General features: G+C 40.8%; 1 protein-coding gene across 2 annotated transcripts; it reads right to left on the reverse strand.

Annotated features, from left to right (window-relative positions):
• Window positions 1–841: 841 nt before the first annotated feature.
• Window positions 842–39,230, reverse strand: Ccnyl1 (cyclin Y like 1). Of its 2 annotated transcripts, XM_004653539.2 has the most exons (10): window positions 38,999–39,230; window positions 28,941–29,015; window positions 27,283–27,317; window positions 19,336–19,436; window positions 16,229–16,264; window positions 13,448–13,499; window positions 12,118–12,237; window positions 7,968–8,134; window positions 4,483–4,645; window positions 842–3,333 (listed from the first exon to the last, which is right to left on the reverse strand). In XM_004653539.2, the coding sequence occupies exons 1-10, from the start codon at window positions 39,228–39,230 to the stop codon at window positions 3,217–3,219; spliced, it is 1,098 nt and encodes a 365-aa protein (XP_004653596.1). In that variant the 3' UTR covers window positions 842–3,216. The 2 variants fall into 2 exon arrangements, with proteins under 2 accessions (XP_004653596.1, XP_004653597.1); XM_004653540.2 differs by lacking the exons at window positions 13,448–13,499; window positions 19,336–19,436.
• Between the last annotated feature and the right edge of the window lie 32,859 nt (window positions 39,231–72,089).

Genomic DNA, 72,089 nt, shown 5'->3' on the forward strand with positions numbered 1-72,089 from the left:
CCCCCCAAACTGTGGATCCCACTCTCCATTATCAAGATGACTGGCTTCCTATTGTTAAGGCCAAAGGGGGAAAAGCAATACTCATTGACACTGCCAACTTGTTCTTACAGTCAGATTCACATTGTTCCCCCCACCCTGCATCACCTACCACTCACACAGCATTGCTGCAAACCATCTTCCTTTTCTTTCACTTGTCCCAATGCATCAAGAACAAAAAGACCCGTCATCTAAATAGCTGGCTTTAGGTAATGAAACCACATGAGCACACTGGTGCATAGCAGTACTAAGAGGATCTAATAACTGCTGAAGCTGAGTGACTAGGCTCATTTTAAAGGAACCTCACTTGGATGCAGAGACAGGAGGATCATCACAAGTTTGAGACCAGCCAGGATTACATAGCTAGAGAATCTCTGTCTCAAAAACAAAAAAAAAAAACAAAAAAAAAAAACAAAAAAAAAAAACAACTATTTGGCACATTTCTAATTGAAATGTAAACTTGAAAGCATGTTAGAGTTGTGGGACTAACCCCAATTCTAGTTCCCTAGTTCTTTGCTGTCCTAGTTCTACACCATTTCACCTAATTTTAATCTCCCAAGACACACTTCTTCCTCTGACACAAAATAACTATTGCAGGTATCATCTAATGCAATATGCCACTAAGCACTATGCCTGGGGACTTTCAGATGGAAGAGACTAAGCAAAAGAAATCAATCACTATCCTTAACTAGAGGCATGGTTCAAAGCTCCTGTAGTGGTCGGTTTGAAAATATTTAAAAGCAAAGACACGTACATTCCGAGGAGATACCATATGAACTGAGAAGTTTTACACACATAAGCCATATCTTAATTAAAATAGAATTTATTAGCTTTTCTTTTAATATAAACATGAGAAAGAAAAACCACATAAGTTTTAGTATTCTTTTCAAAATAAAATTGCAATCAATACTTGAATCTCCAAACTCGGAACTCCATAAACAACGTTCTTTTGAGGTGGTAGATTGTAGTATTTCATACTTCCTTCCTTACCACGGTTTGTCCTTAAGACGAAGAAGCCAGCAGCACTGCAGAGCCCACAAAGGTTCTGTTCACAGATGCTAATCCCAAGATTACATTGGACAAGTAAAACTTTCCACACCTCTAAACACAAATCTTTTGAGATTCCAGACTAAGGGGCTAGGATGTGGAAACCTTGGCTTTAATAACCCCCAGCAGTGCATAAACCTGGCACGATGGTATAGACCTGTACTTCCAGCACTTGGTTGGGAAGCAGAAGCTAGATGGTCCAGGAGTTATTTCCAGGCCAGCCAGGGCCACTCAGACCTTGAGTCAGCACCACCACCCCCCAATCAAATTTAGCTGTCATTGTTGTCAATTGCCTAATGATTTACTCCCTGTCTTCTAAAGCCTGAAGCAAGGGTTCCTGAGGTACATTTAAGTTGCCTCTTGTGCAGCCAAACTTGAAATGGGACACCTACAGCCAGACTAACACAAGGTAGATTTTTCAAAGCCTTCATTTTACCTGCTGTTATGAGGATCCAATTTCATTTATCATACATGAATCAACACTGCTCTTCATAATCTTCCTTTACCAAATGTAAAGAAATGTAGATGACCAAAGCAGGCAGAGTCCAGCCCAGCCAAGACTACTTGAAAAAGAAGCCACACTTCCATGGAGATACAAGGTATCCCCAAATCTCAATGCAATTTTAAGCTCTGATTCCTATAGAAGTATAAATGCTACAAACATACAAAAAAAATCATTTAAAAGTCAAATTTTTTAAACAATTTTGCAAATTTGGAACAAGCCTTTAATTTTAATTTGTTTCAATGTTCGCAATTTCAAATAGGACTAGAACAAAAATATTAAAATTAGAAGCTTAATATTGCAAATTTACAAAATTAACTCCTCCCCCACCCCTGAGGTAGGGTCTTACTCTAGTCCGGTCTGACCTGGAATTCACTATGTAGTCTCAGGGTGGCCTCAAACTCGTGGCAATCCTCCTACCTCTGCCTGCCAAGTGCTGGAATTAAAGACATGCACCACCATGCCTGGCTAAAATTAAAACTTTTCAATGATGTTTTGCCAAAGTTTGCAACATTTGTAATTCTGCTGCAGTACCCGGAGAGCCCCAGCACGGTCTGTAGGCAAAGCTTAGAGCTGCCTTAGTTTGAGGGATACCTTACATTTTGCTATCTGCTTATCACTGGACCACTATGTTGGTTGGCATTATGAAAGTATCTTTTAACACACTTGTTTAACAGGTCAGAGGAAAATTATGAGAAAATGAGAAGCACCATTAATAGTTCACAAAAAATGCAGCATGGGCCTAACAGAAGTGCTCAGCAACCGATACCTTCTGCAGACATGCCATGACGCCAGCAAGCAGTGCCTGCGCGGAATGGGAATGGCAAGTGTTGTTCAGCAGCAGTTTTGGTTTAATCCAATTGCTAATATTGACTAGCAGCCTTGATGATACAGTATAAAGAACTGTAGCCTAACAATGCTACAGATTGCTCGTAGGTGGTTTCATGAGTATTAGGGATCCCATGTTGAGGCTGAGGGGGTATAGCCCAGTGGTCAGAAGCTCAGCTATCACATGCTAGGTCCTCAGTTTGATTCCTAGCACCATGAAAATGGAAAGAGCCTCGTGCTTTAATGGTAATACTGCATCAGTTCTAAAGCATGTGCAGCAATCTGGGGCAGGGGCAAGTAAAATTAAAAAAAAAAAAAGCACACGCAAGTTACATAGTTAGTGTCTTTAGCAACTAAAAATGTTGAGCCAGGAGTAGTAATCCCAGCACTTGGGAGGTAGAGGCAGGAAGGTCAGGAGTTCAAGGCCAGCCTCAACAAGTTTGAGGCCAAGCCTGGGCTACATGAGACCCTGTCTCCAAAAGCAAAAGTCTAAAACTTGGAACTATTAATAATTAAAAAAAACCTCACATATTTCACAGCTATTCGCCTACACAGTAAGCAATATCTGTGTGTAGTCAGGAGCTTTGCTTTGGAGTGGTTTTTGAAATTGTTTACATTAAAAAGGACAAAAGTGTTGTTGCCTTGACAAGGTCCCATTCTTTCCTATGGAGTGCAACTGTCATTTTCTACGAGTATCTTGAATTTACAGTCTAACTTTGCTGGTTTCTGGGCAGAAGAGTTGCCATTTCTTCAGTCATTGTAGATGAGGAGTTCTAGTTAGTATCATTCCTCATTAGTCTCTTCTAAGAGAGGATGGCATTGGAGCGCTGAACACCAACGAAATTATCAGCGCTGAAAGATCTCCGCATAGCCGCTCTGCACAAGTCCTTGTATTTGTCATCACACAGTCTTGAAATGGCCTAGGAATGTCAGTGAAACAACACAGAATTGTAAAAAATAATGCACCCTTACTAGAAACAACAAAAATAATCCACCCTCCAAAAAATAAAAACAAACAAACACTGATGTACCCATGTTCAGCCAACGCTTAACTATTTAACAACTGCAACTACTTTGGCTAATGCTAAAGTGCCTGACCCTTGGGGAGGCAACGTCCAGCAGATTCCTTAGGTGTCATCCTTCAGGGCTGTGATGAGATGATGGGGAGAACTTAGAAAGGAGTTTCCAAGGCACATAAGGATGCTATGACGGAGCATGGAACTGGTCCTTAAACATAATGAGTATGAACTGTGTAAAATGCTGCTTATTCAGGTACTCAAATTCTACCCAATTTCCCCTGGTTGCTAAAATGTCCAAGCAAATTTCAATGAGGCAGACAAGTACTGTATTCAAGGGTAGGTGAAATCTAATAACTGAAGCACTAAAAGGTGCTATTTCTCTTGCAGCTTTTAAAGCATATTTTAAAGTACCACGGTACTGCAGAAAGGACCATTTTAAAGTATATGTCCACTTTAGTTATGAGTTGCTGGTGTACATTCACCATAAATCCCAAGCCTTATATTACATTACCCACGTAAGTTACTGCTTCCATTAAACATTACATACTTCCTATACTTAATAACTGAAACACAATTACAATGTATACACATCCTAAATATAGGTCTCTCAGCTTAGTCACTAATGCTCTACCAAACTCACAAGTTGAACTGTGGTATCTAAACAATGACAAATTTGCCAATTGAGTAAAAGGCAGCAAAGAGTAGGGAGTGAGTATGTATGTATCATATCAGGGATATGATTTCAAGAAATTATTCAGGAATGGTTATGTGAACAGTAGCCCCTCAAAAGTTAAACCATTAAGAACAGATTGAAATATTCTGAATTATGTATGGTTCATAGGAGGTAATATTTCAGTATTTGTAAATTATATGGATCCTTGTATAACCCATAAAAAATCCAGGAAATATGATACCAAAGGGATAATAACCCATTCGGTTTGTTAACTTAAGAGCTTTCCATTGTCTTAAATCACCACTTGATATGATTTGGTCCCAGATACTGGCCTTGGTGGCTCACAAAAAACCCCACCTAGTTGAGCATGGCCTCACCTCTAGGTTCTGTGCTCTTTCTTTGCTGAGAGGAGCAAACAGAAAATTCAGGCTGTTGTCATCCGCTAAGGAGCGAAGGTCAAAGTAGTATTTGGCATACACACTGGCAGGAACATTAATATTAAACTGCAGTAGCTCCAAGAAATGCCTTTCCATCTCATTCCTGGGGGAGGAGGAACAAAATGAAACTAACACAGGCCAATCTTAGTCAACTGGGCTATCTTCAAAATTACCATTGAGTTTTTCTAGGATGGCTCTAAATTGTGTTTTGAAACAAATACCACTACCCAGCTGGATGAATACACTAATGTTCAAACAAGGTACAGCTATTCGTGCTCCTTTCTACACAGCCCAACAATCTGGGTTTGGGTGGAGGGAAAAGGTTACCGTCCCCTCCTGAGCTTGCGCTGCTGACTCGGAGCTCATTCTTCAGAGTTCCATTAGTGCAGCTGTACGATTCATACTGCACGCTCACTCACAGGGCCCCACTGTAGTGAGCAGATGAAAGGAATGATGTATGCTGTTTATTAGCTCTGAAGAACTTGCAGACATTTTCACCGGGCTGATAACAGGAAGGGGCTTATTGAAGTAGAGACGCAACAACAAAAGGAGTGGGCACATCACCACGGCAACAAATGGATCCATCGAGAGCCATACTATTATCTCTGAGGGGAGAAAACTCTTGAGGCAACAAGGATTCATCTCCAATAAATAAATATATAAATAAATAAGGCACATTGGATGGGAAAGGAAATCCCTTTCCCCTGTTCCAGGCACATGAGGCTATGTCAAAGTGCATAATGCAAGTTTATGCTCAGTGTTAATATTACTAAGGTGACAAACTGCTACTGTGATAGTCAAGATACTCATTTTAAACTTTGGAAAAGTAGAAAGATCAAAGCCCGATGCACTGGCTAGACAAAACCCACTTTAGGCTATAACCTCTGGACATCACTGTGCTGCGAACCAAGTGAGCAGCCAGGTGAGCTTGCCGCAGTAGGAAAGGAAAGGTTGGGGGGAGCACGACCTCTGCTACATGAACATACAGCTGCCCTCATTAAATAAATACATAACTCAGAGTAAACCCGATACTGTCTCAGTAAGAAACCGTATAGAAATGAAGTTTCAGCAAACAGGACAGAGGCTTATTTTACAACATACTTGGTGTCCTGGGGTTGTGTGTCTTTTTGAGACATGGTCTCATGCATCTCAGAGTTGGTCTTGAACTTCTGGTCCTGCCTCTACCTGCCTAGCACAAGGATTATAGATGTTCACCACAATGCCAGCTTTTTATGGTGCTGGGGAGCAAACACAGGATTTTGTGCACACCAGGCAAGTACCCTACCAGCTGAGCTATATCTCCATCCTGTATTTGGGGATTTTTTGTTTTGTTTTTGGCTCTAAGTTGTTAATATTTTCTTCCTTGCCTGATACTCTCCTGCATGGGGAACAGGTAGAATATGAGTAGAGCTGTGATGGTCTCATTTGCTGAAATTAAAACCACTTCTAAAATTAGTTTCCTGTTCATATGGCAATAAGTCTATAGAAATGTAAATCAGATAATGTTTTGATAATCAGCTAATCAGGGCTTAATTTGCTATGGAATGAATGCACTCCACTATCCTTTTTATACTTTCTCCATTAATACAATTTAACTGTGTGGAAATATAGTACTTCATGGGATTAACATATCTATTAACAGAGGCTTAATCACTGAAGAGAAGTATTGTGCTGACAGAATATGCACCTTCTGAGGTTTTTGTTGTTTTTATAAATGGTTGAATACCACACCATTTACAGGCCGAGCAAATTTTCTGAACAGCAGCTGCTCAGTTAACTAATTCTTTTGAAGGAAAATATATCCTAACAAGACATATAGGTGGGTAGAAAGTTTTAAAAATCTGATAGTCACTCATTTTTAACTTGTCTGTTTAGATTCAAAAAAAATTATTACAAATAGCCAATGGTAGGGGGATGAGGCCTATGGATATTAAGCACTTTGCTGTAATGCTTTCCCATTTGTCTGCTAGAAGCATGGTTCCTGGTGCTTTCTCTTCATACACAAGCATGGTGAGTGCTGGTGCTGCAGGGAGCTCCTGCCACAACTGTCCCTGGATGGGCTCACCTCTGTGGAAACAAACATTTCCCCATATCTCCTTTGGTTGTACAACTAGAACCAAAGCCCCCAGCAGTTAATTAATCTGCAGGAGAAGATTCCATCCTGGCAGGGCTAGCCCTCAATATTAATAAATTTTGCTTTTCCCAGGGACCAGTTAGCAGATGGAAGATACAGTGACCAAAGTCACTTTAGCTTCTTTACTTCCAAAAGCACTTCTGATTGTTTCAGAGTCTTCTGCTGTGCCAGCCTCTCTAAGATGGCTACCAGCAACAGCAGTACACCTACTCAATACTCACTTCTGAAAGTGGTGGTTTTCATCCCATGCTACCTCAACTGCTCACAACAATCACTGGTCCCTTCTTAGTCACAGGAGTCTTCAGTTCTAAGTGCAGTTTGATAATTCTGAGTGAGTCTTACCTATAGGAACGGACATGAGTAACTTTTGCTACCCTTGTGCTGCTTCTTGATCTATCATGATTAAGATAATTAGTTTTCTTCATAGTTTCTAGCCATGAAGATGAGTTCACTTTCAAGCGGGCACTCAGGGTCTGCTGCAAATCTCTCCCTTGCTCATCCTGCTTACCAACTTTAGGGCCCTGCCATGTGTTCACAACAATCAAGATGGCCAAACTGGAAGCCCCTGTTCCAGTGGAGTTTCAGTGGCATGCCAGTGGCCATTAGCAAGGCTCTCTGCATTCTCACAGTGACCTCCAACCCTGCAAAGTGCTGCTGTGGCTGGGTAAGTGGAGAGTGTGCCCACTATCTGGTGAAGCTGCACCAGTGCTGCTCAAGGCTGGAGGGGAACCTGGAGCTTCCCAGCCCATCATCAGCCAGTTCCTAGCACAACACTCTCTTAAGGGAGGAGAAGGCAGGAGCAGAGATCTGGAATCTCTCTGCATCTCATGACCACTGCCACAGAGGTTTGGGTCAAAAAGGAAAAGAGCCGCAGAAGCAAATATGTAATGTGTGACTCAGGTTGAAGCTATGACCCTGCAAAAAACCAGAGTTAGCAAGACCTGAACAGTAGCCAGATACACTTTAAAGGACAGATGTGTGTTTCTTAAAAAGGGAGTAAAACTGATAGCTGGTTAAAAGCCATAAACGTATAGGCTATACTATTGTTCTAGAAGTAATCTTTCAAAACTCTTTCCAAGCTATCAGCACATTATTATAGTAACAACACATCAAGACATAATTAATGATGAAAAGTATGAATTTTTAGATAGCTGGTTTAATGTATGCAGTCCTATGCTGATTCATATTTGTAGAACACAACCTTTAAAAATAATGCTTAAAACACACTTTATAATAGCAAATGAAGGTACTGGAAAATGGTTGCTATTACATGGAAACCTTACACACTCACATGTCCTCAACGGTTATGTCCTTGAGGATCTGGCAGTAGTCCACATTCCACACAGCCTGATCATCCCAAACCTTGGAGGCAAGAAGAATGGCTCCCAAAACTATTCTTTTCCAGTTAGTGGGACAAATGTCGATCTCAGCATAAGTTAAAAGCCTTTCTAAGTAAACCTGCAAAAGTAGAGAGGGGCCTTTCAATTCAGTTCAGGCTCATTGCTGTGTCGAGAATTATTATGAGTATTGGGTCTCTTTTGTGTCTGACCAGAAAAAAAGTGCTTGGTGGCTGTAAGTTCTACAGAGAAACAGCCCACTTAACAGGAGGCAAGACCTTATGTCACACCTCTGCTCTGCTGCCTATTCTGCCCTTGCAGATTTGAACCCAATCTGGCCCGCTGGGAAGACTGGACATCTCATGCTAAAGAATGACACTATCCCATGCATACCCAAAAAGGGCAGCACCCAAGGCCAAATGCAGGGTAAAGACTGTGTAGTGTACACTACCGAGCTGGGAAGTTAATGCGGTTTTACAAGATGCCACACTTTAATGGATCTAGCCCAAGTCGTGGAGCACGTTGTCATTGTTTCCTGCTCACAATAACTGGCCCTGGGTGGCATTTATTGACGATAAGAACTAGTGGACAAGAGAGCCTCCCAGTGGCTGCTGAGCAGAGCAGCAGGAGAGGAGCAGCCCTTGAGTACTCGCACCTATCAATGATAGTCCTTTGTAGACTTTATTCTCTGGCTCCCCACTAACACTTAAGAGTTCATTTTTTTCCTCTTATACCATCTGCAACTTAGTCAATTCTATTGGCTTGAAAGTGGTAGGAGAGCTGAGTCTATGTAGCCTTGGGACTTCTAAACTGCCAGGCAGTTTGTGAGCCATTCTTATGGATTTTCTCACACATACCAAACATCTATGCTAAGAACTAGGTGAGGTAAACAGCTAAGGAAAAATGTAGAGGAGGTGGCTTAATGCTTCAAATGGTGCTCTGCAGACCTGACTGCAGCCACCCTTCAGCACACAAGGGAAGACTGGTTCTAGGATCAAAATTTGCAAATTTTGCAAATCAAATCTGTGTTCATCACCCACATACTTTTCCTCTCTCCTTCTTCCTTTCCTTCCCTCCCCCTCCTTTTTCTCTTCTTTTTATTTCTTTCTTTTGAGATAGGATTTTGTGATATAGCCTAGGCTATCCTGGAACTCATTATAAAGTCCAGACTGGTCCTCCTTCCTCAGCCTCCTGAGCACTAGGGATTATAAGTATAAGCCACCACTTTAAAGTCTCATATGTAAAAATACTTATAATACCAAATACACTGTAACTGCTATGCAAATAGTAGTTTGGGGGATGACAAGAAAAATAAAAGATAATTCCCCTACCCCCCAGTATTTTTTATCCAGTCTGTCGAAACCAGATGCAGAGCTCAAAGATGTGGAGGCATGCAGTACACAGCATTTGAACTCTTTTTATCAGGACAAAAAAAAGGAGGGGGGCTGGAGAGATGGCACAATGGTTAAGGTGCTTGGGTATAAAGGCTAAAGACCCAGGTTCAAATCCCCAGTATCCATGTAAGCCAGATATACAAAGTGGCACATGTGTCTGGAGTTCATTTTTGGTGGCTAGAAGCCCTGGCATGCCCATTTCCTCTCTCCCCTCCCTCTGTGTCTTTCAAGTAAGTATATAAAAATCTAAAAAATATTTTTTTAAAAAAGGAAAAAATATTTTTAAGAGTATATTTGCTGTCTAAAGATTAGCAGACTGACATCTAAGATTTGGCAATGTTCTCTAAACTCAACTGTTTCAAAGACAAATGGCTACTGAAATTTCATGCTCTTATGATTCTCATCTCCCCAAACTCAGCTCTTAAGTATCCTAGGAACAACTCTTACTGAGAGTAAAACTGGCCCCCTCAGAGACAATCTGGGAGCAAGGCAAATCACAAAGAAGTCCCTTGCTTCCCTTCACTGTAAGCTTGTTCTGTGAGGACACTCACTAAGCCTCCTGCAGACCCAGTGTAACCCTCCTTTCTCCCCCCACCCCTCCACACAGAAGCCAGCTCTCCAGTTAGCACACTGGACCCCATCCCACTTTGCAGAACTGTCTTACCACAACGTCCTTTTTCATCAATGTCAGTAAGAATGCCTTTACTGCTCTTATACCTCCCACGACCCCATGCTTCCTCTCAAACCATCATGTGCATGCCAGCTCATCTCCTGTTTTCTCCTTAACACACTTGTGTCTGACCCCTGCTGGTATCACTCTATCAAAATACCAGTGTCTTACAAGCCAGGCCTTTTCACTGCAACTCTCAAACCCTATTATTGCCGAGGACACTGCCACTTGCTTAGTTGTGGGGACCAACGCCCTACATTTGAGTGACCTCACTAATATGTATGCTGTATCTGTTACTGCTACCTTCACCGGCAGTCTGGCACCTGTCCTTCTCACTGCTTCTTGGTATTGTCATGTGGCCTCCTGAACCTCCCCTCTGCCTCTCCTCTGACCTCCTACTATAGTTCATTCTCTCCCAAAGCAGTTAGGAAAACTACATTAAGACCTCCTTACTCCCTGCTCAAGATGTGCCCAAAGTTACTCGTCACGATGGAATGAAGCTTCTTCCACATGAAGCATTCCTTGAACAAGTGGATCACTCCCACTGCAGTCCTGGCACGTGTCCTGCTGCCCTATAATGCCTGAGCACCGCTGCATCCTCATTTCAGTGAGGCCGTTATTCTTCCCAGGCATCCTACCTAAAACAGAAAGCTCTTCCTCACTCTTCAGCTCTTTCCCCTGATCAATCACTTTGGCATTTGCCACCACCAGACACAAGCACCTGTAACAACACTTGCTGTGGCAGTGTAGTATTGGCACAGAGCAGCGTCCAAGATGCATGCTAGCACTTACGATGAGACCATGCCTTCTCTTTCAGCAAGTACTCTTTCTTCTGGATTCCCTCCCAGTGCTCCAGCCACTCTTCTGGAGGCCTGTTCCTCACATGCTGACATAGATCTGAGGGTTTCCTGCCCACTTGTCATCATGCATGCTCTCTGTATTTCAGCAGCTATTATTCAGCCCTTACCTCTTTCCCAGGTTCAGGCCAAAGTCCTGTACAGACAGTGACTAGACAATGGCACTCTGCTCTCAGAAGAACAGTGTCTTACCTTGTCTACATCACACGCCCTCCAACCCAGCTCTCCTTCCTGCATTCCCTACCACCACAATGGGAAGTGTCCACTGAAAGGGACCTATTCGGCACACATCACAAGCCTCCTCTCTAAATTCTAGCCAGATGCTAAAAGAGCAGGTACTGATCTAAGTGCTCTTTCCTTCAAAACCCTGCACAGTTGACTTTTCACTACATATTTGCTGGAGGAAGATTCCAACCACTTAATAGCATTTAATATTCAAAAGAGACTTACCATAGGCCTTCTGAGTACATCACACAAAGGTAAGGACACAGGTATAGCTTAGCAGGTTAACAAAGCTCTTCTAAGAACTACTGATACTCTAATAACAGGCAATTTTATGACCAGGCACAAACTGTCAGCAGAGATGGATATTCATCATCCACAAAGAACACAGAATGAGAGCAGCTAACTGTTCGTCAAGACTCACACGAGAACTGCCTGGAACTTGGCTTAGACCTGCACTAACCGGTTCCTTGGACAACTGCTTTTTCACTGCTTCCCATAACACCACCATGAGCATGCCCTGTGTAGGTGTACTGAGGTTGTAAGGGAGAACACTTTCCCGCTGCTGCCTTTAATTGCAATTGTTTTGTGGTAAGAAAAGCAATGGCAACATTTTAAACCACAATGATTACTAAACCAAAAATATGTGTATTGGCTTTCCTTAGAAAAGTTTCACTTGAGGGCTGGAGAGATGGCTTATTGGTTAGAGTGTGCCTGTGAAGCCTAAGGACCCAGATTGAATTCCCCAGTATTCACGCAAGCCAGATTAACAAGGTGGTACATGTACCTAGAGTCCATTTGCAGTGGCCAGAGGTCTGACACACCCATCCTCTCCCTTTCTTTCTCATAAGTAAATATATAAAAGGTTTCCCTTGAGTTTTTATGATAACTTCAGGAACTTATTAAATCCTAGGTACAAGAGCAATTGCTAAAGATGCTTGACAAATAAGACATATCTTACCAAAGTTACTATTGCACATTCAGCTGTTAACTGTGCAGCACTAAAAAGAGTACGAACAAATCTATAAATAAATTTGTGCTCAGGGTCATGCTTAAAGTATTCCTCTGGAACTTTCTCTCTCTGAAAGAAAAAAAAAGTACAACGTAAATGTCCCTTAAAGAAAACTAAAAATTAAGAGAGCCGTCCCACTGTTTCCACATTTCCTGAATTTTAATTGGGCGGTATGTCTTTTAATTTTTAATATATAACACATTGATGTTACTGTCATATACGAATGACATTGTAGTTAATGATGGACCACATATATAACGTCAGTCGCCTAAGGTATCACCTATTAACATCGTAGCCATTTTAGCTTAAGTATACTTCAATGATTTTTGTGCAAAGAGGAAGCCACCTAACACATCTCTCAGGATGTATCCCACTATTAAGCAGCATATGGTGGTACTGTATTTAATTAGTACCCATTATTCATTAAATGAAAACACAAATACAAATTCAGAAGATTCATGTCTTTTTCCATTTTCTGTCCACAGACTCCTCTAATTCTATTCCCAGGCTGATAAATCTTACTGATCATGTCATACCTTTTTTGCAATAAACTCTGAAAAACATTTTTTCCCTGTAACCAAAGGCTCTAAGGCTGTACTGTTCCATAAAGCAGGAGCAACCAAAAGTGCCTGAGGAAGTGAATTTTAAAATTTTATTACTGAGTTAAATTAGGGTTGCTTGCATGAGTGTGGTGGGGATATTTAACAGAGTATGGACAATTTATCAGTGGTTACCCCACTGAAGAATGTGACTCTCCCTTAGTAACCACTCTCTACTGTGGGAGGAGCATGGTCTCATGAGCTCTGGTTGGATGTTTTCTGAGACAGGATCTCACTATGTTGTCTTTCAAATTCAGGCTGTCTTTCTAATTTCCATATTGCTGTTTCTCCTTCCCAAGGATCACATGGATTATAGGTGTACATCACCATACCCAACTTAAACCACTGAAAGTTTCCTAATTCTCTTCAGAAAGTTTACTTAGTTTTAGATTTACAAACAGTTACATTGACTGATGCTATTGAAAAATATCTTTGAAAAGCTGTATTCTGTCAATTAGACAGCACATTTATGAACCTTAGCTCACTGATTAGAGCTCCAAAATAAGTCCTGATAAAACACACCTTTTTCTAAAATGACAGATACAACAGCAGCGAGAAAATAATTTTGACTCCAAGTTAGAGGGAATGATTTTCTTCTAGTAATTAATTTCAAAGCACACCAGAATGAAATAAATACAACTCTGAGAGAAAACTGTAACTTCAAAAGAAGTTATACTTACTGTGAGTGGATGTGATCTCTCATCAAAAATGTCCAAGGATCTATTTGCGTCTCTATAAAATAAAAAATCCACATTTAAAAAATAACACAAGGGGCTGGAGAGATGGCTTAGTGGTTAAGGCACTTGCCTGCAAAGCCAACGGACCCAGGTTCAACTCCCTAGGACCCACATAAGCCAGATGCACAAAGTGGCACATGTGTCTGGAGTTTGTTTGCAGTGGCTGGAAGCCCTGATATGTCCATTCTCTCTGTCAGCCTCTTTTTCTCTCCCTCCCTCTCTTTCTTAAATAAATATAAAATATTTTAAAATAACGTAGGAAGTGATAATATCTTAGTAAACCATCTGGAGGTAGGGGTTGAAAGGAAAAGTCTAACCCTTCACAAAGCTAACAGTTAACAAATTCTTCTGAGCTTTACTAGTACAGCCTCTTTTATTAAGCACAGAGTTTTGCTACAATGACCAGATAGAGGTCTCTAAGTAACGAACTCCTGAACAGGCAGTGGTTATAATTCACCCTCATACAAGGCAGCAGCTGTGATGGTCAAGAATTTAGAACTTTAATAACTATGAATGTGATTCACTTTTGGCAGGGTTTCCTCTCTTTAATTCTCTTTATTTTTATCATGTATTTGCATCTTTTAAATAGTTTGAATCAAAAAGTAAATTGCCTTATTTTGTGAAGAGGTTTTTTTTTTTTTAATTCAAAATTTCATTAATACACTATGCTCACTGAAGCCAGTCATTTTCTGTGGTTGTCGGTCTTGGGAGAGCCTCTAGGCAAGAAGGTCCATGAGGCCAAAACCACGTTTTTTTTTTTTCCTGAGGTAGAGTTTCACTCTAGCCTAGGCTGACCTGGAATTCACTATGTAGTCTCAGGGTGGCCTTGAACTCACGGCAATCCTCCTACCTCTGCATCCCAAGTGTTGGGATTAAAGGTGTACGCCACCACGTCCAGTTTCAAAACCACTTTTAATTTATAGGAATAGTAAGACATCATTTTACTTCGTTTTCACTGTTCTATATTTATAATGACTCTAACAGCAGAGTTGAGTAAAGCTTCTCAATTTCTCAACATAAACCAAGGATACAAGCACCACAAGACAAAATAGTCAGTGTGTTTTTAGCAACATTTGCAAGTTTCTTCTCTCTCCCTCTCTATTTTCTCTCCTTCCCTCAGCCTGCTTTATTTAAGCATATCTTTGATAAATGGTAAAAACTAATATCAAATCATGGATATTTGAATATTCTGAATGAGGAAAAGGCAAGTTCACGTACATACTTCTGCACACTGAGGATGGCTGCATCAAGAAAAATCCCATGTGATTTAGCTGTAAGCTGACCCAGATGTTCACCATCCAACCATTTTTTAAAAAATTTTCAAGGTAGAGTATCACTCTAGCCCAGGTTGATCTGGAACTCACTCTGTAGTCCCAGGCCGACCTCAAATTCATAGTGATACTCCTATTTCTGCCTCCTGAGTGCTGGGATTAAAGATGTTCACCACCACAACAGGCCAAACACTATGTTTGCTTAAGACCTCAAAATTTCTCAAAAATAAATGAAATGGTGTATCACTTCAAAGAAAGTATAAATATTTGTTTTCATGATAAAATTCACACTTTCAAGTTTAAAAATAAATAAAAAGTTTTAAAAAAGCAAAGATTTTGGAAAACTTGTATTTCTGCTGTGTCTTGACAGATTCTCAATGCTTAAAGCCCTTTGTGGTAAGCAATGGTATCAAGAATGAGGTTTTAGCCAGGCATGGTAGCACATGCCTTTAATCCCAGCTCTCAGGAGACAGAGGTAGGAGGATTGCCTTGAGTTCAAGGCTACCCCTGAGATGACATAGTGAGTTCCAGGTCAGCCTGGCCTAGAGCAAGACCCTACCTCGAAAAAAAAAAAAAAAAAAAAAAAAAAAGATGTTCTTTTGATAACCTTAAAGAAATGTGAACCTGTATTTTCTAAATGTGTATAGTAAAATCATGTAATGATTGGTTAAAGATCCATTCACTGTGCAAGATAGCTGAGTATTACCATAACAAGTTCATTGAGACAAGGTAAAATCCTGTTATAACTAACACACAAATTCATTCTTAGTGATTATGAGTGTGGCATTAGAGAACAACCATCCTTTTCTGAAGGCTTTAAAAATATACTTTTCTGTAAGTATGTATCTGCACGAAGCAATGCTGTCTTCTCACTGCTTCTTCAAAACTAGCTACAAATAAGGACAGATACATCAAAATGTACTTTCCCTTCTATTAAGCCAAACAAAAAATATAAATAATGACACACTTTCCATTCAACTTTTTGTTGCACAAAAATAGTTATTTTTCATGAAAAAAATGTGTAAATTAGATGTCTTTAAGATTTTTTTCCCTCGGGGCATTTTTGTCACAGTGAGTGCAGAAGACAGCAATGCTGTTTAACATCCTACAATGTGCGCTCAGGAAAACCCCTACCAGGAATTGGCTAGCTCAAAATGTCAAAGTAGCAAGGTTGAGAAATCCTGCATTGTAATTCAGTATATGTACTTCTGAACACTTTATTTTAACATATAAGCCAGCAAATGTCCCTATAATACACAAAAACAAATGTTGTTTGGGATCTTCACTAACTACAGGGCTTTTAAAAGTCCTAAGAACTTCAGATGATCCACTTCATCACATTGAAAGCACTCCACAGCTTCTGACGTCCGTAATTATGTTCTAATATTCTATTTGGTTATCATGTAATTAGCTGCAATAACAAGAAGGTTTTTTTTTTTTTAAAAGAGCTCACCTGTTCTTTATGTGGTAGTATATTGCTAAGGTCACACTGTGGAAGGAAAAAAAATAATTTGTAGCAACCAATTTTATCATTTGTTAGGTAGGAGGATATTTTTAAAAGTGAGCAGCCCTGAAATCTTAAGTTCTAAATATACCATAATGCAAAGTTAAAGTCCTCTGCCTTTTAATACAAAACAGAACTAAAATGCCAGGCAACATGCTATTAGAAGACATGTTTCTGTTGACTATGTGAATATATACATTATTACATATCACTTTGTCATCTGCCTTTCTAATCATAGAACCTTTCATCCTGTACTTGCTACAGTACTTGCACATACACTTAAATTTAAACTATGCAGTAGGTCTTTATCTTGGGGGTTAGTCTTCACATTTCAGTTGATTTATAGTTCATTAGCCATCTACCCACTATTGATCATGAGTTCCTAAAAAGCAAATAATAAAAGTGCTGCATACAGAATAGAAGCATTTAAAATCACCATTGCAGGATTACAAAGTACACAATTTATTAGTATATGTAAGTGCCCACAGATGGGTGTGGCTATCCTAAAATAAGCAAAGCTGGCAGTACAGCAAAACCTTGCACACTATATTACTAACAGGTATTTCCAAATTAGCTTAAAGGAACTATCAGTAAATAGAACCCTTTAGACATTGTTACTACTCTACTCCTGAGTTATGCACAGGTTTTGTATATTAAGGAGAAAAGGGTTTTCTTTGGAAGGTACAGGTTTTCGTTGCCCTTACTGTCTAAAATGACACTCAAAATATTTCAGGGAAGGCAAATCTGAATTTAGAAGTAGTTGTATTCAGGATTTTAAATGTTAAAACACTCTGTAATCTTACTGGCATCACAAATGGATACTTCTATAGTGTTTCAGTTTTAGCCCCAAAATAATTTTAAAATCATAGAATTTGATCCTGAAAGGACACCAAGACTTACAAGGCACATCATTCAACAATTAATTTTATAAAAAGGCAACCAAGGCTTAAAACTGACAAGTCCAAGATCCCATCAAGTAGGCAGAAGCAGTTCTCCTTTACTCCAATGAAGCAGTTATTCCCAAACTTTGCCACCCACTGCAATCAACTGAAATTGGTTTAAAATCAGCCTGGCTTCTACTCAAAGGCATCAAGGTTTAAAATCAGCCTGGCTGCTACTCAGAGGCATCAAGGTTTAAAATCAGCCTGGCTCCACGCTGGGGGGTGGGACTCAATGTGTAACAAAGTTGGGAAGGATCACAAAAATCACCTGAATATTTCTGACTATATAACTGAATCTCACATCTATATCCCCTTTCCCTTAAAAGAACAGGAAAGCTGGGTGTGGGGGCCCATGCTTTTAATCCCAACAGAGGTAGAAACATCATTGTGAGTTCAAGGCCAGCCTGGAACTACAGAGTGAGTTCCAGATCAGCTTGGGCTAGATTGAGACCCTGCCTAAAAAAAAAAAAAAAAAAAAAAAAAAAAAAAAGCTTAAGAAAGTATTAATAAGAGGAGAAAGTAAAGATGAAAAAAATGCATGCTTGCAGACATGTATTATTATTATTATTATTATCATCATTATCATTATTTTGAGACAACACAGACCAGGCTGCTGTTCTCTATCTCCCTAAGTAGCCAAAGATGTCCTTGAACTCTTAATCCTTCTGCCGCGGTCTTCAATGCCATTCCTGGCTGCAAACATGTATTTTGAAAAACAATTCTAAAAAGATTTTTCCATTGTCTTGGGCTGGAGAGATGGCTTAGTGGTTAAGTGCTTGCCTGTGAAGCCTAAGGACCCCGGTTCAAGGCTCGGTTCCCCAGGTCCCACGTTAGCCAGATGCACAAGTGGGCGCACGCGTCTGGAGTTCGTTTGCAGTGGCTGGAAGCCCTGGCGTGTCCATTCTCTCTCTCTCCCTCTATCTGTCTTTCTCCCTGTGTCTGTCACTCTCAAATAAATAAATAAATAAATAAAAATAAAAAAGATTTTTCCATTGTCTTAAAATCAGAGTACTACTACTCTGGTTAATTTTCTTAGTAAATGTACTGATTATTTTAAAAATTAATTAAAACTTAACTATACTTCAAAAAGCAGACTTCTAAAAATTAGACTATAATGGCAAAGAAAAAGCATGAAACCTACCTGTTTGAGCAAGGCTACTCTTTAAAAACTATGAACTTAAATTATATATGGAAACACAAGAATATTTTAAATTCAGAAAGAACTGAGGACATTCTAGCTAAAGTGACTTCCTTTTCCTCATGAATTTAGGGCTTTGGCTGAATACAAACATGTAGTGATTACTCAGCAAGTGCCAAACCTAAGGGCTTTAGACAAAGTCAGGACTCAGTTCTTGCTGAAATGCAATCTGATCTCAACTACTGTTGGAAGTGTGAGAGAAAGGTCACTTTATTATGAGTATGAACTTTTAGTTTTAAATCAAAATAGAAGTTACTAATAATTAGCTGAAAAATATAAAAGCTAGTATGTTAGAAACAAAATTAAGCTTATAAGGTGATTACATTTGCAGACTGAAGAGGAAAATGAGGGTTAAGGGCACTAACATTCTAAAGAAACATTTCCTAAACCATGTTCTGAATCAATACACGCTAATAATGTTCTTTGGACAACTCTAACGTGATGGGGAAACTCTGCACTTTAAAACTATTTCTCTACTCATGCACCATGGGGAAAATTCCAATGCACATACACTATGGTGCCAGCAGAGGACAAACTTCCTTTTTCAAGGAGAGTTTCCAAAGCAGGAAGCGTTGTTATTTAGGCCTGAAACAGTGAAAGTGTAATTTACCTAGATGGACCCAATAAAAAGCACTTCCTCTTCCTCACATTCAGGCATACCTTAACTGCATGAATACAAATCACTCTTCCTGAAATTCCTTATCTGCTAGCTGGCCCTCACTTCCTGTGAAGTCTGAGATTAAAATGGAAATTGACATTTCACATGTAAATCCTTAAAAGCAATATAAAATAGACCCCAATTTCTGAAACTGAGCACTGAAAGGGATGATCGATCAAATGGCTAAATTACCAATAGCTGGAATGCTTTTAGTAGAAGGGGCCTGTCACTCAGCCCTCAGCAACCTAGTTATACTCACCATTTTATTGTGGTTCTAAGATTAGGCTGGCTGACTGTGCTGTCATCTAGAAATATTGTTGAGCATGAGCTATACTTTTTAGTAAGCTGCCCTGGAGATACCTGAAGGGGAAGGGAAATAGAAGAAAATGTCACAGTAAGTTAAACCTATAAATGTGGTCTTTTTCTCTGGTTAAAATGTTAATGATAAAGCATTAAGGTATTCCGTACACTCCAAGAACTGCCTGAGTGCATCATCATGTGTGGCTCTACAGGAAACCCAGTGGAAGAAAGCTCTTAGCTTCCACAGATGAAATCTGAGGATAAGGTTATAAAATGCTGCCTTTGGCATGTTACCTAGAATCAAACCTGGCAAGCATCTATTATCAATTTCCCTTATAAATATTATAAGAAGTTTAAAATGAGATTCAGAGTTTTTCTCTTAGACAAAAAGCAGCTAAAATTTTCCATTTCCTCTACTCAGTAGCTACGGGCACAGAGAAGCTTACCACCATAGTCACAAGGTTAATACTAAATGTCTTAGTGTGGTGAACAAATGCTTTAGGGTCAGAGGCTCTGTGTGCACTCCATCACTAACAAGCCAGGGGTTGTAGGTCTCTCTGGACCAGTTCCCTTACATCTCAAAACAGGAGGGCAAAAACAACTTTGGAAACTTAACTTTCATTTTATATTTGATTACTCAAATGAAAACCTCAGCTATTCACATCAATGTTTTAGTTTATTCTCTAAGGTACTTGCCACACATTATGATGGCTTCTTGCCTCATGCTGTTCTCTGCCTTGGATGCCTACTTTGTTCTCAAAGCTTGACTTGCCTACCCTCTGGCATTTTTGTCAGCAGCCCATCACAACATTTTTCCCTACGGGTACACCTATCTTCCAATCCACCACTCCAAAGACACCAACTGCTTACAGAGTGGGGTCGCTTTTAGGAATCTCAACCTCTCCAAAACAGGACTACTTCCAGTACAGAATCTGGGCAGCTTTGGGAATTCAACAAGCATTTGGCAAGTTATTATTTACAAACTGTAAGGGTTGGGAATGTAGCTCCATGCCCTGAGGGCCTGGGTTCACCTCCAGTAATGAAAGAATTATAATTTGGGAGATAAATCTTGCTACAGATACAAATTAACAATTATCTGCAGTGGTACTGGAGACATAATGAACTTTTTGAGCCCTCTACACTATCTTTAAAACACTTTAGAAGTATCCATTCATTGTAAAGTGTACAAGAATACAGCAATATCAAATATTGAAATAGCCTGAAGTTCATCAAGACAACTCTTCTCCTCAGTTTGGCCAATGACTACAGCTTGTCACAATAAAATTCCACAACAGCATTCTTTGCAATAATAGAATTCTATCATTTTATTGTTCTTTTAAAAAGAGACAATTCAGATGTGCCTTCCTTTCCTTCTGTTACTATAATGATCCATCATGCAGTCCTACTGGCCCATCAGTACCTCCCACAAACACATGAGAGACAGGAAGGTAGAAGACCTACTTTAAAGTACAGAACATAGGCTCTATCCCAGAGATGCAGAGATGGTTCAACATACGCAAATTGATAAATGTAATACATTATATAAATGGACTAATGGACAAAAATCACATGATCATCTCATTAGATACAGAGAAAGTGTTTGACAAAATCCAACATCCCGCTGGGTGTGGTGGCGCACGCCTTTAATCCTAGCACTCGGGAGGCAGAGGTGGGCGGATCGCAGTGAGTTCAAGGCCACCCTGAGACTACATAGTGAATTCCAGATTAGTCTGGATTAGTGTGAGACCCTACCCGAAAAACCAATAATAATAATAATAATAATAAAATCCAACATCCCTTCATGATAAAAGTCCTACAGAGACTGGCAATAGAAGGAACATATCTCAATATAATAAAGCCTATTTATGACAAGCCTACAGCCAACATATTACTAAATGGGGAAAAACTGGAAGCTTTTCCATTGAAATCAGGAACAAGACAAGGGTGTCCACTGTCCCCACTTTTATTTAATATAGTACTGGAAGTCTTAGCCATAGCAATAAGGCAAGAGACACACATAGAAGGGATACGAATTGGAAAGGAAGAGATCAAGTTATCATTATTTGCAGATGACATGATTCTATATATAAAGGACCTTTAAAGTACAGATCATTTAAAAACTGTCAGTAGCTGGGCGTGGTGGTATACACCTTTAATCCCAATTCTCAGGAAGTGGAGGATCACTGTGAACTTGAGTCCAGCCTGGGACTACAGAGAGTTCCAGGATAGCCTGGGCTAGAGTGAGACCCTACCTCAAAACAAACAAACAAATAAAAACTGTCAGTAGCCCATAGTCAGAAATATACAGATAGCAATTGAAAGAGCAGAGTGCTTGGTCCAGATGTTTTCGCCTCAAAGCCACTCATTCTTACTACCAAAAAGCCCTAGATGTTTTGGGTAAGTGTAACTACTCGAAGGACTTATTTCTCTCTTAAGCTAGAAATGTTTTAATTATATCTAAAGTTCAGAAATTTCTTAAGTGATTTAATGTGTACACTCTACACTACCTATGTGTTAGAGCATATACTTTTATAATATCAAAAGACAAATACAACATGAAAAATGAAACTGATTCATTAAAATTCTTTAATTCTAAGCGATTTTTTAAAGGTACTACTCTAGGTTGAGTATCCCAAATCCAAACTTCTTAGAATAGGAATTATGGTCATGGGAGTCTAGAATATTTACATATATATAAAATGAGATGTCCTGAGGATAAGAACCATGTATAACTATTAAATTTGTTCTTGTTTCACATATACCTTCACACACACAGCCTAGAGGTAATCTTATTTTTATTATTTATTTACATGCATTGTGTGTATCAACGTGCAAGGGTCTCCTGTCACTGCAAACACCAGATGCTGTACCACTTTTTATGTCCAGCTAACATGGGCTTGGGAACTGAACCTGAGCAGACAGGCTTTGAAAGCAAGTGCCTTTAACCACAAAGCCATCTTCCTAGCCTCTAATGGTACTAATTTTTGTTTGCCTGCTACCTATCCCAAGTGGAATTTTCCACTTGTGGTGTCATGTTGGCACTCAGAAAGTTTATGATTTTGGAGCATTCTGGACTTCCAAATTAGGAAAGTTCAACCTGTATTATGTGGTAAGATAGCATAGGATACCAGGACAGAAACCAATTCTGACCAAAAAAAAAAGTCCTCTAAGGGAATACAAAGAACAAAGTGGAAATGAGTCAAAATAGATTAGCTTATAGATATCTAGGTAACAATTTCTCCCACTTTTCTTCACATACATCATTTTTCGACCATACTGGCTTATCTTTGAAATTATTACATGTGTTCTTAGAGGCCTGGGAGCACTCATTTAACAAATCAACAAACTTACATCAAACACTTCCCTCATCATCAGACTTACTCTAAACTCCTAATAAAGACAGAGGGGATTATTCAGAGAAATAGCCACTTCTGCTACTCAACACCCTTGCTCCAATTCAGGTGACACTCCCAAGTCTTAAGGTGACCAGGAAAGGTGAAGGAACAATCTCTCTACTAACCAGTACATAAGGCTCACTTCTGCTTTCAACACTAGAGGCTGGCAAAACCTGGAACACAGCTGCGAGCAGGTAACTTCCTCTTGATCTTGCTTGGAAACTCAAGATAACTGTCCTATGTTAGGGTTAAAATCTTAGCATTGCTGGCTTATAACCTTGATAAACTACACTGACAAACCTAGGGACATAAAATTTAAGTACTGAAAAAAAATTAAAGAGCAAAATCATTACTGGCACGTGGTTACTAAAATAGAGACAAAGAATACTGTTTATATTCCATCAGCACAGGCATTTATATTCAGACAGTATAGGAGTTTGTAATCTGCACTTAGACTAAGAATGGCTAAAGCTAAAAAGTAATCTTGGTAGTCTAGTAAGTCACGCCCAAGCCCAAAAACATCCCACCCACTCACTCTTACCATTACGCCTCAGCCTCTTACTTTAACCTGTTACATTTTTCTAGGACTGGGAAGATGGCTTAGCAGTTAAAGGCACTTGCTTGCAATACCTAACAGCCTAGGTTTGACTCCCCAGCTAGAAGCATAATGTGGCATGTGGATCTGGAGTTGGTTTGCAGTTGCCAAGAGACACTAGTGTACCCCTACGTGTGAAAACAATTCCATGTACGTTACACCACAGTGGGACAGTTTGGCAGGATGCATGGCTTGAGCAGAATTCTGAAATAAGGCCCTGGCATGTACTAGTTAATAGGCATAACTTTTATTAATATCATTAGGTCTATTGAATTTAAACTTAAATTTGCATTTTAAATACAGGTTCTAAATTCATTTAAACATTGTAGCCTGACCACAAACCTATTTCCTTTTCCTCATGAAATTTCATTACAATTAATAAAACAAGGTCAAACCAAGATCAGGAAATGACTAAGGCATTATTTTTAATGTCTGAAAGATGACAAGTAAGCTGGGCATGGTGGTACACACCGATAAACCCAGCACTAGGGAAGCTCAAGGTTAGCCTGGGCTACACGAGACTATGTCTCAAAAAGCCAAAATAAGAGCTGGCCATTGTGGCACACACCTTTAATCCCAGTACTTGGGGTACAGGGGTAGGAAGATCACTGTGAGTTTGAGGCCACCCTGAGACTACATAGTGAGCTAGAGAGTGAGACTCTACCTTGAAAAACAAAACAAAAAAAGCCAAAAAATAGACAGGTGGGGTAGAGCAGATGGAAACATGGTTAACTTGCGAGCCCATGGACAGAACTTGGCTGCTAGGGTAAAAAATTAAATAAAAGTCAAGGTCAGTTGCATATCTGTGGTTAGAGTCTTAAATTCACCTGCCCTCCATTTTCTATTTATTCTCTAGAGATTAAACCTGACAGTTTGTAAGCTTGGAACTACAAATTGCTGGGTAGGGCAGAACCATGTGCTGAAAAGTAGAACTCTGCTTCCCTTCTGAAAACAAGCTTTCTATGAGCAAGGTTATAATCCCTAGGCAGGAAATTGGAAGAAGAAATCCAACTGTCCCACAGAATAGTCCCCAGAAAAATGTTATGGTCCCACAAAATGAGAAGTCAGCCTGGCCTCCAAATGCTTGCAGTGAGACTCTTCAGTTACAAGTCTTGCTCAGGCATGGTGCTTTTAGACAGAGTAAGCCAAGGGACAACTATACACTTGAGGGGCACCTCCAGAAGTCAAGCAACAGGAAAAGGGGATTCATGAGTCTGTGAAAAGCTTGGGAACAAATGAAGACTTAAAGAAAACTCGAGGGAGACTCCAACCAAATGAAGACTTAAAGAAATCGAGGGGGGGGGGAGGGGGAGGGAGGGAGAGAGGCCTTGACTTTATGCTTTAACCTAAGAATTAGAAGAAAAAGACAAACTAAAAAATAAAAAGGTGGAAATTAGATATCAGTGCAGAAGAATCCTTGCCTAAGATGCCCAACATCTAAGTAACAATATAAGAAAAAGTAGATCTGGCTAGAAGAATAAAGGGGAGGGGGGAAGTTTGGATAGAAGGTGGAAAAAGCTTAACTTTAAAACCATGGACTCTGGACAGTAAATCCCCAGGCCCATAAATGGGCTACCCCCTCCCCCCCACAGTAAGCTGTTGCCCAGGGAGATCCAAAACAATGTAGGCCATTGCCAAAACACTTGCCTGCCAGACCTAAAAGGTAAGACCCTATTGCTTAACACACCACTGACTGCAATCATAGGACAGAGGAATAATACTATGCTGGAACCAAAAGGGAAACTAGTGCCCTCCTCTATAGCCCTCACAGTGATAGAAAGCCCTATGGGTGCTGCTGGAGAAAAATGGTCACCAAGAGCATGAACAAGTAGGAGACTCTACAGTTTACAAAATCAACCAGCCTGACAAGAAGAACACATTTGTGCAATAGTGGTACACAACATCTATGGGTAACCAACTGTTCTCTGACTGGACATGAGGCCTGCTCTGTGGGAAAGAACTCATATTGGGTACTGGAAACCAAGTCAGAATCCCACAGTCAGGAAGCTCATACTTCAGAGAGAAGCCTCCACTGCTCTCTGGAGAAGAAGAGTGGATTTGCACAACAAAATATCTCTCAAATTTGCATTCACCCCCTTTAGCCCAAGCTGCTGTCACTCTTGTTTGGAGAATCTGCTTCATTTTACAGATGGTACAAAAAATGGAGAAACAAGATCCATCAGTAAGACAAGAAGTTAGCCGACTGCCAACCATAAGGCATGTCATCATCTCTACAACACATGCCAGAGTCCAGGAGAAATTGTAGGGGAAGTGACAACATGAATACTGACTGTTCTTACTGCTAGCCTGACAACCAGCCCCAGGTTGATGGTGACAAAGCATGGTGATCAATCAAAACCTATAAAAGCAGAAATCCAGAGACTGCAGATAACACTAAGTCAGACTGCCAACAGGCCTGCAATGGCTCAGGGAACACTACGGAGGAGGGGTGGTGGAAAGATTGTAAGAGCTACAGTGTGTGTAGGTACAGGCACAGTCCCCCATTCCCCCCACCCCCACTACCCCAGTGATTGACTGAGACCTTCATTCACTGTGGGGACAGTGAATACCATTGCCCCAATGAGGAGGGCCTCCAGTGTAATAGGAACTGGAGCAAAGTGTTAAGAGACAATAGCTTGTTATAATTTATATAAAATTTTTTAAAAGGTAGAGAAAAGATTACAGAAACAAGAAAATTCCCTAGTTTTTTATATATCGAATGTCCATGATAAAATGATAAGGTACATGATAAGCTGTATCATGACATTTCAGAATCCCAGAGTAGGGAAAATACCAAGAGCTTCCAGAAAAAGAAAAAGTGGGGACAATGACTGAAATTGGTTATGTCTAACATATCATAAAATAGCAACAGATTTTAAAATAATACTATAAATGAGATGACAATAGAGAAGCATCTTAGTGAAAATTAGCTTTAACCTACAATACACTCTTGTTTTCCCCAAACCAGGTCTCTCTCCCAATAGCAAGCATCCTTTCCCAGTAAAGGCTCTCCAGTAACACAAGGGAGTGACAGGACCTAGGACACAGAGGATCCACCATGACAGAGGAGTTACGCCAGTTTCTGGGAAAAAGTGATAGGCCAGGAAAACAGTCACAGAGGAGGTCTAAGGGAAAACCAGTCATATGGGAGTATGATAAAAGGCTATGGAGGGGTGTCTCCAGGAGAAAACTGGAACACATTTATTTTATTAATACTTGTTAAAGGGAAAATATTTTTGAAAGGCATGTGACAAATGTTTCAACATTTGGGGTTAAAAAAAAGAAAAGCTGTTACATAGATGGTAAATAAAGTCTACCAAAAGGAAAAGGAGGCATGGAGACCAGTCAGAGGCTGCCAACTACATTTGGCTTTGTGAGCTAATGTTGGCTAGGAAAGGGGGGATTATCCAGAGAAGTGAAATGCTCAGAGAAAGAAATAGAACTGACAAGGAGGCAGCATGTCAGAACACTACATGACTCACCAATTAACAGTATCTGTGCATGGTTGTAATGTAAATGTTGATTAATGACAACAGAAAATATACATGGGGAGGAAATGGGAGGTGGAGGCTGTGGTTACAATGGAATGAGGAAGTTGAACTTTCACCTATGATACCAGGAGTCAGCAGGTAATAGTAATATTGACTTGGTACTCTGATTAAAAATAAGACTAAAACTCATGCAAAAAAAAAACTTTTCAAACATATAATTATCCTATGCCCAGTTATTTAGATTTAACTTAATGTGAGAATCATGTCTAAACAAATAATATTAAATCAAAGACTTGCCTAGTTAATTTAATCCTTGGAGCTTTAGAAAATCCACAGTGATCATCCCCATTCCATTTTCTAGAAATCATGGCAGGCAATTTTAATTTTTAACTATTAATTTTTTAACTTTTCCACTGTTTACTTACATGGTTTAAATGGTTGCTCTTCCTCTTTTCACGCACTAAGAATAAAAAATATATTAACTGATCAGTTCTGACACAAAAGCCACAAAAATATTAACAGGAGCTACTATACAACAAAATGAAATTTGCTTTCATTTTTAAAAAGTGTTTTACAACACAATAAATGAAAACTACCAAAATGAACTCCATAAAGTACATTGTAAAAGCATAGTTTTACTTATTTACCTAAGAGATAATCTATTAGACACAAATAGAATTTCCAGGTATGAAAAAAATGGCAAAATGAATTAATCCAAGTAAGAAACTTAGCTAACAAAAAAGCTTACCTGTTATACATTTAAATAACTAAACAGTGTATTTTCTAATTCTATGTATCCATACAATTTACAGCATTACTAGGGTCTAATGCTGACAGCACCAAAAACCAGTTTTTGGTCACACCCATCTCTAGATGCATCAAAATCCCTGAAAGTGTCCTGGACCACCTACTTACTGCAGTCTCTGAAAATGCTAATGTCAATAGGTTACCGAATAACTTCATTAGTGTTCACATATTAGAAAGGGAGAGTGCTAACTTAACTGAACATGACATTTATAGCTCACAAATTCCTTTTACTTTAACAAAGGCCACAAGAGGCACATGGCCACACCAATTCCCACTCTGCCTCCTTCATCAAAACTAGAAAGGCACTGTAGTCACAGGATAGCTTTGATTTCACTGCTTCTTCACAACTGACATGTCAAAAGCCCATAGGTCCTTAAAGAAAGTGGTAAATTCAGTAATGCTAGCCAGAAATGACATTTCAAGACAGGCAAAATACAAAAAACAAACAAACAAAAAAAAACCATAAAAGTGCAGGTAAGAAGCTTTTTTCCTTTTTAAACTGTGGTGTATTACTCCAAATATTATTACATAACCTTCACTTTTTATACCCTTGCTGTCATAGATAACTGAAAACTCAAACACCTAACTTTTTAGGGGAAAAAAGGTGAGGGAGGGGACTGTCCAAGCACTACAGAGAAAGTACAAATGAATTAAATTTCCCCAGTTCTGACTCTCACCCTAACACAAGCTACAAGAAACTTACTTTCATATAACGCTAGTGTAAGAAACATATTAGGGCATGTTTGCTTTGAGTTTTACTTCATTAGGTTGGAAAAGTTTTAAACAGCCTGAAAGTTCTGAGCTGCAGAGAGTTGGATGTGACTGATATGTTTGCTTAGTTACAACACTATGTAAAATCAGGTAAGAATGAGATTCAGTCTGCATAGAAAACACTAACTGTCTTGATTTGCTCACATAAAAACCTATCTGAAACCTAAATTCTATTACTCATCTTTAAAACATACTTTGTGGAGCAAAAGGAAAAAGAAAAAAATAGGATGGAATATGTATAAACTCATAACCACTTCTAAATCATGTATTCACATGCACTGATACTTTAGGATGGGAAATGTATACAATGTAAATACAAAGTCCTCATGTTCTACACGTGAATTCTAAGAGTGACAATTAAAAGTAAAACATCATATATCAAAATAAGTTAAAGTGTGAAAAGCCAAAAAAGCTAAACCAATCAACAAATTCTTAATATTTTCAATATAATATCACATAAAAATAAAGTTTTTAGTCTTTTCTTTGATGGGTTAAATCATCTTACCATCTGTTTGAGATTTGCTGAGGAAAATTGTGCTTGCTCTTGGATGGTCGGAAGGGTTAGATTCCAAAGCTAAATCTACAGAAAAGAAAAAGACGTGAGCATTTATTCCAGCAGGCAAGTAGATGGTTTGGTATTAATGACCACTTTTAACCTTTTGAGAAAAGTTTTTAGTTATGAAGGAGATAAAGGCAACACTACAAGCCCTCTACCAGGGGTCTACAAATACCCTCTCCCCAGTCACGTGAGAAAAGACTGGGCTATGCTGTAGACCTTTCTTTTCTCTCTCCCCCTCTCCCTCCCTCCCTCCCCCCCAACCCAGACCTAGATAATCTAATCCAACTTTTAGATGAATTGCTCACGTGCCCTTCCCTCATACATAGCCAGCCGAAGCGCCTCCCTCTATGCAGACACTACTAGCACTTTCCACGAGCAGTTGCTAGCCACTAGAAACGAATCTAGAAACCAGACTGACATATTAAAATTCTAAAACAAAGGGAGCTGGTCTTGGCAAACCCTCTTTAAGACAACCACTTGGCTAACACTAACTTCATTACTTAGGCAAGTGGCCTCAGGTAGCTGTGGTTTATTTGGGAGCTACTCATCATGGCAGATTTAGAAGGACAACACAAAGGTCTCCTCCATGTGATCACTGCCATGAAAAAAAGGATTTAACTTTTTCCCTCTGCTGCAGTCCATGGTGGGATAAAGAGGGGGTAATCTTGTTTAATCAAGACCCCAAGACAGACTATAAAATTTTATACTGCACATGCTGTCATTATATAAACAGTTATCATGAGGCAGGAAAAAAAAAAAAAAAAAACAACATTCCTTGCAATGTCCATCTCAAGCCACTTACCCACCTTGTAAAAAACTGGACCAAGACCTACAGTAAGGGTAAGGCAATACTTCCTAGATCACATCAGTCATCCTTCTACTCTTGGAAGAGGGAAGTTAGTGATAACCATGTAACACTACATTGCTGGCTCATACCGAATACATGCTGACATTCAAAACTGTAGTCAGGCAGGCATGGTAACACATGCCTTTAATCCAAGCTCTCTTGAGGCAGAGAATCACTGTGAGTTTAAGACTAGCCTGAGACTACACAGTGAGATTCAGGTCAGCCTGGACTAGAGTAAGATCCTGCCTTGAAAACCACAACAAAAACAAACAAACAAAACTAGTCAGCCTTCTAGAAGCTACTATCTAACTCAGCATACTTTTATCTACTTCACAATTTGAAGTGACCTGGTTAATAGCAGTACTGACCATACTAAAGATGGAATGGGTCCATGTCTGGTTCATCAATAAAATTAGCATAAGCCAAAATAATGCTTTGCTAAAAACTATCAATATACTAACAATTATTACTTTTGGTTGCTTTTCTTTAAAAATGCCTCTCTGGTTGGGGAGCTCAGTGCTGAAGCACCTGCATGGTATGCACAAGGCCCTGAACTCCAACACTGAACCAGAAGAATCAGTTCACAACTTACATCCTATTGAAGAAAAATAAGTACCACCTCCTGCAACACAGCTACTGCTTAGTAAATACATAATGGTACAGTGTTATTCCTGTATGTAGCTTAGCCAATCCCCTATTAGTTGGGGATCTAGGCACTTACAGAATTCTTTAATAATTAATAAATTACATTAGTAAAATTAATAAAATTTTATCAGAAGTTTTTCTACTATGAGGAAAATGAAGCAATACTATTTTTATTTTTATAGACAGAATCTCATGTAGCCCAGGCTGTCCTTGAATTCATTATGGAGCCAAGGAAGACCTTAAACTTTTGATCTTTCTATCTATCTCCTAAGGGCTTTGACTACATGCATAAGCTACTATGCCATTTATAGATTTTTTTTTAAGTATTTTATTTACTTATTTGAAATAGAGAGAGGTAGGGAGACAGAGATAGATAGATAGATAGATAGATAGATAGATAGACAGACAGACAGACAGACAGACAGACAGACAGATAGATAGATAGATAGATAGATAGATATTGGGCATGCCAGGGCCTCTAGGCACTGTAAATGAACTCCAGACACATGTGCCACCTTGTGTATCTGGCTTTATGTGGGTACTGGGGAATTAAACCTACATCCTTTGGCTCTGCCTGCAAGGTGCCTTAATGCTACACCATCTCTCCAGCACATTTATAGACATTTAAATAGTTCTTATCTCTTTAGGAAAGATCTTCAAATATAGTAATTGGATTTAAAAAAAAGGATCATTTTCATTGCTCAGTATATAGTGCTACATTGCTTCTAAAGGAAGCAAGGGCACAATCAGTTAGAACCTTGCCAATTACCCCAGTTGTAATTCTGACCCCCACTTCTGAATACTTCAAAAATTCTTGATGGGGCTAGAGAGATGGCTTAGAGGTTAAGGTACTTGCAGACAAAGCCTAAGGACCCACATAAGCTAGATGCACAAAGTGGTACATGTGTCTGGAGTTCACTTGCTACGGCTGTAGGCCCTGGCACACCCATTCCTTCTCTCTCTCTCAAATAAATAATTTTTTTTTAAATTCCTGATGACATAACTGAGGAACATTACTGTGGCTCTAGCTTGTATATATTTGATTCCAGTTTGGCCTTTCTCCCATAGTTAGCTGTGGTATTTCCCCCTGGGTGAGTTTGTAGATATTCTAGGGATTATGTCTATAGGGTTTAAATGTCAATTTGCACAAAGCTGTCAAAAATAGTAATTTTCTGACTACAGCCACCAAAGTTTTCCATATAACCTCAGCTTCCTGTAAATGATATACATAACTATTTTATGGAATGGACACTTGAGCTATTGGGCAATAAATTTATAAACATACTATATTATTTCTGCACTCTCCACTAATTTACTTCCAAGAACCCTAAAGTGCTATGACCTTAATTATTCCTTGACTTTTTTTAGGGAAAAAAGGAATTTAGAGGCTGGGCATGGTGGTACAGATGACCAAGGTAGGAGGATCGCTGTGAGTTCGAAGCCAGTCTGTGACCACACAGTGAATTTTAGGTCAGAAGAGACCCTACATTAAAAAAAAGAAATAAAGCCAGGCGTGGTGGCGCACAATCTTTAATCCCAGCACTCGGGAAGCAGAGGTAGGAGGATTGCCGTTGAGTTCGAGGCCACCATGAGACTCCATAGTGAATTCCAGGTCAGCCTGAGCAAGAGTGAGACCCTACTTCAAAAAAAAAAAACAAAAAGAATTTAGAGATGTCATGAAAAATAAGAATATGCCATTTACCATACACTGCATATATAATCCCCTTAATAGTTTTAGACTATAAGAATGTTTCAAACTCAGAAAAATGTTACTTATCTTATTATTAGATGAAAATTATAACCTACCCTACCACTTTGAATTAATTTAAACTGCAATTTACTAGTAATGATAATATACTGCTTTTCCTCTAGCCTAAGATTCTACCAGTTGTAAGATCCAATTTAATTGAAAATGGTAAAAATGTAAAAACAGCATGTATTTTAAAATAAATGAACTGCATTACTGAAGGCTGGAAGTGTTCAAGCCATGCATTTATAAGCTGTCCAGAAATCTATTCTCTTGGTCAAAATATTTAAAAGGACAGTGAGAACCTAATTGCCATAAATAACATATTTAGGAGGAAGAGCATTGATTTTAACACATTGATTTTCATACATTAGGATAAACAGAAGATGTAATCAGTTTCTGAACCAACTGTTGAGCACCTATTTAAAGGCTTACTGTACTTAATGACCTGCTGCATCACCCCTATAAACATACATTGTAATCACTTTATGGCCTGTAACACAAACATTCCAGGTCACAATTACCCTGCAAGCTGATGATTTTATCACCAATTCCACATATGCAGGGAATTTTTACCTAACAGCCTAATTACCCAAGTTCAGTTCCCCAGAATCCACGTAAAACCAGATGCACAAAGTGGCACATGCATCTGGAGTTGGTCTGCAGTGGCTAGAAGCCCTGGAACACCCATTTATTTTCTTTCCTTCTTTCTTTATTTCTCCCCCCCCCCCACTTACAAATAAGTAAAATATGAGCTGGGCAGTGGTGGCACATGCCTTTAATCCCAGCACTTGAGAGGCAGAAGTAGAAGGACCACCAAGAGTTCGAGGTCACCCTTAGACTACATAGTGAACTCCAAGGTCAGCCCGGGCTAAATCAACACCCTACCTCAAAGAAACAAAAATAAATAAGTAAAATATGTTTTAAGAAATTAAAAAAAAAAAGTGAGGAAAGGAGGTAGCATCCAAAGAAGCCCAGGAAACACAGTCCTTAAGTCCTATGCCTATACACCCTATACCTGGACTTCACAATCTGATGCACCAATTCTTACTTTTCAAGACCCTAGAAAATCCAACTTATACCTCTTAGTGGCTGACTCTGCATATGTCAAATAACTACGATTCCTATGCCTTCTAACTCAAAACACTCACATGAAATATACAGGACACAATATACAATAACAAAAGTTTTCATAAGTAAACTTATAATCAAAAATGGCCACTTTATTAGAAAACCACACCAAAATATTTTGGGTTAATATGTCCTTTGGCTAACCATGTGATCATGCAAGATTAATGATTTATTTATTTTAATAAAGCCATGTTTCCCTTGATTTCTTTCATATAGACTCTATGTCCACCACCTCAGCTTTATTTAAAAAAAATTTTTGTTTATTTATTTATTTGAGAGCGACAGAGAAAGAGGCAGATAGACAGAGACAGAGAATGGGTGCACCATGGCCTCCAGCCACTGCGAATGAACTCCAGACGCATGCGCCCCCTTGTCCATCTGGCTAATGTGGGTCCTGGGGAATTGAGCCTGGAACCGGGGCCATTAGGCTTCACAGGCAAGTGCTTAATCGCTAAGCCATCTCTCCAGCCCCTGACTTTATTTTTAATATATCACATCCTGGAGATCATTACAATATAAAGCAACATCTCACTCCTTTTTACAGATCCATAGATACTCAGATTAATATGTGTGTGTGTATATATGTGTATGTGTGTGTGTGTGTGCACACATGCACATTCATGTGCACATGCTGGTTTATTTTACCAGTCCCTTACTAGACTTTTTTTTATTAGTTATTGTCAAGGAAAGAAAATGAATAGACCTGCCAGGGCCTCTTGCCACTGCAAATGAACTCCAAATCTCCAAATGTACATGCCACTTTGTGCAACTGGTTTTATGTGGGTACTGAGGAATCAAACCAGGATGGAGCACTTTGCAAGTAAGCATGTTTAACTGCTGAGCCATCTCCCCAGCCACCTACTAGACATTTGAGCTATTGTCAATATCTTACTATTGAAAATAATAAAACAAAAGCTTTTGGTGTCTCTTATTTGTCATAGTATACCTTTAGGATAAATTCCTTTATGGAGAATTTCTCATTAACTGTTGTGAGATTGTTCCAAATTCCTCTTCATGGTGTCAAACCATTCTGCATTTCCACCAGCAAAATAGGAATATAACTTCCCACACAACCTCACCAAAGAAAAGTGCTGTCAAGATTTTGGATTTGTTTCCAAAGGAACAGGGTGGCAGTCTTCATCTGCATTTCATTTATGGGTGAGGATATGCTTAAGGATCACGTGCACTCCTTCTTGTCTTCACCCACTTTTGCATCCCTTTATTTCTTTATTCAGTGTACTTCAAGCCCCTGTCACTGCCCCAGTCTCCTAGCTGGTCTGTCCTTCTACCCTTGCAGGCATCATAGTGTACTCTCACAGAGCAGATAACCTCATCTCCTTCACAAAGAGCATATCCTCTGGCCTATACTCCTCCAATGGTTTCCACATTCTTTGTCACAGCCAATTAGCATGGAAAGGTGTTAGTCCACCATCTTCCTTCTGGTAACCCTTTCACTCCGCTGCAGTCACCAAATGTCCAGCCTTCTGCCCTTTGCTAAAACTAAGTTTGCTTTCTTATGAGGAATTCCAAAGGGTCCTATTCTTCTGCATGAAAGCCTCCTCTCATCCCAGATCACTTCCTATCATTTTTAGGACATTGCACATGTCATTGAGTCATCTTTCACCTCCCCATGTAAAACGGTCCTCTTCCTCAACTACCTTAAATTTACTTTCTACCCATCAGCTCACCACCTCACCTTCTTGATTTTTCAAGCACTGTCTACTCCTCCCCTTCTCTAAAGAGGCAGGATCAGGATTGGGAGGGGGTTGTCTTCACTAGTCTATTTCTGAAACACTGGCCATTTAAAAGGATGTGACAGCATGTTTCTGAGAACTCAAAAGTGGGTAAGTTCTCCCACATCTCCTAATTTTGTCTGTCATCTAAAACCGGCATTATTTGCAGATTTACAGTGGCAGCTACTCAGAATTAAAGACATGGGACAGGCCACCAAGAACCCCTAAAACAGGAATTCTAATGACCAGTTGCCATTAACTTCAAATTTACATAAGAATATTCCATACTAAAGTATCTTAAGTGCAAAATGGCCTATCTTACAAAGTTCAGTCGTAAGACAAAACACACCACTTGAATTCTATAGTAGGGAGGTACAGTGCATCATCAGTCATCAAAAAACTTTTACCTTAGGGGACTATGTATAAATTGTACTATAGAAGACGTCCAGGCATAATGGACAGATACAAAAATGATACTTGATTCATTCAATGGTACACTAGTTAAGGAAATGTAAGAGTTGGTACAGCAGTGTGCATGGGCTCAGGGAGACACCATGGAGTGTTATCCATCAAGTACTGTATAGCTTTAAGTAAGTTAACAAAGCAGCACACACAGCAATCCCATTTTTATAAAATAAAATGTTATCTTTTTATGCATATGAAAGTCTCAAGAAGAATCAAGGTTTCAAGATGACGTTATTTTTGGAAAAGTAAAAAAGAGTTTAAATTAACTAAGGGGGAAGGGACTGGAGAGATAGCTCAGCAGTTAAAGGCACTTGCTTGCAAAGCCCAAGGAGCCTGGCTGGATTTCCCAGGGTCCATGTAAAGCCAAATGCACAAAGTGGCACATATGTCTGGAGTTCATTTGTGGTGGTAGGAGCACATCCATGTCACTCACTGTCTCTCTCTCTCTTAAATAAATGAATCTTTTACTGGGAAGAGAAGATTTCTTGCTCAGATGTTTTTTCCCATATTGTTCTTCCCTAGCCTCACTCCTCAGAAGAAAGGTCAGCAGAAGCGGATGAGAGCACTTTTAGCTGGTCAATTAGCGAAGCTCCCAAAGTCAAAACACAAAAAGGCTGTATGAAAAAGTAAAGGCATCATAAGGCAGTATTTGTGTGACTGGTGCTCTCATCACGTGTGTCAGATACAGCAGTAAATAAAGGCAAAGGAGTAGAAAATACTTTTGAGTCTATCTGAACACATACTATATCCTCAGGAAGTCTTGAACATAACTTGAGCTCCCCAGGCCCCCGATGCCCCCAGGTAGGGTCTCACTCTAGCTCAGGCTGACCTGGAATTCACTGTGTAGTCTCAGGGTGGCCTCAAACTCACAGCAATCCTCCTACCTCTGCCTCCCAAGTGCTGGGATTAAACGCATGCACCACCATGCCTGGCTTTGAACATGATTTGTAATGTTCTAAATGTTTCAGGAGAACACAGCACAGCATCATTATGTATGACTTTAAGAAATAAAAAACAATCCATTATAAAAAGTTATGTTTTAATCTAAATAGGTGTTTCTCAGTTTCCAAGGAGATGAATACAAAATTTTCTTAAATAGCAATACTAAAAGCAAAGTTTCAATGTATTTATACTTTACACTTGGTGTTCTGACCCGGTTTCTATGGAAACAATAAGCCAAATGCTGAAATTTCTTATCACTTTATTGAATGCCAAAAAATTAATTTCAAAAAATTGGCAGTGCTGAGGATTAAACTTATGGCTTCACTCATTCTGGGCAAGCACTATACCCTTGAGCTATGTCTCCAGCCATAAAGCTAAGTTTTAAAAGAAAAATTGTACTGAAAATGTAAATGACATGTTGATGAAGTGATACATTCTGGTCTCACATGTATCTTTTTCCCCCAAATTTTCTGACTTAACTCCTTACTTATCCTAGTCCTCAGCATACCTGATCCACTAGCTTCTCCTACTGTTCTCCTTTGACTAGGTCGTTCTCAGCTTCAATTAATAATGACCAAAACAAATTCATGTACCTGATCAGGAAATTTAGGCCACGCTGTCATGTCTACTTTTATTCTTATCAACTGACTGGACAGGAAATAGAGGATGACAGTTGATTATGAGTTTGGAAACTTGAAATGTAACTCAAACACCTGGGTAGAATAAAGTGCCAAAGGACAGGCCTACTTTATGATTAAAATAAAAGACACATTCTGAGCAAGTTCATATGAACTGGGTATGGTATATCCAGTATCCACACTATTCTGTCAGGAATTAGAACGCTTGTTCTATGCAGAAGCAACTTTACAGCATGCCTGACTTTGCATTCATTGGCATTACAGGGAGCACACAACAGGAAGGGCCGAAGGAGTTGTACATGAAAAAGTGTTGTAAATCCTGAAGAGTCACTAAAGGTCCTATTTGGACTCTCACCCAATACTATCCATCTACTAACTGGTTTGTAAAATTAGAGGCTTACCTTACATCACACCAAGTAGAACACAAGTTTTCACGAGTACTCGAACGCGCACTGTTTAAAGGTACAATTTAGCCCTGTTTGTTCCTTCTTTCAATTTTTGAATATTCCAAAAAGTTATAAATGTGTGTCCATCGTGAGCCTTAAGTTATTCTAACATAAAGACACTAACAGCCCAAGTAAAGTTTAAATAGAGTTATAAAGCATTTCCTCTATAGAAATGAAATGATCCCTGACATGTAAATGAGCCAATTAGACTTTATGATACAATGCCTTACAATTCAGAGAATAAAGCTTACAATAACCAAATTGTTGTTACCCAGAATAACTGTTACGAAGATCAAACATTTCCTCTTTTCCTTCCTCCTGGCACACCCTCCGGTGGTGATGTCTGTAGAACTCAGCTTTCACCTCAACATTCCCAGGGTTGAACAGTGTTCTCAAGGCAGGAGGGGCGGGGAGGGGAGGAGGGGCGGGGAGGGCAGGGCGCCATGGAAACAAACACTGCAAGCTCCGGCAGGGTCTGGCATCCTCACTCCCAAACCTTTACGTTACTAATTAAAGCCTAAATTTATGCTTTTGTCTCCTTTGACTCGTCTGACCCACAATCTTATGAACCAGTCCATCTCGATGTCTGCCAAGTATTTGGCAAGGAGGAAATTTTAAAGTATGCAGAACTCCGAGGGTGAACTGCTTTGGAAGGGGGGCGAAAAATGACACAAACTTTTCGCGCAGTCTCGGCGGTAACATTTGACACCGTTCACAGCTATTTGCGGGCCTCTTTACCCCGTTTTTCTTTCCTTCTGTATTCATAGCATAGTTGGAAGGAATAAGGCAGGTTCCATCAGGACCACCTTTAAAAAGCCCATTTAATAGCATGAAATTCTATGACAACTTACTTGAACACAGAGAACCCTCAAGCGCCTGGGTCTGAACTACTGGAGTATCATAAGCTACTTTCACTGGCGTGAGAAAGGGAACCATTTCTTACCTGGCTCCTTTGCCCTTGGGGGTACCAGCTGGAGAGGAAGATGGGACCTATACTACGAAGTTGGGGCACTGGGATTCTTATTAAAGACAAGGGAGTGATTCTAAAGTATTGATAAAGTCCCACGGGACGAGGCACACAGCCACAAAGAAGGGGCGCGGACTAGAACAGAAGCTCTCACACCAGACTCGGGCGAATCTCAAGAGGCAGCCCCGGACTGGGCGTTTGGGGTTGGGGAGGTTCAACTGGCCAGACACGATCGGGAAAGATTAAGGGGGTGGGGACACGAGCCACGTCCAGCCTTCACCACCACCACCCTACACACACACCCGGGTTTCCCAGGCCTGGGAAAAGCCCGGCTCCGGGGCAGGAAGGAGGGAGGGGAGGACACCGGGGTGGGCGGAGGCCAGAGGTGCGCCCGGGGAGAGGGGGGAACGTACGGACGGACGGGCTGCCCGCTACCCCCTCACCTTCGGGCATCTCCCGATCGCTGATGTGCTGCAGGTGGTGACCCTCGCCGGCTCCTAAATCCAAGTCGGCGGCGGGCTCCACGGCGGCAGCTGGCGCCGGCGCTACGGCCACCGCGTCCCCGGCCGCCGCTTCGTAGGTGTCAGACTGGTAGTCCGGCTCTGCCGACCCCGAGCGCCGGCCCAGCTTGGGGCTGGCATTGGGGGACACGCAACAGGTCAGCGTGTTCCCCATGGGGCGCCCGCGCCTCGGCTCGCCGCCGCCCGCGCCTCCGCTCGCCCCCGACTCCTCCGCGGCGCCCGGCAGCCGCCCCCTCCCCCAACAATGGCGCGGCCGGCGCCGCCAGCCCCGGGGCTACGCCGGGGCTCCGCCGCGCCCGCACTCGCCGCCCTCCCGCCCGCCCGGCCCGGGGCAGGGCTCCGGCCTCGGCCGCACCCCCCACCAACTGGCCGCCGCCGCCTCCCCCGAGCAGACTAGTCTGCGAGGGCGGCGACCAGCCCGGCTTATTTAAAAGGGGTGGGGACCCGACGGGCGCCGGGAGACGCAGCCACTGCGGGCCCAGAGCGCGGGCCGGAGCTCCTCCTCCTTCCGTCGCCGCCTCCCGACTGAGGAGCCGCTAGCCCGGGGCTCCGACCAACCGGAACGCGTCCTGAGGGTCACCTGGTTACGAGCGACCAATCATGCTCGGGCTTCTCCTTCTTCTTCTCCTCCTCCCCCGCCCCCTCCCCGCGCGTGCCAGCCTCCGGCCCGGGCACGTGACCCGCCATGCCCCGCCCCGCCCCTGGCGCGCCGCGGCTCCGACTCGCTGTCCATTCATCGGCGGCTGTGTTGAGGGGAACGCGGGGCTGGCGGGGCGGCGCCGGGCGCTCGGTCTCCCCAAGTCTCACAGGTAGTTTGCTCTTGTTCACGAGCCGGGCGTTTTGCTAACGAAAGGCTCCTGGCCTGTCTCCCAGCAGGTGCTGCGTGCGCCTACAACTCCACCACAGCCGCCGAACTCTTCCATCGGACCCGGGGACACGTCGCCCCCTCGACTTCCTCGTCCGTGGGAGAAGGACCGGACTCGTCCCTGCTAGCTCCCACTCCCTGTTCACGCCTCGGTTCCCCCCGTCCCACCGCAGGACTTTGCACGTTTCCCTTCTGTTAGGAACAAACCGGGGAAGCAGTTTTCCGCAGAACCGAGAGCCCCGCGGTGGGGTACCACGACCTTGATTGTTGCAGACCACTGGAAGCAGTATGTGGGATGCAAGACCCACCCCGCAACCCCTCACTGCGTCCAAGCAGATGAGAAAATTGACAATCCAGTTGTCTGACTGAAGTCATGCTATCTGACCCCCCCCCAAAAAAAAAGTCTATGCTGGAGTAAAAAGTTTGAATTTCATCACGGAAACGTGAGAGTAGAACTCACAAGAAATTAAGAAACCAAAAAAAAAAGAAAGAAATTAAGAAATCGGCCGCGTGTGGTTGGTTGCTTACGCCTTTAATCTGAGCACTGGGGAGGCAGAGGTAGGATTGCAGTGAGTTCGAGGCCACCCTGAGACTACATAGTGAATGCCACGTCAGCCTGGACTAGAGCAACACCCTACCTCGAAAAACCAAACCAAACAAACAAAAACCCAAGAAATCACTGAAAGTTGTATTTGTAGCTAGGTCACTCTGGACAATAATGAGGGAAGAAAGAGAATCAGTTAAGGGACCATATTGACGCAGAAGGGAAGAGTGAGTAGAAGGATTTGTCATTTGGGAGCTAGAAAAGGAAGTATTTGGTAATTGGGTGTGGAGTGAGACAGGAAGTAGGAGGCAGAAAAATGTTGAGGTTCTAATTTGGGGCACTGGGTAGATAGTGGTGCCTTTCTCCTTGGCAAGAATGAGGGAGAAAAAAGAGGGGAGAAAGAAACTTTTTGATGCTATGAAGTGGCAGGCAGAAATGGATCTGAAAGTTGGACGTAAAGCTGTAGGCCAAGTCCCTTGTGTTACATCACAATTTATGTTTTCAAGAGCAGTACACATAAAGATCAAACCAAACAAAAGGGTAATGGGGTGGGAATGTCCAACAGTTTTATGTTTAGAATATCATCTTTGTTTTAGTGATTACTTTCGTAGAGCCACTGGGAATCTTGGTCTAAGAGGAACTATATTCAGTGTAAACAACAGTGAAGGTTGTATTCATCAGAGAATATAGGAAGTAGTTGAAGTCTTGGGCACAGGATTTGATACATAAAGATGTATAGGGGGTTAGCGTGATTGCTCAACGGTTAAACATACTTCCTGCCCAAGCATGAGGGCCTGAGGCCAGCCAAAGTCAAATCTCCAGAATCCTTGTTAAATAGCTGGTTGTGCCCTCCCCGCCCCCATCCCCTATAGAATAGCAAGCTCCATGATCCATAACAGACTCAGATTCCAGTTCAAACAAGAATGGATGGAAAAGTGATGGAGCAGTCGCCCCACATTCCACGCTAGCCACCACAGGTGATTGCACCCCACAGCAGGTGTGCCCTGGGACTCTGCTAAAAGCACATAAGTGCTCATACATAACACACACATGTAAAAATGATGTATATTAAAAAGGGAAATGGGGGCTGGAGAGATGGCTTAGCAGTTAAGGCTTTTGCCTGCAAAGCCAGAGGACCCAGGTACCATTCCCCAGAACCCATGTAAGCCAGATACACATGGTGGTACATGCATCTGGAGTTCATTTGCAGTAGCTGGAAGCCCTGGCATGCCCATTCTCTCTATATATCTGCCTCTTTCCCTCCCTCCCCCCTCTCTGAAATAAATAAATATTAAAAAGGGGGGGAATGGGAGCTGGGCATGGTGGAGCATGCCTTTAATCCCAGCAGTGGGGAGGCAGAGGTAGGAGGCTCACCATGAGCTCAAGGCCATGAATTCCAGGTCAGTCTGGGCTAAAGTGAGACCCTTTGAAGAACCAAAAAAAAAGGGCGGGGAGGTTGGAGTATGAAAGTATGAAAGAAGGAGAATAGGGAAATTTAATTGGCATTAAGCAAAGACTGTAAAGGTGAGCAGAAGCAGCCAGGGAACCCAAGCAGTCATCAGCATTCCCCAGCTGACCACAATTTGGGAAGTGGAGCCTGGCTAGAGGAGGTATGGTGTTGGGGGAGGGCTTAAGGTTATAACCAGCTCCCCCTTGTCAGAGATCTACTCACTCTCCCACTGTTGTTTGCCATCTGCTGTGGCACAGGGGATGTCCTGCCTTGCTCATGCCATGCTTTCCCCTGCCATCATGGAGCTTCCCCTTGAGACTATAAGCCATTTATATATATGACAACTTTCCTTTCACCAGCTGCTTTTGGTCAGGTGCTTGGTCCCAGCAATAAGAAGGTAACAACAGTTTCTATTTGTAAAATAACTCTGGGAAAGAGAATTATGTGTAGAAGTCTACACTTCCAAAAACTCTTGATATAGGGCTGGGGAGATGGCTTAGTGGTTAAGGCACTTTCCTGCGAAGCCAAGGGACTTAGGTTCAATTCCTCAGGACCCACAGAAGCCAGATGCACAAGGTGGCACATGCATCTGGAGTTCGTTTGCAGTGGCTGGAGGCCCTGGCATGCCCATTCTCTGGCGCTCGCTCGCGTTCTCTCTCTCTCTCTCTCTCTCTTTCTCTCTCTCTCTCTCTAATAAATAAATAAATAAATAATCTTGATATACCTAATGACAACCAAGTAAAAGGTGCCCCTCAGTAGTGGTAAAGGATTGGCTTCAGAGCCCTTCATGGATACCATAGTTGAAGAATGTTGGGAACCTTATACAAAATGGCATCCTATTTGCATATAATCTACACACATGCTCCCATGTACTTCAAATCATGTCTAGATTACCTACAATACCTAACAAAATGTAAATGCCATATGAATAGATGTTATACTGCATGGCTTATAGAATAACAACAAGAAATATATGAACATATTAACATTTTCAGTTCACAATTCATTGAACCCATGAATGCAGAAATCACAAGTACAGAGCCCGACCTGTATTATTATCTTCCCTCAAATGTTGGATAAATTGAAGAGAAATTTGGACAAAAACCAAGGACCTCAACTTAAAAAAAAAGATGTAGTACAAAAGTAGAAAGTGGAATTATTTCCCCCAAGCAGCTAAAAGAAATAGCACCACCTCTGAGGTTGAGTAAATAGAAAATAAAATAAATTACAATTGTAAGAGGGGTGAGCATTTACAACCCTCTGGCCACATAAGAAACCGCAAAAACGACCAGAGGGAGTGTTATCCCTTAACAGGAAGAAAAGGTCACTCACTCCAAAAGGCAAGGAAGCAGAGATGATTAATTTTTTAATCTAATTCTGTTTAAAACATTTAAGTAAGAGTTAGTGACCAAAAAATAAAATACTGAAATGTGGGAAACCACAGTGGAATGAGAGTATTCAGGGAAGTTTCTTTTCTACAACCAACATCTAGTTATCCTCCAGGACCTAATAACTACATTCTATGGTAATAATACTGTCTAAAGTGGTAGAAATGTCATTAGGTTCCATTTTAGATGATTCTTGTAGACTTGAGATGACCTTTAAGATCAAGTTACAAAGTAGTGTCTGCATTTAACAAGATGCACACAAATAGGCATGCATGACTTTGAAAGCTAAAGCATTTAAAATTTGCTAAGCAGAAAAATATTGTGAAGCATTGTTATGAAAATAAGAGTTGAAAACATTTTACTTGCAAGAAACAGAAAGCATTGAGTTTTTTAAAAATCCTTAGGGCTGGAGAGATGGCTTAGCCATTAAAGCATTTGCCTGAAAAGCCAAAGTACACAGGTTCAATTCCCCAAGACCCATGTTAGCCAGATGCACAAAGGGTTCACGTGTCTGGAGTTCGTTTATAGTGGCTGCAGGCCTTGGCACACCCATATCCCCCCCCCATCTCTCTTCCTTCTTTCTTTGTCAAATAAATAATATTTTAAAAAATCCTATCATTCCAAGAGAGCAAAGGAAAGCAAAGAGGAATGATATGATTATAACTAAGCAAGAGTTTGACTATCTGAGAGAAGCTGGGACTTCACTTATGTGGGTCTGATGTAAACTCATTGATTAATCTGTTTAGTCCATACTTAGGACGTGTCACACTCTGGTTATGTGCTGAGGATCCAGGACTTGTTTGTTTGTTGGTTGGTTTTTGGTGACACAGTGTCTTACTATGTCTCAGGCAAGCCTCAAACCTGAGATCCTCCAGCCTTTGCCTCACAAGTGCAGAGATAACAGGCATCTACTTGTGGCAGTGGCAAGGAGCTTCTGCCACTCATTCCTCCTACCATGATCTCCCGCCTCACTGTGGGCCCAGAATCAACAGAGCCAAGGGCTATCACTGAAACCCATGAAGCTGAAACAAAATAAATCTTTCCTCCTCTTACAGTGTGTTGATGCCAGGTATCATGTCACAGCAATGGAAATTTTAAAATACTACCCATAGAATGACATTTTATGGGTAAGTCATGTGTGTATATTTTTTTTCTTTTTTAAAAATACATTTTTTGCCAGGCATGGTGGCACATGCCTTTAATCCCAGCACTTGGGAAGCAGAGGTAGGAGAATCACCATGAGTTTTAGGCCACCCTGAGACTACATCGTGAATTCCAGGTCTGCCTGAGCTAGAGTGTGACCCTACCTAGAACCCCCTCCCCCCAAAATATGTTTTTTATATATTTGCAAGCAGAGAGAGATAGACAGAAGAGAGACAGGCAAAGAGAATGGGCACAACAGGCCCGCCCCAGTTGCTACAAACAAACTCTAGACACATGTGACAATTTGTGCATTTGGCTTTATATGAGTACTGGGGAGTCAAACCTGGGTCCTTTGGCTTTGCAGGTGAGCACCTTAACTGCTAAACCATCTCTTCATCCCTGTTTTTTTTTCTTTTTATGTTTTTATTTTGTGTGTGTGTACACACATGTGTTCACATGCATGTTTGTGTATGAGAGAGTGTCGCAGTCAGGTTTGCAAGAGAAAGTTTGTGGGATAAAGGTTTATTTTGGCTTACAGCCTCGAGGGGAAGCTCCATGATGGCAGGTGAAAACGATGGCATGAGCAGAGGGTGGACGTCATACCCTGGCCAACATAAAGTGGACAACAGGAACAGGAGAGTGTGCCAAACACTGGCATGGGGAAACTGGCTATAACACCCATAAACCCCAACCCCAACAATACATTCCCTCCAGGAGGCATTAATTTCCAAATCTCCATCAGCTGGGAACCCAGTATTCAGAACACCTAAGTTTATGGGGGACACCTCAATCAAACCACCACATTTTGCCCCTGGCCCCTATAAACTGATATCCATACATGTTGTAAAATACAATGCATTCAGTCCAACTTTCAAAATCCCAACATTTTTTCAATCAATCCTAATGATGTTCAAACATCCCCATAATCCAAGGTCTTTTAACTGAGTCATAATACCAAAAAAACCCTCCCCAAACCCATAATGGCACAGAACAAACACTCACACTACAAAAGATGGCATTGGCCATAGCAAAGAAATATTCAGCCAATACAAGATTCAAACAGGGAAAACATCAAACTCTGTAGCAACAAGTCGAGCAACTCTAGCCAGTGATAAGTCTCCATGTCTGATAATTCTAACCAGCAACAAGTCTCTGGAATTCCAATTCTGCCCCTCCAGCTACGCTACTCACAGTCCTGGAAAACTTCATCTGAGGCCAGCAGCTCTCCTTGGCAGCCATCTCGTGGTCCTGGCATCTCCACTGGGTCTCCACTGCAACCCCATGGTTCATCCTCATGGCTCCATGGGGTCTCCATGCAGGCATCTAGCAAACCCGCTTCACACTACCTATGGCTGTTTCCAAAACACAAGACCTATTTGCAAACTCAATGACCCTCTCTTTCCTGCATTGCTTATACTCTAAAACACCAGGTAGGGTGCCGGTTTGTTAATCCTGGGGGGAATAAAGCAGAGTTTGAAGAAAGGACACTCCTTGAGCACTCAGGCCCCTTCAAAAGAATCTACATTCTTCCTGTTACCCCAGTTCAGGTCAGCTGGCCCAATCTCAAAGGTTGTAATCTCACAACTGCAGCTGTGTGGGCATCAATTTTGGTCCAAAGATTTCATTTCTGTGCCATATCCCTTTACTCACACCAGTCCATTTCTACACAATGCAATCCTTGCCCAAGCTCTCAGTAGAGGGGCATAACAGCAAGCCTCTCACACAAACTGCTTCTAGCCCAGTCCAAGCAAAGCTCTTTCTCGCCCTCATAAGCCAAACCTCACAGTCCATAGTTCTTACTTCATTAAGGTCTTTCAACTCTGACCAGAATAGTTAATCAAGCTGTACTTACAGCACTGCAAGGCTTCTCATAGGCCAAGGTTTCAAATCTTTCCACATTCCTCTTGAAAATCAGCTCCAAAAGGCCAAAGCCACACAGTCAGGTGACTAGCAGCAAATAACACCACTCCTCGGTACCAACATTACTGTTGCAGTCAGGTTTACATTGCTGGCAGAAATCACCCAATCAAGAGCAACTTGAGGGGAAGAAAAAGATTTATTTTGGTTTATAGACTTGAAGGAAAGCTCCATAATGGCAGGGGGAAATGATTGGATGAGCAGAGGGTAGACATCATCTCCTGGCCAACTTCAGGTGGACAACAGGCATACTGGCATGGGGGAAACTGGCTATCACACCCATAAGCCCTCCCCAGCAATACTCTGCTTCCAGGAGGCATTGATTCCCAAATCTTCATCAACTGGGCACCTAGTATTCGGAACACCTAAGTTTATGGGGGACACCTGAGTCAGACCACCACAGAGAGCATGTGCGTATCATGCATGTATGTGTGTTATTGTGCACATATGAAAGTCAGAGTGTACCTTTTGTGTCATTCCTTGCATTTCCACCTTATTCGAGGCAGTTTCTATATCTGGATATTACTCTGCTATTGTCCTTTGTTGCACTTGCCACAGGCTCCCAAGAAGTTCTATCTCTGCCCTCTATCTCACTGTCAGTGTGCTGGGACTACAGAAGCCCTCCATAGCTCCAGCCTTTCCATGTGGGGTCTGGGGATCAAGCTTGGGTAATCTGGCTTGAGCAGGAAGCCATCTCCCTGGCCCCATGTGTACATATTTTTCTTCGCAAAGCATCTACAGTTACCATATATTCTCAAAGTAATCTCTGAACAATGTCAAAGAATTATTATCATACCAGGACATGGTATAGAATAACTTGCCTTCCATCATTCTCAACTTCATATAGTTCTGATCTGGGTTTTTCAGTAAGCTGGACATTTGATAGTAACTGTCTCTTTTCACTCCTCAACTATTTTCCCATCTTGTATTATCTTGCACGCTTGTTTTTGCTAAGATGAGGATGCTAATTTGTTTGAAATGATACTCAGGAAAAAATTAAAATGAAGGCCTGTGGAGATAGCGTCATCAATAAATGCTTACCTTGTGGTTCAATCCCCAAGAACCCTCTTTAAAAGAATTGGGGGCTGGAGAGATGGCTTAGCGGTTAAGCGCTTGCCTGTGAAACCTAAGGACCCCGGTTCAAGGCTCGGTTCCCCAGGTCCCACGTTAGCCAGATGCACAAGGGGGCGCACGCATCTGGAGTTCGTTTTGCAGAGGCTGGAAGCCCTGGCGTGCCCATTCTCTCTCTCTCTCTCTATCTGTCTTTCTCTCTATGTCTGTCGCTCTCAAATAAATAAATAAAAAATGAACAAAAAAAATTTAATAAAATAAATAATAAAATAAAAAATAAAAGAATTGGGCAAGGTCCCAATGCTAAAGAGACACAGGCAAGCAAATCCCTGATTAGCCAGTTGAGCCTAACCAGGGGAGGTCCAAGCCAGTGAGAAACCTGGTCTCAAAGTGCACAGTGCTTGAAGAACAACACTTGAGGTTGTCCTCTGGTCTCCACATGGACACCTGCACACACACACACAGTAACACACAAATAAAAATAAGAAGAGTGCAGTTGGCCCTCCCATCTGGGCAGACATGCATTGGCTAGGTGAGCTCTAAAGCTGCAGTTTGAATAGAAGCAGTTTCCTTTTATTTTCCAGGGCCCTTCAATTTTCTCCATTTTATAAGATTTAGGTACTTCTGGCTTCATCTTTCTAGGTGCTGTAGAAAATCTAAAAGCTTTCTAGTCCAGTGCCTTCTTCAGAGCAACTCCCAGTGGGGATAGAAGAGTGGTGCTCAGGCCCTCAGTTTTCTAAATTAGCCACTCTCCTGGCTCCACTTCAAGCACTCTCGTAGCATGTAATCTGCACCAGCAAGTTTCACGAGAAAGCCAACTCACTTGGAAATCCATTTTAGAACTAGGCAGAATATAACTAAGTATAGTGACTGTTCTAGTTGTTATTTTCTCCCAGACTGTCAACAACCCCTCCCCCACACACCACTTACCTATTTTACCCTCTCTGCTTATTTCCCTTCCATGGTGTCCTGGCCCTTTAAGACAGACCAGCTTCTCTCTTAAATAGCATCTTTGGCCAGCCAAGTTGCCTTACTTGACCAAGATTCTCCTACATTAGAACGATTTTCTTGCAGCGATTTAACATGTTACTTCTGCTTTCTTCCAGAAGCCTTTTTGACAGCAGCCTCTTCAAATAAGCTGGCATTAGAAAGATAGTGCTGGAGGAGGAAGAAGAGGAGTTTTGCTATCTTGACAGCCCTGAACAGTTTGAAGAAGTGTTTTTAGCCCAGTTTGTGTTCTAGGAACAAAGCTGATAGACTTAAGGTAGGATCTTTATTTTTCATAATGGCTTCATTGCGCTGTTGTCAAGACAGTGTTTATCCTCAGCACAAAGTCCTCCCTGAAGTACATGTAGAATTATGCTATCAAAAGAGATTAGGAGGGCTGGAGAGATGGCTTAGCGGTTAAGCGCTTGCCTGTGAAGCCTAAGGACCCCGGTTCGAGGCTTGGTTCCCCAGGTCCCACGTTAGCCAGATGCACAAGGGGGCGCACACGTCTGGAGTTCGTTTGCAGAGGCTGGAAGCCCTGGCGCGCCCATTCTCTCTTTCTCTCTGTCTTTCTGTCTGTCTGTCCCTCTCAAATAAATAAATAAATAATTTTTTAAAAAAAAGAGATTAGGAAAGCAGTTTGGGTGAATGCAGGGGCCAGGAAACCTGTCTCAACAGATATATTAGTGTAGGAAACATACTTTTTACAAAAGTAAAACTAGCTAGATATGATGGTGCATGCCTTTAATCCCAGCACTAGGGAAGCCAAGGGACAAGGATCACCATCCAGTTCAGCCTAGGCTAGAGTGAGACCCTACCTTGAAACAAAGTATCAAAAGAGTAAAACTGACTGCTGCTCTCACAATGCATAACCCACAAACCCCACGGGAATAACCTGCAATCCCAGTGAGGAAAGCCCCCTTCAGAAAGCAGGCAGGAATGAGGAAAAGGATGGCACCAATATGTGATGAATCCATACTAAGTATGTCTGTAATTAAGTTTAAAAAATTGTTAAAAAAAAAAAAAAGTAAGGAGAATAGAATTTCAAAGGGGAAAGTGTCAGGGGGTGGGGAAGAAAGAGGGATTAACCATGGGATATTTTTTATAATCATGAAAAATGCTAATAAAAATTTTTTAAAAATTAAAAAAAAAATAAAAAACCTGAATGCCAAAAAAAAAAAGTAAGCCAAAAAAAAAAAAAAAACAAAAAAAAAACAACAACAACTTAGATTGCAGTTTCTTGAAGCACAGGCCTAGACTCTGTGGAGTGAGCCTGGCCTCTATAGCATGCTTGGGGGTGGAAAAAGACTGTTCCCTCCAATTGAGCTGTGAACTTCCTACATAGGTGAAATAGAATATTCTCATGGAAAAAAGAAATCTTGATTATGCAATAAATGCAGGGAGGGGTAGAGAAAGACTGACACCATAGAAGCAATAAAAACCTGAGTGTTGGACTGAAAAGACAGCCTAGTGGTTAATGCACTTGCCTGCAAAGCCAAAGAACCCAGGTTCGATTCCCCAGGACTCACATATGGCAGATGCACAAGGTGGCACATCCATTCTCTATCTGCATGCCCCCCTCTCTCTCACACATAAATAAAATTTTAAAAAATTACAACAACAACCTGAGTGTCTGGTTTAGCCTGCCCGTTCTTTGCAGCCACAGGGTGAACTCCAAAGTACAGTATAGCTGCTCAGCTTGGCCATCTGGTCAACCTGCATTCATTCTTTGGCATTTATCTGGAAAACAGCCTCCTCTGCATTGCTTTTCTGATTCCCTAAAGACAGAGTCTGCATCCTGCCTGTAATGAATTCCTACTGTGAAGTCTAACTGTAGAATAATGTTCTATCATCATATGGTACTTGCTTACTTATCTGACAGCCCTATTAAACCAAACACTTGCGGACATAGCTCTTCTCATTTTTATGTATCCTTAGCACTAAGGATTGTATCTGACTTATAGCAGTCTCAAAATATGTTTCTTTCTTGAGTAAATGAATAAATGAATGAAAAGTCTGACTAGAAGACCAACAGTCAGAAAATGAAAACTGTTTACAAACATTTCTTATTTTTTCAGTATCCTCTTTCATGTCTCTGCTTCCAACTTCTATAATTCTGTAGCAGCTTTTTATTTTATTTTTATTTATTTGAGGAAGAAAGATACAAATATATATAGAGTGAGAATGGGTGCAACAAGGCCTCTTGCTGCTGCAAACAAACTTGATATATGTGCCACCTTTTGCATCTGGCTTACATGGGACCTGGGAAATAGAACCTGGGTCCTTTGGCTTTGCAGGCAAGCACCTTAACTGCTAAGCCATCTCTCCAGCCCTATTCTGTGACATCTTTTAAAAGCAGCCATCATTTTATAATGTTCATGACTTGGATCTAGAGATGTGTCAGGGCACAGTGAGGCCTGATTATCACTATTCCAAGAAACTGGGGCCTCAGCTAGAGTGGACCCACCTAGCAAGTGGAAATGCTGAAATGACTTCCCTGTGGCCATGTGTCTACAGAGTCCGTTCTGGCTGGAACGGGGCTCATTGATTTTCCCCCACATTATGACTCTAAGGCTGCACCCATGATGGATTCTTCATTGCATATCAGGCACCTGGTTTGGGAAGTCCAGGACACTTAGGGCTTGCTGGACATCCTCCCACATGATAATTGTCCTGGAGTAGCCAGACTTCTTACAGAACTCAGTTGTATAATCCTAGTAGATTTCACATTCTAGCAAACATACTAGTCTAAAAATATGGAGGAGGAGGAGGATCTGTGGTCAACCACATTCCTTTAAGGAAAAAGCAAACCTCAAAGCCAGTTTCTTCACTGTTGAATGTGTCTGATCACTGTTTTACAATGGATAACACTAAAATTATTGGAACCAAATCTGGCTTATTTATTGTCTGGTACCCAAATAAGCCTTTCCCTAGTGGGCCTTTAGAGTCTATTTTGTTGGTTGGTTGGTTGATTAGCTGTTTTGAGAAAAGACTTTGCTTTGTAACTGGTCCCAAACTCATGACCTTCACACTGGTCCTCCCCAGTGCTGGGATTACATGTGTGTACCATCATGCAGGCAGCCTTTGGATTTTTAGTAGGTAGAAAGAACATAGATTTCTGAAGATGCTTTTAGAAATATTTATCATTGGTTAATTCCATCTTATAATAACCTACACATTTACTTAAAGTGAGAAGAATAATAGAGGAAGTTTCCTAAAATTTACACAGTGAGAACCTTCCATGTTTCCAGTGATTGCTTCTTTTTTTTTTAATTTTTTTTTGTTCATTTTTTATTTATTTATTTGAGAGCGACAGACACAGAGAGAAAGACAGATAGAGGGAGAGAGAGAATGGGCGCGCCAGGGCTTCCAGCCTCTGCAAACGAACTCCAGACGCGTGCGCCCCCTTGTGCATCTGGCTAACGTAGGACCTGGGGAACCGAGCCTCGAACCAGGGTCCTTAGGCTTCACAGGCAAGCGCTTAACTGCTAAGCCATCTCTCTAGCCCCAGTGATTGCTTCTATAGAGCAGCTTGAATATGGATCTAAACCTTGAGGTACTTCACATGTTACTAACTAATACCATGAAAATCTGCAGATGGTAATATGCAAGATCCTCAGGCAAAACCTCCCCTGGCTCAGAACCATTCTGACCACACCACAGAAAGATAGTTCCAGCTATTGGAAAGTAGACGAGACAAGTGCTCTGTTTGCTATTGCCTTGCTATTGCCAAGGGATACCAAAGGCTGTGTGCCCTTCCCAGAGAATATCATGGGAGGAGCCTGTAACATCTGAAAACTCTGCTTGGTGCTCTTTTGAGTAGAAATCATGCTTTGCTGGCATTTCATGTTTCTATAAAAGAACAGAGAAATCCACCCCACACAGTCCTATGGTAAGAGAGCTGTGATGATCATGCTAGCATTGAGATTAAGTATTTTATATGGAGAAAAAGAATAGAATAACCAAGGTCAGAAAAATACAAATTCCCTAATGGGCTTGATTGAGTGATCCTGGTTCTGAAGCATGGGATCATTTGCATAATTAATTGTAGTTAAGAAATTAATAATTGGGGTGATTGATGGGCCCCTACTGCCTGGCCATTGGTTGGAAGGAGTGCTCTCCGGAACCAAATGAGACAAAGGCAATCTTGTCTATCCTTTTTAAAATTATTGGTATCTTGTTTACTATAGCATCTCATATAATTTTTATATTTTTGGTGGGGAGGTTGAGGTAGGGTCTCACTCTAGCCCAAGCTGACCTGGAATTCACTATGTAGTCTCAGGGTAGCCTTGAACTCACAGTAGTCCTCCTACCTCTGCCTCCCAAGTGCTGGGATTACAGGCATATATCACTATGCCCAGCTAATATTTATTTTTCAAAATGTCAACTATTCTCTTAATGACTGAGTTTTGCTGTTGTTGTTGTTTTTTAAGGCAGAATTTTGCTCTAGCCCAAGCTAGCCTGGAATTCACTATGTAGTCTCAGGGTGGCCTTGAACTCACGGTGATCCTCCTTCCTCTGCCTCCTGAGTGCTGGGATTAAAGGCGTGCGCCACCATGCCTGGCATGACTGAGTTTTTACAGTGCCTCTTAAATTTAGTGACTCTTAGCTGGGCATGGTGACGCACGCCTTTAATCCCAGCACTTGGGAGGCAGAGGTAGGAGGATCTCCATGAGTTCAAGGCCACCCTGAGACATAGTAAATTCCAGCTCAGCCTGGACTGGGGTGAAACCCTACCTAGAAAAAACAAAATAAATAAATAAAATAAAAATAAAAAATTTAGTGACTTAATATTTTTTTTGTTGACAATTTCCATAATTAGACAATAAACCATAATTCCTCCCCCCTTCACTTTCCCCTTCACAACTCCACTTTCCATCATATGCCCTGCCCCTCTCAATTAGTCTCTCTTATATTGTGACGCCATCATCTTTTCCTCCTGTTATGATGGGCTTGCGTACGTAGTGGCAGGCATTATGAGGTCATGGATTCCCAGGCCATTTTGTATATGGAAGAATGCATTGTAAGCAGTCCTACCCTTCCTTTGACTCTTACATTCCTTCTGTCACCTCTTCTGCAATGGACCCTGAGCCTTGGAGGGTGTGATACAATGTTTCAGTGCTGAGCACTCCTCTGTCACTTCTTCTCAGCACTCTGGTGCCTTTGGAATCATCCTAGAAGTCATAGCCATCTGAAAAGAGAAGCTTCTCTAACCAAAAGTGAGAGTAGCATTAATATCTGGGTATGAATACTAACAGAACTGCTTACCAGGAAGTTTTATCAGTATAATATATGCATTTAGCCCAATAGGGCTCATGACCCCCCCATCATAGGTTTACAGTACGAGGCATGTAATCCCTCCTATGGAGCAGGCATCCAGTCCAAGTACAGAGAAGTTGGTTTTCTTCATGATAGACATGCCATTATTGCATCCATTGGCTAATTTGGTCTGACTGGCCAAACTTAAAGCTTGCAGTGTCCACTGTTGTTTATCTCCACTAATGACTTCTCTCTCCCCTAGGGCTGCCTGCAGAATAGCTTTTTCAAGCTTTCTATCTGCTGGTCTACAAGGAGGAGGTTTTCAGCTTAGCTCCAGCTTGATTTCTTGGTGATCTTGCAACCAAATCATGTGGAGGCTTCAGCAATACGGTCTTACCATCTATTCCTGGTGGGAAACCAAGAGCCTTGCAATGGCCTGTAATGTTTTGGGGGCATCAGGGACCTCCCTGGCCAATAACTCACTGGAAGGTATCCCATCCCTGGCACTGAAATTTTTCTAGTAAGAATCTATGACTTCTAAGTGCACCATTATCCAAAAAAGTATATTTCCATATGGCTTATTTATAACATCTTAAATTTTGATTAATACTTCCCCTACCCTTCTTTTATTAAATCTCTTACCCTGACCTCACTTAGATAATTCCACCTCCAGTAATCTGTCCATTTACTTACATATATACAATACCATTTCCTTAAGTCCTCCCCTCTCCTCCATCCTTTATAGCTAGTTCCCTTTTAGCTTACTGTCCTCTGCTACCAATTTTTACTCCAACTCATATATAAGTCCAAACATTTGTAGCTAGGATTCACATATGAGAGAGAACATGTGTTGTTTGGCTTCCTGGTCCTGGGTTACCTCACTTAGTATAATCCTTTCCAGACCCATTCATTTTCCTGAAATTATCATAATTTCATTTTTCTTTAACATTGAATATAACTCCATTTTATAAATGTCCCACATCTTCATTATCCATTCACCAGTTGAGGGACATGTAGGCTGGTTTCATTTCCTAACTATTGTGAATAGAGCAATAGTAAACATGGTTGAGCAAGTATCTTTTGAGAACAGTCCTTAGAATATATGCCTAGGAGTGCTATAGCTGGGACATATGTAAATCTATTTTTAGCTGGCTCAAGAACCTCTACATTGATTTCCATAATGGCATCCCAGTTTACATTCCCACCAGTAGTGTAAAAGGGTTCCTCTTTTTCCACATCCTTGCCAACATTTATTGTTATTAGTTTTCTTAATGATAGCCATTCTGACAGGAGTGAGATGGAATCTCAAAATTGTTTTAATTTGCATTTCCCTGATGGCTATGAATATAGAAAATAATTTTAGATGTTTATATGCCATCTGTATTTCTTCTTTTCAATTCCATGGCCCATTTGTTAATTGGTTTGTTTGATTTCTTATTATTCAGTTTTTTGAGTACTTTGTATATCCTGGATATTAATCCTCTGTCCAATGTATATCTGGCAAAGATTTTCTCCCATTCTTTAGGTTGCCTCTTTTCTCTATTCACAGTGTCCTTTGAGGTCATTGGTTGATTAGTGGTTTAATTTCCTGAGCAACTGGGATTATAGGGTTTTCCCCTGCTTTTTCCTTTAGCAGTTTCAGAATTTCAGGTCTGATATTAAGGTCTTTGATTCATTTGTACTTAACTCTTTTTCATGGAGAAAGAGAAGGATCTATTTTCATCTGTCTATGGATACATAATCAGTTTTCCCAGCACCATTTGTTGAAGAGGCTGTCTTAACTCCAGTGAGTATTTTTGGCATTTTTGTCGAAAATCAGGTGGCTGTAGCTGCCCAGACTTATATCTGGGCCCTCAATTCTGTTCTATTGATCTACGAATCTGATTTTGTGTCAGTACCATGCTGCTTTTTCAATTTATTTTTATTTATTTGAGAGAGAGAAGTAGGCAGGGAAGAGAGAGAGGGAAAGAAAAAATGGGCATGCCAGGGCCTTTGGCCTATGCAAACAAACTCCAGATGCAAGCACCCCTTGTGCATCTGGTTTATGTGGGTCCCGGAGAACCAAACCTGGGTCCTTTGGCTTTGCAGGCAAGCACCTTAACCACTAAGCAACCTCTCCAGCCCCCCATATTGTTTTTGTTACTGTGGCTCTCTAATATAGGTTAAAATCAGATATGGTGATACCACCAGCCTTATTTTTGTCACTTACGATTGTTTTGGCTATTTTAGGTTTTTTGTGTTTCCAAATGAATTTTAGGATTTTCTTTATATTTCTGTGGAGAATGCCATTGGAATTTTGATGGGGGTTACATTAAGTTGTAGATTGTTTTTGGTAAGATTGACATTTTCACAATATTGATTCTTCTAATCCAAGCACATGGGATGTCTTTCCATTTCCTGGTGTCTTCTGCAATTTTTCTCTTCATGTTTTTAAGTTTTCATTGTAGAGGTCCTTCACTTCCTTGGTCAGATTTATTCCAACGTGCTTTATTTATTTATTGATTGATTGAGTGATTGATTGATTGAGGCAATTGTGAGTGGGAATGATTCTCTGATTTCATCCTCAGCATGTTTGTTGTTAGTATATAGGAAGGCTACTTATTTCTGTGTGCTTATTTTGTATACTGCTACATTGTTAAGTTTTTTGTTAAATTCTTTAGGGTCCTTTATATATAGAATCAACATCTGTAAATAATGATAATTTGATCTCTTCCTTCCCAATTTGTATCCCTTTTATGTATGTCTTTTGCCTTGTTGCTGTACTTAAGACTTCTACTACTATATTAAATAAAAGTGGGGACAGTGGACACCCTTGTCTTATTCCCGATTTTAGTGGAAAAGCTTTAAGATTTTCCCATTTAGTAATATGTTGGCTGTAGGTTTGTCATAAATAGCCTTTATTATATTGAGATATGTTCCTTCTATGCCAAGTTTCTGTAGGACTTTTATCATGAAGGAATATTGGATTTTGTCAAATGCCTTTTCTGCATCTATTGAGAGTGTGAATCTCTGGGATAAAGCCTACTTGGTCTAGGTGAATGATCATTTTGATGTGTTCTTATATGCTGTTTGATAATATTTAGTTGAGAATTTTTGCATCTATGTTCATGAGGAAGGTTGTAATTTTTCTGCTCTGTCTTTGTCTGGTTTTGGTATCAGGGTGATTCTGGCTTTAGTGAAGGAGTTTGGTAGGATTCCTTCCTTTTCTATCTTATGGAAAAGCTTGAGAAGCAGTAGTGTTAGCTCTTCCATGAAGGTCTGCTAAAATTCACCAGTGAATCCATCTGGGCCTGGACTTTTTTTATTTAGGAGGGTTTTCTGGTTTTTTGGTTTTTTTTTTAATAACTGCTTGGATCTCTGTACTTATTAAAGGTCCATTTAAATAGATTATATCATTTTTATTTAACTTTTGTAGGTCATATAACTCTATCATCCATTTCTTTCATATTTTCAAACTTAGTGGAGTATATGTTCTTTAAGTACATCCTTATGATGTTCTGAATTTCTTTCATATCTTTTGTAATTGTGCCTTTTTCTTCTCCAATTATATTGATTTGTGTCTCTTCTCTCTTTCTTTTAGCTAGATTTGCTAAGGGTTTATCAATATTACTCATCCTTTCATAAAACCAACTGTTTCCTTGATTCTTTGTATTTTTTTTGTTTTTATTTCATTAATCTCTGCCCTAGTCTTTATTATTTCTTTCCATCTACTGATTTTTGGTTTGCCTTGTTCTTCTTTTCCCAAGACCTTAAGGTGAAGCATTTAGTTGTTTACCTTTGACCTTTTTAAGTTTTAATAGAGACACATGAAGCTATAAATTTCCCTTTAGAACTGCCCTCATTATGTCCCAAAGGTTTTGGTATGTTGTGTTCTCATTATCGTTTGATTCTATAAATCTTTTGATTTTCTTGTTGACTCTTAATTGACCCATTCATCATTTAGTAGTGTACTGTTTAGTTTCCATGATTTTGTGTATGTTCTATAGCTTTTTTTTGCTGTTGATTTGTAGTTTAATCTCATTGTGATCAGATAGAGAGCAAGGAATTATATCAATTTCTTATATGTTAGAGAATGTTCCATGTGCTGCTGTAAAGAATGTGTATTCTGCAGCATTTAATGAAATGCTCTGTAGATATCTGTTAGATCCATTAGTTCTATGACATCATTTAAACCAGACGCTTTGTTTATTTTTTGCCAGGATGACTTGTCAATTGATAAAAGTGGGGTATTGAAATCATCCACTACAATTGTATTTGGTGTTATCTGCCATCTGAATTCTAATAGTGCTTGTTTGATGAAATTGGGAGCCCCTATGTTAGATGCATATATGTTTAGAATGGTTATGTCTTCCTGTTGGAGTGTTACTTTAATCAATATAAAGTGATTTTCTTTATCTTTTTTTCCCCCAAAGTCTACCCTATCAGATATTAGCATAGCAATACCTGCTTGTTTTCTAGGCCCATTTGCTTGAAATACCATTTTCCATACTATCACCCTAAGATAGTGTCCATATTTTATTGAAAGGTGAATTTCTTGGAGGCAAAAAAATTAAGGATCTTGCTTGTTAACCCAGTCTACAAACCTGTGTCTTTTGTTTGGGGCATTGAGACCATTGACATTAAAAGTTAGTATTGAAAGGTTTGCATTTATTTTTTCCATCCTTCTTGTTTTGTAGTTCTTCCTGTATTTCCTTTACTCTCTTGTTTTCCTGTTTCCTTATTTGTGCATTTTCTTTTCTCTTCAGCATGAAGGATCCCTTCAAATATTTTCTGTAGAGCTGGTTTAGTAGTCATATATTCCTTTAGCTTTTTTTTTTTTTTTTTGTGGAATGTCCTTACTTCTATGTCAATGTGTGATAGCTTTGCTGGATAAAGTAATCTTGGTTGACAGTTGTTATCTTTCAGAACTTGGAATACATCATTCCAAGCCCTTCTAGCTTTTAAAGTTTTTGTTGAGTAATCAGCTATTATCCTGATGGACTTGCCTTAATATGTGACTTGATTTTTCTCTCTAACTTCTTTCAATATATTTTCTTTGGTTTGTATGTTTTGAAGTTTAACTATGATATGCAGTGAAAAGGTCTTTCCTGATTTTGTCTGTTTAGCATTCTAAAAGCTTTCTGTATCTGTATTGGCATCATTTCCCTATTTGGGGGAAATTTTCTTCTATGATTTGTTAAAAAATATCTACTAAGCCTTTGAAGTGAAATTCCTCTCCTTCTACTATGCCCTGATTTCTTATGTTTGATCTTTTCATAGTGCCCTAAATGTCTTGAAATCCCCATTCATGCCTTCCCATTGGTTTGTCTTTCTCTTTGTTGAACTGTATTAGATCTGCCACCTGTTCTAGTTTAGATATTCTGTCCTCTCCTTGATCCATTCTACTGCTGAAATTTTCTACAGAGTTTTCTATTTGACTTGCTATGTTTTTCATTTCTAGTATTTCTGATTGGTATTTTTTTCATTATTTCTATTTCCTTACTCATGTCTTATATTTCATTAAGTTGGTTTCCTGTGTTCTCTTGGAATTCCTTCAGGAGTTTTGTTTTCTTCTTTGATTCCTTTGATTTCTTTGCACATAGATATTGTGGTAGTTTGAATAGATGCCCCCCAATATATTCAGTGTTTTATTACTTTGTAGTTTGCATCTGCAGGCAGTTTCACTGGGTGAGAATCTTAAGGTGTGGTGGTGGGTTGCAGATTTCAATCTAAAGATATGCAGAGTGTGCTAGCTGGAGTTCCTGAAGTGTGCTGTGCTCTGTGGCTTTTGGCTTTTGGCTGGTGCTTCCTCTCTCCCTGCTTGGTCCTGGGAAAGCAGGCCAGCTTCTTCTGCCATTATGAAACTTCCCCTGGGTCTGTAAGCTTCAATAAATATCCCTTCCTCCATAACTGTGCCTGGTCTGGAAGTTCATCTCAGTGAACCTGAAGCTGTCTGCTACAGATATAATCATATATATGTATTTTTAAATCTTTGTCACACATTTCATCTACAATAGTCTCACTGGAGGTTATTTCTGATGGATTTATAATTTTTGATGATATAGTATTATTTTGATTTTTTTGTGTTTCTTATATTGCAATGTAGAGATCTTTGCATTCTGAGTTAATTTGATGCTTGGATTTTCTAATTATCTGCAGTATTTTAGCTGTGTAAATCTGACTTTATATATCTTCACAGTAGGAGTCTAAGGTGCCAGGTATGCCTCTTATACTCCCAGAGTAACAGCAGAAGTGACCCTAGGTGTTGAGTTTGCCTGCTATTCAAGTATTCTAGTAGGCTGGGTGGAGCAAATTACTGGAAATTTCTAAAATTCAACTGAGCAATATACACATTCAATCAAAACCAGCACAGAGTATTTATGCAAGAGTAGGCTTCAAAACAGATAATCTAATAAAATCAAAATCCCTTAGGTTGCCCCACTCTCTTAATCCTTTCAACTGGGAGGCTCAGATTTCTGGTATGCAGTGGGTTTCATGTCAGCCTGGGGCTGAGTGAGAACCTGCCCCCAATAATGACAGAAGAATAAGGCAAAGGTCCTATAAATCAGGAAATGTCAAAGGCAACAATAGTCAACACCAAAATACAGCTTATTTGAGAATGGTAAAGCTGACCAAGAATACATCAATCAAATCTAAACTCATAACGTGCCCTGACTATGTTGCACTATAGATTCGGTTAGGCTGCTTGGGTCACTTGATCTGGGGTTCTGATTGGCTGTGCTGGATGCTGCATGTCTTGGTGGTGGGCAAATTCTCTGCTGGTTCAGCAGCACTGGCAGATGGGGGAAGGGAGGCGTTCAGGGTGCCTGGAGCTGTACTGGATATGCTCAGCTGGCCGTTTGTGATCTCCTTCAGTAGCTACTCAGCTGTCTCTGCTGTCTTCCCCTTCAGGTTTCTTGACTTTGCGATAATGCGGATGTGAGTGGAAAATCCCTTCACCTAGGTTCTTCTTCTGAGGCTCTGCACTGTCCCAGCTGACATGCGTGCAGATTGGGGCCAACAGCACGGCGAGAATCGCTTTTGTGCTTCCTGCTTGCTGGAAGTTCTGGGTCTCTCCTTTTTCTCTCCTGTTTTGATAATTCCTTAAACACCTCCACCTTTTGGTAGAAGGGTTTATTTTGCTATTTTTCTGCTTATTTCTCCCCCTAGGCTGCTATGATGTGGCTACTACAGCACCATCTTACCTAGAAGTTCAAAATTTAGTGACTATTGATCTCAACTCATTTCAAATCTATGCCCAGAAGCAATATGAGATGTTCTAGATATTGCCTGGCCTGCCCCTAAAAGAAAATAAAGAGGGCTAGAGAGATGCGCCCCCTTGTGCATCTAGCTAACGTGGGTCCTAGGGAATCGATCCTGGGTCCTTTGGCTTTGCAGACAAACACCTTATCCACTAAGCCATCCCTCTAGCCCCAGTCTCTGTCTTAGTCATTCCACTGCAAAAGAACAATTTATTTTTTCCTCTCTTAATAGCCAATTAAAAGTGATGGCAAAATACTTTCTATTACATTTTAATAACATTTACTGACTTTTACTTCTTACAGAAGTAATATATATATATATATATATATATATATATATATGTATATGTATATGTATATGTATATGTATATGTATATATAATATATATATGTATGCATATGTATTCACTGTGGATACATTAGGTAATACACATAGAAACATAAATTCCGCCTTCAATTTGCCTGCTGTTAGAATTTTGTTGCATAGGCGTCTAAGCTTTATCTTAATAATGTTTAAATGATTTAAAATTGAAACCATATAGGTTTTGTAACTTGCTTTTTTTAACTTAATATATATTAAAGGTTTTTGTGTTGCTCTTTGTGGGTATATGATTTGTAATGCCTTCAGATATGCATCCATTCAGTCATGAATATTTATCAAGGGCCTGCTAGTCTCCAGGCAATGAGCTAGGAACTAGAGACACATCAGTTAACAAAATAAAAAATTTTACCCTCTGGGGTTGAAACTTAAGTAGAGGGAAACCTTCAAAAGTAATGAATAAATAAATGAGCAAATACCTGCCCATTAACAAGGATGCTATTTTATAAGGAATGGTCAGGAAGCCTTCTACTAAGGCTACATTGTATCCACTCCTCACTGAAAGGTACATGCTGAAATTCTCGTACCTCAGTATGATTATATTTGGAATATGATTATATGTGGAGATAAAGTCTTTTGGTTTGGTTTGTTTTCTGAGTTTTTGCGTGTGGTGGGGGTTGTTTCATTTTTAAGATAGGGTCTCACTATGTAGCCCAGGCTGGCCTGAAACTCATCCTCCTCCTATTTCAGCCTCCCAAGTGCTGGGATTACAGGTATGTTTCACTACATCCCAGTTTATTACCTTAAATAAAGTGAAAATGAGATCACTGAGTTAGGCTCTAATCCAGTCGGAGCAGTGTCCTTATGAGAGGAGGACGTTTGGACATGACACAGTGAGAAGACCATGTGAAGGTATGAAAATGTCACCATGTATGAGCCAGTGAGAGGGGCCTGGGACAGACCTTTCCTCATGGACCTCAGAAGAAACCAGTCCTACCCACTCAGTGATCAGGGACCCAGTCTCCAAACCCGAGAAGATAAAATTTCTATTCTTCAAGCCCCATTGTGGGGTGCTCTATCATGGCAGCCCTCATATTAATCTATGGAAGACCTAGAAAGGGATCTTGATGAAGCCAGGCACTGCCAGCGCCGTGGGTGCCTGGTGGGGTGAACTGAAAGCAGAGGAGAGCCAATACTTCGCCTCAGGGGAAAGCCAGAGCTCAGGAGCCCTGGAGGATGGAAGAAGATGGAATCTGAAGAGACAGGTCCCTCCTGCCCTGTCCCCCGTAGGCCTTGAAAAGGACTTCAAGGAATATTCTTTGGAAAGGGGAAGGAAGGGGAGGGGAGGGGAGAGGAGGGGGAAATTGGAGAAGAAAAGCTGCAGGAACACCATTAGCATTAGCGTGTTTATCAGAGGTCCTTGTGTTGGAGCCCAAACTAAATAGTTAAAAGTTTGTAACTTCATTAATCACTCAAAATTTTTTAGCCATGTTAAAGATTTGGCGTAAGAAGCAGGGAGAGGGGCTTCTGGGATGCGGGTCCCTAGTCCTAGACCCTTTTGATATACCCTCATCATCCTACTTGGTCACCTTTCTTTCCAGTCTAACAAACTAGACAAGGCATACTTTTAAGCCAGCCTCAGACCACTTGCATGAGTCCCCGCGAGGGTCACTCAGTGGGACCTCTTTCTCATTTTATGGCTATCTGGATAAGATCTCGTTTCCTTCCACTGCCCTCTCTCTGGGTCTTACATCCAGGCTCCCACGCTCAGGTTCTCTAGGTCAGTGGTACCAACCGTCATCTGCCAAGGTTCCATTGCTCCTTGCTGCTTGCCCCTCCCCTCACTTCACTCCTTCTTCCCCCTAGAAAATGTAGAGATGGAAGCCCTCTCTGAGATCTGCAAACTAAGCCAGGAAAGTGGACAATCTTAGTTAGTAAAGTGGGGGAACAAAATCATGAGTGCCCTGTCTGTTCTGAAAACTGCCATCATTCCGAGGCAATGGTTACTGGTTAACAACAGCCCAGGAATGGTCCCAAATTTAACCATAGAACTCTCTTCTGGAGACTTGGTTAGTCTCTAAACCCCTCTTAAGCTATTGAGAGCAATTCCTAAAGTTCTTTTACAGAAAACTCCCTCATCAGTAACTACCTTTAGGGTCTAAGTACATATTTTTGCTTTCTTTTCCTCAATCCCGATGCCCCCTCCCCATCCTCCCACAGGCAGAAGGTCTATCAACTCTACCAACCAACACCAGCTGCTTTGACTTCATTCAGTGGAAACAGGGGTCACTCTCAGGGCACGATTCTTGGAAAAGGCCAATAAAGCAGGTGGCATTGGGGAAGTGTGCCACTTCTGCCCTGGCTCTTTGGCTGATCTGTGACTTTGGCCACAAAGAAAAGTTGACACTGAAAAACCAGGCAGTGTTTGTCTCTATATAATGTCTCTCTATAAACTGGGCATTCTCGACTGCAATTGCCCTAGGAAATGAATGAAGGCCACTCCCGGAGGGTCACAGGTCAGGCAAGAGGCTGTCAAGTGTCTCAATACCCCCGGGTTACCTCCATAGTTAGAGGGGAGCCTGTCCAGGTGTGAAGAGAGAAGACAGCAACAGTTACCTTGAACTCTGTGTCTCCTTTCTGTGCCTTGTGTGTTATGAATATATGAGCCAATATTGTTATAGATTCCCCTAGTAAACTCTTATGGCCTTAGGAATGACATAATTGTATTAGCGTGAATGTGTGTTCCATTTAACTGTTACATATTGACATTTAAAATAGACTACAGATTTGTAGCCCTATTTTAGCCCATCTTTCTCTTTTTGGTGTTTTAATTAGTTCGGAAGTGGCTAGTGCCAGTGTTGACCTCTGAAAGGCCCTACGAAAATATGAAACCAAGGCAAGGTGACAAAGTCTAATCATTAGGCACCAAGCACCTCCTCATGTTACTTCTTACAAAAAATAAAATGCTGTCACAGAGGACCCAGAGCTCCAAATGTTCTCCCCAGACCAGGCAGTTTCCAAATTCTTCGATTTTTGCTTTAATTTACCCAGCAAGGACTTTTCTAGACTACAGGTATCTGGACAAAACCAAAACAAAATCTCAAGTGAAAACCCTTACTTATCTCTCAGGTTGGGTGTGAAACTCAGATATGCTGCTGGGCTTCAGTGGACACAGAGAGGAATTTTTTTTTACCCCACAGTCATCAGCAAAATCAGGTATCTGGAAAGGTGAGGAAAAAGTTGTGCACGTCTCATTGAATATCTTCCCAGGTTCCTGTGCTTATATCCTTGAGCAATCCCAGGGCACCTCATGGAGAGCATTTGCCTGCCTGTAGTTTAAGGTTTTGTTTTGCCGTCACTAACCAGAACCTAATGTGAGCACGTGTGCAGCATGAAAATGACAGCATAAAGCGTTTAGCACCCTTGTCCGCAGTAACCCTGTCCTCTGGAGTCTGAGGGATCATGACACGCTCTTGTACATAGGCTTAAATTCCCCAGTGATGACAAATATATTTGTGTCAACAGATACTGTTCCAAAATTCTGGCGTTCCATTTAGCTGAATGCCAGACAACTGAGTCAACCTACTTGGAAGGAAATAATTATATCTTGAACCAGCTCAGATGACAAAGCAACGACCAACTCAAGAAGTATTACCAAGAGATAGAAAGTGATAAAGTAAGACAATTCTTTGTTTTAAACATTTTTTTAGTTAAAAAAAATATTTTATTTTTATCTATTTACTTGAGACAAGAGAGAATGAATAAATGAATGGGCACTGCAGGGTCTCCAGCCACTGCAAACAAACTCCAGACGCATGCACCACCATGTGCATCAGGCTTATGTGGGTTCTGGGGATTCAAACCTGGGTCCTTAAGCTTTGTAAACAAACACCTTAACTGCTAAGCCATCTCTCCATCCCTCTTTTGTGTTTGTTTGTTTCAAAGCAGGGTCTTGATCTAGCCCAGGCTGATTTGGAATTCACCCTGTACTCTCAGGCTGGCCTCGATCTCATGGAGAGCTTCCTACTTCTGCATCGCAAGTGGTAGAATTAAAGGCATGCACCATCATGCCCAGCTAAAGTAAGAAGTAAGCCAATTCTTTTTTTTTTTTTTTTTTTTTTTTTTTGAGGCAGGGTCTCACTCTAGCTCAGACTGACCTGGAATTCACTATGTAGTCTCAGGGTGGCCTCGAACTCACAACAATCCTCATACCTCTGCCTCCTGAGTGTTGGGATTAAAGGTGTTCACCACCACACCCAGCTTGTAAGACAATTCTTAAAAGGCTAATAAAGGTAGAGTTTTCTTTAGAATGTGCTATTGTGGGAAGGCTTAGCAGTTAAGGCATTTGCGTGCAAAGCCAAAGGACTCAGTTTCGATTCCCCAGGACCCATGTTAGTCAGCTACGCCAGGTGGAGCATGTGTCTGAAGTTTGTTTGCAGTGGCTGGAGGCCCTGGCATGCCCATTCTCTCTATCTCTCTTTCTCTCTGTCAAATAAATAAATAAATAAAAATATTTAAAATGTGCTATTACAATTCATTTCAATGCACATTTCTTATCAGCCATATGAGAAAATACTGTTTTTATCAATTTGTGATAGCATTGAGCTATTTTTTTTAGAGAGAGAGAGAGAATTGGAGCGCCAGGGCCTCAGCCACTGAAATCAAACTCCAGATGCGTGTGCCTCCTAGTGCACATGTGTGACCTTGCACTCGCGTCACCTGTGTGCACCTGGCTTATGGGGCATCTGGAGACATATCGAACATGCGTTCTTAAGCAAACATCTTAACTGCTAAGCATCACTCCAGCTCTAAACTAATTTTTTAAAAAACTTTTTGTTTATTTTTATTTATTTATTTGAAAGCTACAGACAGAGAAAGAGGCAAATAGAGAGAGAGAGAGAGAGGATGGGCGTGCCAGGGCCTCCAGCCACTGCACACAAACTCCAGACACGTGCGCCCCCTTGTGCATGTGGCTAACGTGGGTCCTGGGGAATCAAGCCTCGAACCGGGGTTCTTAGACTTCATAGGCAAGTGCTTAACTGCTAAGCCATCTCTCCAGCCCCTAAACTAAATTTTTAAAAAATATTTTTTATTTATTTATTTGAGAAAGAGAGGGAGGGATAGAGAGAGTGGCAAAGATAGAGAGAGAGAGAGAGCAAGAGAGAGAGAGAGAAAGGCAGAGAAATAATGGACAAGCCAGGGCCTCCAGCCACCACAAACAAACCCCACACGCATGCATCACCTTGTGCATCTGGCTTATGTGGGTACTGGGGAATTGAACCTGGGTCCTTAGACTTCACAGGCAAGTGTCTTAACTGCTAAGCCATCTATCCAGCCTTAAACTATTCATTGATTCTAAATTGTTGTAGGAAATGTAGCATTCATAACATGCTTTAGAACTAGTGAGCATGGTTTGGCTCACTTGATTTTTGGGGTTTTTTTTGGCAGTACTGTGGATTAAACCCAGAGCTTCTCCCATTCTATACACATGCTATACCACTGAGCAATATCCCAAACTCCTTCGTAGCACAGTGAAATCTAATAATTATAGTGAGAATAATTTCTAAGGTATTTTCTAACTCTGAGGACTTAATATGAAGTAGAGGCTCTGCTGACTACTTTCATGGTTGTCTTGTATAAATTTCCCAACAAATATACGACAGGAGAAAAATAATTTGCTAATCCATATGGTAATGGTCATGGTGGCTAAGGTTCTTGGTGCTCTCTGTACATCAAGTCAGCTCATTCATTTCTCACAATTTCCCCCACAATGTAGTGCTCTGATTAATTCTATTTGAGAAAGAAGGAAACTGAAGCAGAGTTGAAGTGGCCCAAGGTCACACAGCTCAGCTGTAAGTGACAGGACCAATATACTCAGGCTGGGGAAGTTGGGCTCTCTGGCTCCAGCTTCTTGGAAAATGGCCACTCAGCACCAACTACAATTTCTTTCTTTGAGGCTGTGTATGTGTGTGTGTGCGTGTGTGCTCCAGGCACTGTATTACATGATCTTCATGTGTGTTAGTTAGCTATTTCTCCAGGAGGAGCTTATTTTCGGCTATAGAAAAACCTTCCTGGCTTAGCATGAACATGTCCTGTAAACCCAGTTAAATCAAATCAGCCTGCCTTCACCATTGCACCTAAGTAGTTGACTTGCTTTGTCATATAAGTGCCACAGATCTCTATGCATCTGCTTGCCCAGGAAACATTGCTAGGGTGTGTAAAGGAGCAGTGTGTGTGCAAGGGAAAGACATGCATGCACTGATTGCCGACAAGCCAAGTTTGTGAAAGGGGTGCACCCCCAAGCCTCAAGAACCACAGGTAGATCTAGAACAAGCACACTCTCACTGTGTCCCCTATAACTCCCAGGGTGCTGGTCCCAGAGAGGGAGCTAAGGAAGCTGGAAGCTGTCATCCTTATAAAGCCACCTGGAAGGCAAACTTTGGACTTGGTGAAACACATCCAGCCTTTAGGTTTGCCGAGGCTGGAAGATAGGGTCAGAGTCGACCACTGTGGTTTCTTGTATTTTCTATTGATGGGCTTAGACCAATAATTTGAAAAGACTCAAGTGACAGCAAACCATGAAACTGGAGAAAAAATTCTTCCTGCAAAGTGAAACTCAGCGTGTGGGTTTTCCTGTTATTCATCTCAAGTTTCCTCTTCCTCGCCATTGAACATTGTTGAAGGGATTACTTAGGTTTTAAATTGCAGGGGTGTCTATTTTCTTACACTACTTCTCAGCCTATGTTCATAGCCTCGGCTTTTGACAATAAACTTTCAAAAATTTAGAGTTGGTGTCAGTCTAGCCTGGTAAACTGTTTAAAAAGACATTTGTCCTAGAACGTGGTGTTTGATTTTTCTGAACTGTATGCATGATTGCCACTTTTGTGTCATACAGTAAGCTATTGTCATATCTTTTTTTCCTGAGGTCATCTAATCTGTTGCATTACGGAATTGCAATACTTAGTCCACAACCAGGACTCTAAATGGCGCCCCCTAGGATTAGTCAGTAACCTGAAGAGCTCTGTGCAAGATACCGAACTGGAGCAAGCATTTAATAACAGAAACTACTGTCATGTGTGTGGTTATATTTTTTCCTCACTTGCTGTAGTTGGAGCTGGTTTTTTATTTCTAGATTTTAGCATCGCAACTTACAAATTATTTCATAGCTTTTTCATAATCTAAACAGAACATAGTTTATCTACATGCTCAAGACAAATGAGAAATCAGTGGTGGCTTTGACATAGCTACAACTTACTATAATTTTTACAATTTAAGTCTTCAGGAACATTTTTACTGAGGTGTACATTTGATGTGTATGATCACAGGATTGGCTTCTGTAAAGATACTCTCTTATGTGTATGTATTGGTTGATTAAACATTTTGGTAAACCAATACAATTTTCAAGTGTAGCTGCAAAAGTTGCTTCTAGGAATGCCCATTGTCATTGCCCCCATCTTTACAATGACTGACTGCTGCTCTCGTATCTCATAACCCACAACCCCATGGTGGATACCAGCAATCCCAGTGAGGAGGGCACTAAGTGGGATGGTGGCAGGGAGGAGGGAAATGATAGTACCAACATATGATGTGCGCATACAAATTTCCTTTTCTTAATTAAGAAAAAAGAAAGAAAGAAAGAAAAACGTTGCCTTCAAATCCAGAAGTAAAATAGGAAGTAAGTTTGGGAATATGCTCATCTGATTTTCTCCTTCTGATGTAGTACATATTCCATCCAGAAAATGCAGTAAGCCAACTTTCTGTTCATTTGCACCCAATCAGCAAACTGACTTTGTGGGACTTTCTAATTGCCCAGCCAAACTTCAGCTTGCTATCTTTGTGGTCTTAGCTCCTATAAGATGAGTGGGAAAGGTGGGGAAATTCTATATGTGTTTTCTTTTGTAATGCTTCCTTTTTTATATAAAGATGCACATATATGTATGTATACATGCCAAATTTTCTACATGAGTAGGATGACTTTGAAAATTAGAGGAAAAAGAAAACAGCAAGTATACTGAGGAACATTACCTTGTTCGTAATGGGTACTCAGTAAAATGTAACTGAATTAAAATGAAATGCATTTAAATATATGAATTGTAAATATCAAGGCTTGTCCCTTGATCTTAAAAAGTCATAGATATTAATCCCAGCACTCGGGAGGCAGAGGTAGGAGGATCTCCGAGAGTTCGAGGCCACCCTGAGACTACATAGTGAATTCCAGGTCAGCCTGAGCCAGAGTGAGACCCTACCTCGAAAAACCAAAAAAAAAAAAAAAAAAAAAAAAAAGTCATAGATATAGCCAAGGGACATAAGCAAAGCCATAAACAAAGAATAATACATATTTATTGTAGGGTTATTGTAGGGTTATTAGCAACAAAAAAGAGAGCAACCCAAATATATACTAATGAAAATTATAAAGTAAATGTTATATTGATGAGAAATATCATGCAGCCACCTATACTGTTTTCATAACAAACTTTAGTACATGGGAAAATGCTTGTGATACAATGTTGAAGTTATAAAGTTATATATTCAGAGTACTTTCAGCTCCATAAGTAAGCAGTTCCTAGAAAAGGGAACTTGAAAGGAACATGTAAAATTACCATTTGCTTCTCTACCTAGTGAGACTGTTGATTTTTCCTGCCTCATTTCCACATTGCAAGATTTGCCTTAAGTAACAAAAATTGTTATTTTGGCAATGAGGCAAAAATTAAAAACAAGTAAAATGTTTCTATGGAAAAAAAAACTCTTCACATTGCAGCTCAAAATCAATGAAAAGTTCATGCATTTACAATCTAAACTAAAACCATCAAATGACTTTATGTATAAACCAGTGGGTTTCATATATTGAGTTTCCCAAATTCCTATAGGTAATCCACTCTAACATATAAGCAATCGAAAAATTTTCAAGCCTACCGTCTGTTCTCTAGTTTTAGATTGAATCCATTAGGAATCAGACTGTGTCAGATTTGACCACCTTTTTTTTTTCTAACATTCCTTTCACGTTTCCCTCCTTGTTCACTTGCTTTCCTCTCTCTTATTTTATTTGACTGCTTCTTATTTTATTGTCTAGTATCCTGAGTTCCTTAGGTGCTAATCCTACCTGTTTACTGTCTCTTTTAAAAAAATTTTTTTTTTTAATTTACTGATTTGACACAAAGAGATAGAGAGAATGGGCACACCAGAGCCTCCAGCTACTGCAAACAAACTCTAGACACATGTGCCACCTTGTGCATCTGGCTTACATGGGTCTTGGGGAATTGAACCTGGGTCATTTGGCTTTGCAGGCAAGTGCCTTAACTGCCAAGCCATTCCTCCAGCCCTACTGTCTCTTAATGCTCCTTCAATGAATCATTTTTTTTCTCTGCAATTTTTATTTGTGAGCACATCTTTAGCAGGTACATTGTTTCTTTGAGTTTTCTGGAAACAGCATCTTTGACCCCAGTCATTTAGTATATTGCTATATGAGGTGTCCCACAGGAGGATGGTTATTAACAGTAAAGCATCTATGCTTTATAATTTTTTGCACCTTTTAAAATAAATCTAAGGTTCTTCCGGTAGGACACTGTGGCTCTCAGTTCTTCTAATATTTTATTGGGTAGAAATGATCTACAATGCCATATTTTAAAAATATTTTAAATTTTTATTTATTTATTTGAGAGAGAATGGGCACTCAGGGCCTCCAGCCACTGCAAACCAACTCCAGGTGCATGCACCCCCTTGTGCAGCTGGCTTACATGGGTCCTGGGGAGTTGAGCCTGGGTCCTTTGGCTTTGCAGGCAAACGCCTCAATGGCTAAGCCATCTCTCCAGCCCTGTGATGCCATCTTTAATGTGTATTGATGTTACTCAGAATGGTACTCATGATCTTCTCAGGTGCCCTCTGAAGATACCCACTGCCCAGAGCACTGCTACATTCATTTGCTACAAAGCAACAAGGAGACCACTTGCTTTCCTTTATGGATCTCTCCCAAGATTCTCATCCTGATGAATTCCCAAGTACAGTTTCATCCAAATGGAAGTATGTGCTACAGTTGTCCAGTCGCTATCACAGGAAAATGATTAGATTTCTTCCCTCGTCATAAAGAGCTGTTGTAAGCCTGTGAAATAACAGGTAAACTCAACCTCATTGGGGCTTGTATAACCTTGTGCCCATTCTCCATACCCACTGCCGCTCATGCCCCCGGGGTCTCCAGGGTTTGTGCTTACTGATGGCAAAAATATTGAGGGGGTAGGTAGATACAACACAGAGGCCATTAATTCTATATTTTATCTATATCACTCACCTAAATGCATTTTATTCAGTTATATGACACCTTGAAGAAACTAATGATGAAAATGCTCTTTCGACATACATTGTGTTGTTTGCTGGGTATGACATCACTAAGATTTTGGTACATCCTTGCCACTTATCATCTCACTGATTTTAGGGGAGTCTCTTATCGAAGGAGAGAGAGTTATTGCTCCACCTGCTTCAGTGCTGAAGGCTCCTCTGCTCCCCAGGCCCACAGCTTGGCCATTAGGTAACTGGGTAGCACTGATATGAAACTTTTTTTTTTTTTTGGTTTGGCTTTTTGAGGTAGGGTATCACTGTAGCCCAGGCTGAGCTGGAATTCCCTATGTATTCTCAGGGTGGCCTTGAACTCACGGTGATCCTCCTATCTCTGCCTCCTGAGTGCTGGGATTAAAGGCGTGCACCACCACGCCTGGCATGGAACCTTTCCTAACTCAATGTTCACTTTTGCAGCCATGATTTTGATTTTGTTTTTCTCTCTGAATGTTACCTTCCCTTAGCTCAGGAGGTGGGTCTAACATCTTCGCTCCCATTCTTCT

Source organism: Jaculus jaculus, chromosome 4 (genome assembly GCF_020740685.1).
Source record: "Jaculus jaculus isolate mJacJac1 chromosome 4, mJacJac1.mat.Y.cur, whole genome shotgun sequence".
NCBI lineage: Eukaryota > Metazoa > Chordata > Mammalia > Rodentia > Dipodidae > Jaculus > Jaculus jaculus.

Bases quoted from the DNA above. Each gene is read 5' to 3' on its own strand.
- Ccnyl1 (XM_004653539.2), bottom strand. From the start codon at position 39,230: ATGGGGAACACGCTGACCTGTTGCGTGTCCCCCAATGCCAGCCCCAAG. The intron at 29,016-38,998 runs GTGAGGGGGTAG...TCTTTTCTGTAG, and splicing joins CGATCGGGAGATGCCCGAAG to ATTTAGCTTTGGAATCTAAC. The intron at 19,437-27,282 runs GTAAGTAAACAG...CTTCCCCTTCAG, and splicing joins AGAGCAACCATTTAAACCAT to GTATCTCCAGGGCAGCTTAC.